Consider the following 71,250-nt stretch of genomic DNA (forward strand, 5'->3'; position numbering starts at 1 on the left):
ATGGGGTCCTCCCACAGAAGGCAACTCTTGGCAGTCATCACTGTTCCCTGTGGTCCCCACCTCTGGGTCTCGAAACCTCAGTGGAGCCACAGGCCCCCTGCTGTGGGCCCCTGATTGTAGCTCCACAAAGTCCTGGCATTCGAACACTGAAATGAGGTGTATATATATCCCTTGATGATACAGAAGGCATTCTGGTCATGCTCTTCCTCCCTGACAATTGTAAGATGATGTGATGCTTCAATAAATGGAACAAGAGGGGAGAACTTAGATCCAGCCCAAATGGTCAGCCAGGAGGCCCCGAGGAGAGAGACCCTGCTTTAAAAACAGGTGAAGTCAGCCAACAGCGAAGTGGAGTTGGCATCTGGGAGGCAGATGGCACAGAGTCCATCCAGCTTTCTGCCTGCCCTCAGGTGAAACAGGCATTGGTGAGGTGGGGAGAGCTGAGGTAAGAGATGGCATTCCATACGTGGGGCTCATCCTTGCAGGGTTGTGAGAGAACCCAGGTCCTCCTCGGGAACTAGATAGTCTGAGTGAGAGGAAGCAGACAGGCAAAGTCCCATGGCCCCCGGAAAGAGATGGGGCGAAAATACAGCCTGTATACCCAGGGCAGCTGGGCTCTTATAGCTCTGCAGTGTGTCTCACCATCAGCAGGTGGTTAGGGGCAAAGGCAATTGTTGGGCGAGATGGCCTCCAGCCTCACTTGGGTTTTGTGGTGATCTGTTGGTCCCCAGAGTCACTCAGGACCCTCAAAGAGAATCCATATGTAGTCACTCCAGCACTCCACTCTCTCTGGGTTCAGAAGCCTCAGGAAGAGCTGGACGGAAATCCGGGGATCCTGGGCCTGTGAGCCCTTAATGGGCTGACCAGGACCCCAACCTGGAGAGAGGATAGGCACAGAGAGCTGGACCTGTCCTGGCCGAGTTGGACATACTACCTCGGGCGCTGAGCAGGGATCTTCGAGACAGTCGTATCTTGGAAGGGGCAACCAGGGAGGGGGGGGGTCTCCTCTTTCCTGCCCTTCCACCCCCACCTAATCCGGAGGCGGTCGATTAGCTGGAGGCGAGGCGGAGGATGCTCGCCGGGCGCGTTGCAGTTGCGACCTCTTCCCACTAGATGTCTTCCCAGTTAATCGGAATTGAAAGGCGCTGTCTGCCCGCGGTGCCCGAGACTCGGTTTCCCCCGCCGCTTTTTGAAGTCGCGATCCGTCGGGAATGCAGAGCTTTTTCTTTCTTTCCTAAGGCGCCCTCCCCTCTCTGCGCTCCAAATCCTGGCTCTGGAAATCCACCAGAATTAAACGCTGGCTCCCCGCGGGCTCGCGTCGGGACCTGCTCACGCCTTTGGAATCTTTATGACCTTTGATGTGTTTAAATAACATGGCTAGGCTGAGTACACACTTCGGATTAAACTTTAATCGGCTGCAGTCAAGGTCGCCCAGGTGGTAAACGCGTTTCCTCCGACGTCTCCTGGCTTCCACCGCGGGGTCCAAGGTCTGGGGCTGAGGGCCCCACTGTGCCCTCCTTCCTCTGTCCAGGCCTGGATGCGAGTCGGGATGAGGGCCATCCCACCAGGTCCAAAGAAGACTGAGGAAATAGGATCGGAGGCAGACACCCAGGGTGGGCTAATGACCCCAGGACTATTTTTATAGCTACTAGACAGAGGAGTTAAAAATTCCAAGAGGCACTTCCAATTTCCCCTGACTGCAGAGAATTGTAGGTCCAAAGTCATAGCCAGGACCTTGATTATTTCCCCCAGCATGGTTCTGGTTACTCAAGAAAGGGTGGCGGCTTGCTGGTAATGATGCAGCTAAGTCAGCTGATCATTTTGAAGGTTGCCAAGCCAGGTACAGGTAGGTCAGGATCTAGAACCCAGGATATAGTGGCCCTTCCCCTTGCCAGGCCACACAAAGTTAGCTTGACTTTCAGCAAAGCTGGGTCACCGGGTCTGAACACAACTTCCTGAACCAAGACACTCATCATGAAGACTTGTCTTGAGAAGTTATTTAGGAAGAAAATTCAAGGCTAGGGAAACAGGTACAGTGAAGGTTACTGGTATCTTGATTTAAATTTTTTTTAGTAATCTCTATCCCCAGCAAAGGGCTAGAACTCATGACCTGACCCTAAGATCAAGAGTCTCATGTCTCATGCTAAACCAACTGAGCCAGCCAGGTTACCCCCCTATTTTTTAGTAATAACCAGTGTGCTTTAAAAAAGGAGGAATACATGTAAGGCAGGATAGGAAAGTCATCGATAACCTTGGCTTCCTCTGGGGAGAGAACTGGTGTCAGAAGTTCTGGTGGAGAATTTACTTCTTGCTGTAAATTTGTTTACATTATTTGTTATGTGTACCAATTTCATGTGTTAGCCCTTGGGCTAACACTCTTCAGAAAATAGGGTCCCCAGTTTATCTCGGGACCAAACACTCCTCTGGGGGAATTCCCTCCACACATCAATCCAGGCTTGGATTTGAGGAGACACTGAAATAAGTCACCATAGAGCTTAGACCTTAGCCGAGTAGACATCCACTCAGATTTCTGTCCTCTGGGAGGGGATCTCAGGCCTTTCTGTGCTGGGTTCACCCTAACCTGGAAAGGAATATGCCAACTCCAGTATATAAAGCCCAGTCATTCATAGCAAGAGAACCCCATTGTCTCAAAACGAATTAAAGGCTGATGATATTTTTTTCCTCAACCCCTGAGTGCTGAGTACAAGGGCTCAACGTGCTTCTTCAGGCTAGAGATTCATTCCAACAGCTTCTAGTCATGGTGTGAATAGTAAATATATTTTATGTGTATATTTGGTTTGTCAATTCCTGTCCGCAAGTATCCACATACTTGCCTGAGGTGTTGACTTCTTGAGTTAGGGACAGTAATATTATCACTAACTAAAGTTAGTTTTAAAAGTACTTCTTCATGGAGCCTTTTGGGGGCTAGTAATGCTCTATATCTTGATCTGGGTAGTAGTTACACAAGTGTATACACATATAAAAATTCACCAAGCTGGGTGCTTAAGATTTTTATGCTTTGCTATATGTACGTTATATGGCAATAAAAAAATTCTTTAAAAGTGCTTCCTCATAACGACCTGTGAAGTAGGTCCCGAGGTTATTATAATCATCTCTATTTTACAGACAAGGCAACTAAGGCTCAAGGGAAGTTAGAGCGTCCCAGGCCTCTGTGGGAAAACATAACCACTCCCAGCTTCCTCCTCCCAAACTTGCTGCTTCTGAAGAAAGTCTATTCTTTTCCAGCACATTTCTCAGGTGTCAAACTAGAGATGCTCTTTCTCAGGGTTGTGAAGAGGGAATTTGACAATCTGCGCCTTCTTCAAATTCTTTAAAAGAGGGTGCCCAGAGGCTGTGAGGCCTAGATGACCCCAGCTGGCGGCCCTCGAATGAGGAGGAAGGCAGCCTCGGGGGCTCTGAACATATTTTCTTCCCCTCTTTCCAGGCGGAACACGCAGCCCAGCCCGAGGCCTGGGAGACCTTTCCAGGTGGTCGCATCCTCCCGACTTGTCCCTCTTCACTCCCCGAAACACTCAAAAGCCCAGGCAGGGGTGGAGCAGGGGTGGAGCAGGGGTGTTCCGAAATAACGGTGACTGTAGTTAGCTAGAGAGCGATTATTTATTCCAGGCATGGTCGCAAAAGGCTTCCAAAAATATCGAGCGGAGATATTTTATTGTCCCGTCTGTCTGCAGCCTGTAATTATGCGTTCAAGATGTTTAATGTGTGCAAATGCATTAGCCGCTTTCGGTGGTGAAAACTGTGGCTGGGAGCAGGGAGGGGAGGCAAATCTGGAGATAATTATGTCGCACAGTCACAAACATTATTCTGCTCTTACTGTAAACGGCCTGGCCACCTTTACGGGCCACCTTTACGAGAAGCCAGGAAAACTTTGAGAATGATTCTTTAGAGTTTTCGCGGACAAACTGTTTTTTTTTTTTCTCTCTCTCTCTCCTTCCCTCTCTTTTTCCCCCTCCCGTATTGTTCGAAGTGTCACTGGGCGGCTTCTGTGACAGGTTCCGGGGCGCGCCAGAGCGAAGGCGCCGGAGAGGAGCGCACGGGCTGCCCGCGTAGGGCCGCAGAGCTGGTGGCCCTCGGGAGGCGGCTGGGGCTGGGGACCTGGAGCCCCCGCGGCTGCCGCACCCCCACCCAGGCAGAGGGGAGCACTCCCGCTCTTTGCGACTGCTCAGGTGTCTTCGGTCCCCTCCCCACCTCCCCATCGGGGCGACGACGAGCGGCGCACCCCGCGGTCCCCCACTCCGAGTTTGGGTTGAAATGCGGCCGCGAGGCCGAGGCCCTGGGCCCGGGAGCGGTTCTCAAAAGGCGCAGGCCGAGCCTTTACTGGGGTGGGGGGCAGGCTCGGCTCTTACAGGGCTGACCCGGGGTGAACCTGCTATTTTGGGGCCCGTGTGCCGCGGGGCCAAGAGGACAGCTGGGACGGGGGACCCCCGCCCCCGCCCCCGGGCCGGCACGTCCGCGCCCAGGGGCAGGTCCAGCGCCACCTCCCCGCCACCACCCGGCTAGGGCCCGCGGCAGGGGCGCTCTGGAAACCTTGTAAGGTCTCGTCTGGCGCCTCCCACCTCGGTTCCCGTATTGGGGCAGCGGCTCCGCCCGCCGAGCCAGAGTGACCAGTGGGGGACACCCGGACCGTGGCCTGCCCCCTGAGGGACCAAGGCGCACGCTGCTTGCCCAACAGCGGTTCTCCTCTTCCCAAATTTCCATTTCAGCTCGGGCGTTTAGGACAGCAGCAGGGACGCGGTGCGGGGGCAGCGCTCAGCCCCAGAACCCGGCGGGGTGTGCCTCTGGCTGGGGATCCCCTGACGCCAAACACCCCCTCCCGGGCGGCTCAGAGCCCGCCGGGGGCGCCCTCCCGGGCAGGGCTCCTTTACCGGAGGCCCGCGGACTCCCCACGGCAATCAGCGGGGCTGGGCTCCGGTGAGCGCAGTACTCCGCGGTGGGCCCGGGGCCTGTCGGTTCCCCTTCGGAAACGCCCAGAGCTTGAAACCCATTATAGGCCCCCGACAAACAACACAACACAACAAATTTGGCGGTCATTTCGTGTGTAGGCGCACGTAAGAATATCTGTGTGGGATCCAGGGTGCATTTTCTGAAGTCTGGCAGTGCTGTTGGCCACCCCAGGGTATGGAGAGTAGGCGGGTATGGAAGGATCTGGGTGGGAGGATGACGTAGCCCCAGCGAGGGAAATACTCCGAGAAGAAAAACAAAACCTACCACACGGGATTTGTTCCTGCTCCAAACGCAACATCCAAGGAGAATCCCTCTGGGTTACAGTTACCTACCAATGTGCTGTCAACCTCCCCCTTGAGGGTACAGGCTCTGGCTGCAGGAGATGAAAGGGAAAACCTAGTGGGGGTCTTGGGTGGCTGCAGCCCCAAAGTAAACTCCATGCCTTGGATGCCTCCAAATAATGAAGCTGCCAAGGCTCCCAGATCTGGATGAGGGAGTTGGTTAGTTATGCAGCCGCTAGAAATTTGGGGCAGCAAGACCCAGGCAGGAGGTCTGAAGCTTTCAGACTTCCCCCTGGAGGGCCTGGGGGGCTCAGGCAGTTAAGCTTAAGAGTCTGCCTTGGCTCAGGTCGGGATCCAAGCATCCCAGGATCAAGCCGGCTTTGGGCTCCCTGCTGGGGGGTGGATGGTTCTGCTTCTCCTTCACCCTCTGCCCCTCCTCCCTCCTGCTCTCAAATAAATAAATTAAATCTTTAAAAGAAACAAAGCTTTCAGACTCCCTCCTCCTGTTCTTCCTCCCTCCCCTCCTATCTTCCTTACCCCTCTTATCCTTTCCCCACTTGAGGGGGTCAGGCTTCTAGCTACACGTGGCTGTGCTCCCTCCTGGGCCCTGCTTGGATGGAACAGAGAGAGTGGGAAGTTTGAGGAAGGGTCTCACTAATGGTTGAGATTTCAGAGACCCTGGAAGTGACTACCACCCAAAGCCCCCAAAGGAAATTTTAGCCATATTCAGTGTCCCACACGCTTGTGGTCTGGAGGACCTGAAGAAGGCCATTTTTCTGACCTGGAAGCTCCTAGTTGCCTGAAAAGCTTAGCAGAATTTTGCAAGCTGAATGGGATATGGGTGGAAGGCCACTGTTGCTGGAGATATCCTGGCTCTGTTAAAAATCAGCCTCAAAAAAAAAAAAAAATCAACGCTCACAGAAGGAGGTCATGTGCCCTGTTACTGCTCTCTTGAATGTAATGTTTCAGCCTCTCTTTCTCTCATGTAGGATTGAGGGTTCTAAATGGCTTCCCAGCAATCCTCCCTATTTGATCCTCCCTATGGGAAGTGAATCTGATCAGGGCCTTCCTGAATTCTCCTCCTCTTCTGTCCTCCAGGCTCCTCAAAAGAACTCACAGAAACACAGAAAGGCCCAGGGGGAGTCTTTTGCTGCTGGAAACAACCCAGAATCCAGAAATGGTGAGTGGTTTTTCTTCAACCACTGCCCAGGTCCTGTGGCTGGGGAAAGGCTGGGCTGGGTTGCCAGGGGACCCCCTTGCAGCTGCACCAAGCTAGGAAAAGGGGTGGGCTCTCAGGAAGATGGGTGAATAGGGCCACCTGGAAAATTTAGATTTCTCCACTCTGTAGATCCCCTGGAGGAGGAATTCTCTGGTTGGGAGTGATCGTAACCAATTCCAGTTTCCAGATTTGGTTTTCCAGCCAGGGAAAATTAGGCCCTGGTTTACTTCTTTTCCTAGAAGTCATATGCTTATTCTTCGACTTTCTGTTTTCTATTAGCCAAGCAGAGACTTCACGTAAGATAATCTCAGTTTCTCCCTCCGACCTCTGAAACTTGTAATTTGGGGGAGATACTGTCTTTAAAATGCCAATCCCAGTAATGAGCCCAGTTTAGCAGTGTGAGCTCCTACCCTCCCCTTAATGAACAGAGCTGTCGAGAAATAATTTCACTTTGATCTAGTTTGTGACCTGATTTTTTGGCTTAAAGAAGACTGGGCGGCTAATTGGATTCCTCAGTTGCCTTTAATCTCCACCTCAACACTTGGAACCTGACCAAGCTGAATTAAAACAAGTCTGATAAACAAGATGTAGCTGGTTCCCAGGTTAACAGCAACGAGAAAATCCCCCCCACCACTGTAGGGTTTAATGATCACAGTGTGGTTGGCACCTCACAAAAAAACATGAGGCTGTAGGCTCCCAGAACCTGCAGCAAGGAAGTCTTGGGATCCTTTACCCTGCCCTCCCAACACCCTGGATGTGGTTTAATTAGAAAGAGAAGGGCTAGTAGAGGGAGGTGGGGAGAACAACTTACAGTTGGTGAGAGAGGCAGGGTTGGGGGGTTCATCTCAAAGGGAGGCAGGATGTGGAGGAGATTTTTGTCCCTGGGAGAGGAAGCAGGCCGAGCCTTTGAGGGCCAGACAGTAAAGATGCAATTTGAATTTCCAACTGTGTTCCAAGAGTGAGGGGGTGCAGAAGGGAAATAGGATATGAGGGGCTGGGTTATGCAGCTGGGGGCTGGGAATCATGGGTTTTATTTAATCTTTTCAAATGCCAGGGTTTTGTGTTCTGGAGGCAAAGCAGAAGGAGGAAGGAGTCTGCTGGGACCTCCCCATTCTTAGTGTGGGGCCTGAGGAAGGGTTCTCTGGGGCTCTTCTCCTGATACTCTGCTCTCTGCTTAAGAAGCTGGAGGAATTCTGAGATGTTATTTCCTCTGAGGCAGTGGGAGTTTGACTTATGGCAGGATCTCTGCTATTGACACTATTGACATTTTGGTCTGGATAATTTTTTTACTGTGGAGGTTTTTTGTGAGGTGCATTGTAGGATGTTTATCAGCATCTCTGGCCTCTATCCATTAGATGCCAGTAGTACCTACCCATTGAGACCATCAAAAATGTCTCCAGACATTGTCAAAGTCCCCTGGGGGGCACAACTGCCCCCAGGCAAGAACCATCAGTTTAGGTCTCCATGAGGCAGGTATTTCTGAGGAAAAAGTGGAGTGCTTTGCTTGAAATGATCTGTGTGGAGTTTCAGAGAGCCAAAGGATGGTGGACTTCTTTTCCTTTGGCCTCTCTGGCCAGTTGGATCATGAACACCTCCTCAAGGGCTATCTTAAACTTCCATTGCAATACCTGCATGGAGCATTTGGACAAGCACGTAGTTTCCAAGGCATATAATCCATACCTTTAGGCACACCGAATCTAGGGTGCCTATGTGTGTATGTGTGTGTGTGCAGGTGTGTTTAGGATAGATGCTGGGGGAGGGAGATCCAGGACGCCCTTTTTTCTGCAGCCTTGAATAGAAGAAAGCTCCTTCTTAGCATACATGGTCTTGAAGTGGGAAATGGCCGAGCTTTCCTACAACCTGTGCTGTTGAGATTTTCAGGGACTAGAGAGCCCATGGCAAGTGTTGAGGTGAGAAGTGGCCTCTAGGATACCGTTAGGCAGATTCTGATCCAGTAAGTGGCCTAATAGCTCTGCAGTCATCTCTTTCCTCTAGCTCTTAAGCTCAGCCAGTCTGACTCTGAGCAAGCTCTTCTCACCTAGATTTTCTGGAAAGTGTAAGGTCCAGGAAAGTATGAGTTTGGTGTAATTTATTGAACTGATTATTATTATTATAACACTCATGGAAAATAATAACAAAGAATCTTACTACAATCCAGCCATTTCAACCAAATCCTCCCTCTTTCTTTGTCTTTCTTTTCTGTTTCCTTCCTTCCTTGCTTGCCTGCCTTCCTTCCTTCCTTCTTTCCTTTCTTCCTCCCTCCCTCCCTTCCTTCCTTCTTTCCTATTTCATTGAATTTTCCTTCCAGAATGTGTCCACATACATACAACAGAAATGAAGAAAAGTAAAGATTGAGAGAAATTGTTTAATTCTAAGGACAATTCTATCAGGCTTGAAAATTGATAATACACCTAGGGTTAAATTGGGGGATCCTTAGTATCTCCTTTAAAACAGGTTATAATCACTTAGGAGTAGCTAGACATCTTTAGGAGTCAGGGTCTTAGATGTATTAAGTTTAGGTATTTGACAAAAATCATGGATGGAGTGCTTACAGAGTTCTAATCCCTTCACAGTGACTCATTTAATCTGTGTAACAACTCTAGGAACTATTATTACCATCACTTCCATCTCACAGATGGGGAAACAGAGGCACAGTCAGGTTTGGTAACTTGCCCAAGATCATCCAGCTAGTAAAGGGCCAGGATTGGACTAGCATTGAACCCAGGATTGGACTAGGATTGGGTCCAGGGATATTATTTCCAACCATTAATCTCTGCTACCTCTTGTTAATGCATTGGGTAGAGACAGTGGCCCAGAAGACAAAAATTGGGGAGGTGATCATCTCTGTGCTCAGCAGATAGACATTGCTCTCGAAGCCTCACTCTGAACTTCAGAGGCAGATTCCCTGTCAACAGTGAGTCTTTTTTTAAAAAAGCTTTTTCTGATCATTGAAAGTAAGTTATGGGGAGTGTAATACATATCCCCAGTATTTACTACCTTGAGAACACAGGAGACATAATGAAGGAGGGAAGGTTGTAATTGGAGAAAAACATCAATTCTAGTAACAGAAGTCAGTGGCAGCCAGAGACGTTCTCCCCAGGTTTCCGGCCCTGCTGGTGGCCCCTGCACCAGACTCCATGCAGGCAGGAACCCCCCAGAGGAGGAAAGGGGCCTGTTATAGGAGTCATCAACCTGTCACCACGGCTGGGGTGAATACGGCTTCTGAGTTGGGGGGAGGGGGTGGAAGCTTAGTCTTTAGCACCACCAGCTGCAGGAATGGGGGGAGGGGTAGTAGGGGTGGTTGGGAGGAAGAGGCTAGAGGTGGAACAGACCTTTCCTACCTACTGCGGAGGAACAGACATTTATTGAGTCAGGAAGGCTCCGTGCTAGGCAGCACTTGGCATTTAATATGTGCAAGGTGGTACTTACCTTCAGCAGCATTAACAGTCTAAAAGTGTGGGGGAGTGTGTGTGGGGGTCCACATATGAGAAAAAGTTGGGGAGACACAACTACGTACGTAGATGGAAGCACTGAAGGCTGAGGTAAGAACCCAGGGGTGCAGCAGGATGAGCAGTGTGCTGGTATGGGGGTCTGGTTCTGGCAAACAGCTAGAAGCTGAGGTGCTTGTCCCGATCCTATAGGGTGTCCCTGACCCAGGCAGGCAGAGAGAGGGATTTTCACCAGCGCAAATGCAAGAGGAATGTTGGGAACACAGCTTGGCTAAAGGTAAGGGAAAGGTAAGGAAAGTATTGTCCAGCACCTGCTATGTTCTGGATGCTGTACTTTGCAGAGATAGTCTCATGTAACCCTCACAACACCCCTAGGAGTTGGGCATTGTTGTTATTTCCATTTTGCGGATGAGGAAACTGAGGCATGGGATCAGTGTCTTGTGCAAGGTACCACAGCTGGGTGGCAGAGGCTAGGCTCTTTGGGACTCCGGGTCCACAGGTGAACCTGTGCATTCTAGTCCAGGTAAAGGGGAGCCCAGGTGGGAGGCTTTCGTCGTCATGGTTCACCTAAGAAAAAGCTGTGCTGTTGGTACATTTCTGTACTTCCGGCCGCCATCACGTGCTAGGAAGGTATCCAACAGTGATGGTAAATGGGGGGCTTCTTTCCGGGGCGGGTCGGAGGGCACCATCGTTCAGGGGACCGGGGAGTGAAGGTGGGTCGGAGGCAATGAAGACACCGGTGGACAGACGTGCGGACGCTGCCGCGGGAGACAGGCGGGGCGGGGCGAGCGCGGTGAGCTCCCCAGACCCCAGAAACTGCGGGATCCGGGGTCTGGCCGAGGCCCGGGCGTGGCGAGAAGGCCTCCCTGGGGCGGGCACGGCGGCCGCGGCCAGATGGAAAGGGGGGCAGTGATCCGCCCGCTCCCGGCTGGGTTCCGGCAGGGGGGCCGCGGCTCGGCTCTGCGACTCACCCAGCGGCGCCCCGGGCAGAGTCGTGAGCTCCCGTCCGCCCTGGAAGGTTCCTGGGGCCACGGTAACCTTACCCCACAGGATAGGATCGGATGAGATCCTTTACTCCGTAAACGCATCTGTGATATCCACCTACTACATGACGTGCACTGCACTAGGCTCTTTTAAAAATATCTCTCTTTTTATTCGCGTCTTTTGGGGGCAAATTTTATTGAAATATTATGTACAAAGACGTGCATAAGAATCAACAAAATATCACAAAGTGAACACACCCGCGTCATCAGCAGCAGATCGAGAAACAGAACATAGCCAGCATCTCACTACCCCCCAAGGGGAGCTGGGGATCCTGACATTTAACACCAACAAATAGTTCTTTTCATTCAACAAGTAATTGATGCCTAATTGATGCCGGAAGGGCATGGCACACCACCAATGAAGTGCTATTAATAAGAGGCTCCATTATCTAAGTTAGTTGCTACTGAGCCAGAATGGGATTTGTCTGAGTACTTGCTTTTCCTGGATCTTTCCAAGGGACTGAAGGCTTGGGTTCTCACTCCCACCCCTTCACAGAACAACTAGGCACCTCCTGTGATTGCTGGGGTTCCTCTGAAATGAATATCTTTCACTCTGAGGACCCTTCCTTCTGTGACTAGTGAGAATGGTTAAATATTATTCAAAAAATCCTAGGACAGATTGGAAGCATGGTCTGTTACAGTATTTCTTATTTCTAAAGCCAATATTATTAATAAATTTATAATAATGACAACACATGTTTGAAGGTGAATGTAGTCTGAGGCTTCTCATAAATGCGGGGCCTGAGGCTCATCATAAAACCTCAAAGCGGTTCTATGACTATAAATAACAACTGGAGATTTCTTTAGAAATCCTCAGAGAAGAGTGTTTCTAGCCCGTGGCACTAGAATCTTCCTAGTGAACAATCCCTCAAGTACCACGGGGTGGAAGATTAGAATGGCCCACCTTCATTGTTACCATGTAATGCCATGAGTTCCACCCTAAAAATTGTTAACAATGGGAAGCATGGATTCTAAGTTTTTCTCCTACATGTTCATTTCCTGTTAGACAGGGTGATGGGTAAAGGTCCATCCTGCTTTCCTGGGCTGCCTGGTCTGGGGATGCATCAAGACAGTGCCCAGGAAAATCCCTTCAAACATCAGAAATCTTTATCCCTTAGAACTGAGTCCTTCATGACACCAGCTCCTTCCCAGAGGAGTTAGATGTCCTCAGCACAGAAGCAGCATCAGGTATGGAGAAAATGATGGACTGACAATTCCTTACACACAAGTGGAGATTGACAAGGCATGGACCATTTCTTTTTCTGTTTGGTGGACTTACTATGAATGCTTTCCTGGGTTTTGTTTTTGTGATCACGGAAGGGTATGAAATACAAAGATCCTTTGTTGATTTTGAAGGTGACTCTGGCTTTAGCTCTAGAGTCACACAAACTTACATTTGAGCCCCGCCCCTCTGCCACTTACTTGCTTTGTGACCTTGGGCAAGTCTGTTCATATTTCTAAACTTAAGTGTTCTCAAAAAATGTATATAATAGTATTACCTGAGTAGCCCATGGGCTAATTGTGAAGTTTAAGTTCTATGATGCAAATAAAGCACTTAGCCAGTGCTTAGAGCACTGTAGGTGAAATAATAGTTAGCTTTAACTCTATATTATCAATATTGTTCTGTGATATAATTCTTTTTTAAAAAGATGTTTAAAAATTTATTTATTCAGGAGAGACACAGAGAGAGGCAGAGACACAGGCAGAGGGAGAAGCAGGCTTCATGCAGGGAGCCTGACTCAGGACTCGATTCCGGGACCCCAGGATCATGCCCTGGGCCAAAGGCAGATGTTCAACCACTGAACCACCCAGGGGCCCCATGTTCTGTGATATAATTCTTATAGACATGACAGAAATCATTCTGCTTTGACAGGTGATAAAACAGAGAGTATTGAAATTGAACTACTAACATATGCTACATCATGGATAAATCTCAAAAATTATGCCAAGCGAAAGAAGTTAGACAGAAGAGACCACCTATTGTATGATTCTGTGTATCTAAAATGACCAGAAAAGGCGAATTTATAACAACAGAAAGTAGATTAGTGGTTGCCAGAAGCTGGAGGTGGGAAAGATTAGCTGTAAAAGGGCGAAAGGGGTCCAATGGTAGGGAGGGGGGGATGAAAATGATCTTAGACTGATTTATTCTGTGCTTGCTTCAGCAGCACATATATTGAAATTGGAATGATATGGAGAAGGTTAGCATTGGCTCCTGCTGAAGGATGACATGCAAATTCATAAAGTGTTCCATATTTTTCAAAAAAATGTTTTATTTTCATAATCACACCACTTTGTAAATAACTAAAAATCGTTGGGTTGTATACCCCAAATAAGTGAGTTTTATGATATATAAAATATATGTGAATACGGTTGTTTTAAAAACTCAGAAACTATCACAGAAGAAGAACAGACTCCAGGTTTTCCATTAGGTGTTCTTGAGACTATGGTACAGTCATTTGCAACCCACTGGATAGGAGAGAGAAGGCAAACAGCAGGGGAGGAGCTACTGTTGGAATCTTCAGGAAAGGGACTCCTGGATGGCTCAGTGGTTGAGCATTTGCCTTTGGTTCAGGACGTGATCCTGGAGTTCTGGGATGGAGTCCCGCATCGGGCACCTTCATGTAGCCTGCTTCTCCTCTCTCCGCTTGTGTCTCTGCCTCTCTCTGTGTGTCTCTCATGAATAAATAAATAAAATCTAAAAAAAAAAAAAAAGAATCTCCAGGAAACAAGGGATAGAACTGAGACAATTGGAGAATGCAGAAATGACAGTATCTTGAGGGGAGAATGGGGCAAGAATAAAGTTTTTGGGGGGGTTGTAAGAGAGTAAGTGGTAATGGTGACTGTTATTGAACTTTCAATATTCTAAAAAGCTTTATATTCTTGGGGCCCCTGGCTGGCTCAGTCAGGAGAATATGCAACTCTTGATCTCAGGGTCCTGAGTTCAAGCTCCATGTTGGGCATGGAGCCTACTTAAAATAAAAATAAATAAATAGGAGCACCTGGGTGGCTCAGTTGGTTGAGAGTTGGACTCTGGTTTTGGCTCCTAGGTTTTGATCTCAGAGTTCTGAGATCCAGGGGAGCTGGGCTTCCTGCTCAGTGGGGAGTCTGCTTGAGATTCTCTTTCTCCCTCTGCCCCTCCCCTGCTCATACACACACTCTCTCAAATAAATAAATAAATCTGGGACACCTGTGTGGCTCAGTGGTTGAGTGTCTGCCTTCGGCTCAGGTCGTGATCCCAATTCAGGGATCGAGTCTCACATCAAGCTCCCTGCAAGGAGCCTGCTTCTCCCTCTGCCTGTGTCTCTGCCTCTCTCATGAATAAATAAATAAAATTTAAAAAATAAATTGCATAACATCTTATAAAATGAGTAGTGTTATCTCCATTTCAGAGGTCATAAACTGAAGCACAGAAGAGTTTAAATAACTTGACCAAAATCATAAGCTAATACATGGCAGTCAGGATCGGAACCCAGGTAGTTTGTTCCAGAACACTTGCATTTTACAATGATGCTACTAATGCATATGAAAAGGAGGAGAGTGACATCAAGAGTCTGAGCAAAAACTGAATTATATGTATGATCCTGGAATATTCTGAGGCTTTGCCTGAGGAAATATGATTTTTTTTAAAGATTTTATTTATTTTTAAAAATATTTTATTTATTTATTCATGAGAGAGACACACAGAGAGAGACAGAGACAGAGACAGACAGAGAGAGACACAGGCTCCATGCAGGGAACCCGAGGTGGGACTGGATCCTGGGTCTCCAGGATCACGCCCTGGGCCGAAGGCGGTGCTAAACTGCTGGGCCACCGGGGCTGCCCCTAAATATTTTATTTATTTATGAGAGACACAGAGACAGAGAAAGAGGTAGAGACACAGGCAGAAGGAAAAGCAGGTTCCACACAGAGAACCTCATGTGGGACTCAATCCCGAGTCTCCAGGATCACACCCTGGGCTGAAGGCAGCACTAAACTGCTTGAGCCACTGGGGCTGCCCACAATGTTGTTTTATGTGTAATAAAGAACCCTATCAAAAAAAAAAAAAAAAGAACACTATCAGACACTTAGGTGAGAGTGAACCCAACTCAGTTTATTGCTGCTGGGTGCCATTTTTCTATATAAATATTTTAAAATGCCAGACGAGCCCTTCATTTCTGCATGTTTGAAGTGTGGCCATGCTTATTTCCCATAGTATGAATTGAGCTCATGTTTCTGAGACGACGTTCAGGCTAGCTTAAACAATCCCAGAATCCCAGCCCATAGTGCAGGTCACATTCCCCTTCCTAGCCTCTTTCACAGTGACCCTCCTTCAGCCAAGAGTGCCTTTCCCACTCCAGTTCCCGTCCCTGAAAATCCTGTTCAACTTTTCAGTGGTATTTCCTTCAGAGTGTAATGCCTTTCTGCCTTCCTGGATTAAAAAGAAACAAAAACCGTGTTTTAAAGATCTCTCCTGGGGGATCCCTGGGTGGCGCAGCGGTTTGGCGCCTGCCTTTGGCCCAGGGCGCGATCCTGGAGACCCGGAATCGAATCCCACATCGGGCTCCCGGTGCATGGAGCCTGCTTCTCCCTCTGCCTGTGTCTCTGCCTCTCTCTCTTTCTCTCTCTGTGACTATCATAAATAAATAAAAAATTAAAAAAAAATAAAGATCTCTCCTGGTTGGCTGCATTGAGAGAGAATATGTGCCACATCCACACAAAACTTGAGAAGTAATGAATTAAAAATTGCAATGCTTTCAAGTCCCCCTCCCCCCCAAGCTGCACCTAATCTTTCTGTTTGAATAGTGTGAATAGATAAAGTGGAAGGAATATTCTCACTTCTTTCATTCTTTGGGTTTAAAGGATCTAAAAAAACTATTTGCACACATTAAATAGGCAATTTGTAAGTGGATACTGTACAGGGATGAGAAGAATTTGAAGGGAAAGTTAACATAGTAATGGAAAGATCAGAGAAGAGTGGACAAGTGATAACCATCTGGTGGTCTTGGGATGGAAAGGGGTATGATTTTTTAAAAAATCTTTATTGTTTTTGGTGTGTAGGAAATACAAAATTAATGCATGCTTATTTTAAAAGAAATCAAACTTTGAAGAAATATATAGTGTAGGAAGTTAATGCTCCACATTCCCTCCTCTCAGGATCACCCCAAAGATAAACAATGTAACAGTTAGGTAGACATTTCTCCAGATGTATGTACATGTAAAATATACATATATTTCCTGTAAAATCATCTATGAAATAAGAAGTCACTAATGCTATCCGAGTGAGTTGTAGACATTTACTCACAATTTGTTTCTGCATTTTAACGAATATGGAGTCCTACCATATCTACTGTCTTTTATAATTCACTTTCTTTTTCATTTAATGTAAGCTTAGATCTGTTTGCCTGTGAGCTTGTCTTTTACATACAGTATTTCTTGATATGTGTACTCATTATATATTCAGCCAATTTATTTCTCTATTGATGAATAGTCGGGTTAGTTCCACTTTTTCATTATCACTAAAATGGCATCGTAAATCTTTTTGAAAGCATTGTGTAGGAAAATCTTCAAAAAGTGAGATTGTGGGGACAAACGAAATAATAACTAAATTCATAAATGTCAAAATTGCCTCCAAAGAAGTTTTATCTGGTTGGTTGTTGTTGTTTACGTTTCACCAATAGAGTGAGGCTAACAGTGTCCTTGAATGTTGTCATCCGTCTTCAAAGTTCTTCTGGACAAACTGAATTATATAGAAAATAGGTTTCTGGGGCAGCCCGGGTGGCTCAGCGGTTTAGCGCCGCCTTCAGCCCAGGGCGTGATCCTGGAGACCCGGGATCGAGTCCCACGTCGGGCTCCCTGCGTGGGGCCTGCTTCTCCCTCTGCCTGTGTCTATGTCTCTCATTAAATAAATAAAATCTTAAAAAATAAAATAGGTTTCTTTATTTGTGTGTGTTTTTAAGATTTTACTTATTTATTCATGAGAGACACACACAGAGAGGGGCAGAGACCCAGGCAGAGGGAGAGGCAGGCTCTGTGCAGGGAGCCCGACACGGGACTCGATATCGGGTCCCCAGGATCACACTCTGGGCTGAAGGCGGCGCTAAACCGCCAAGCCACCCGGGGATTCCAGGTTTCTTTATTTGAACTTGACAGAGCATCATCTCCCCTTTGGGCTTGGCTGAAAATAGGTGAGCGGCCTTCGAAAGGCACACGAGCGCCAGGGAGCGCCAGTGTGTGTCCGAGCAAGGGGCAGGTGAGCACTCCGCGGGTCGGGGTGCCTGCAGGGCTCCCCACGACTCCCAGGGGCCAGGATGCAGCCGCTCGGAGCCCGAGGCTTTCGCAGCAGATGGAGAATCCATTTTTAAGCTCGGGCAGCAAAGGGCCCGAGGATCGAATTTCCTCCCCACAAGTCCGTCCGGTTGGTTTCGGGGCCCTCCCCGGCTGCGGCGCAGGCTCCGGGGCCCCGCCGCCGCCCCCCCGCGACTGAGAGCCCCGCCCGCCGCCCCGCAGCCGGGGCCGCGCGCCCGGGGGTTCGTCCGTGAGCGCTGCCGGGGCGCCCGGAGCCGCCGGGTTCGCTGGCCCCGCGCCGCCGCGCACCTGCCGGCAGCCGAGGTTCCGACGCGCATCCCCGCGCCTCTCGGGTTTGGGGCACCCAGGGGGCAGGGGACCCACAGCCAAAGCCTGAGCGCCGAGGGCCCGGTTCCTGCCGGCAACGCACTCCTTTCCTGCCTGCCCACCTTTCAGTGGAGAGTAAGTCCCACCGGTGGGAAAAGGAAACTAGACCCAGGCTGACCTCAGCCGTTTAGGGTGGGCTGGGGTAGGAGCGGTAGAGCTTTGGGGCTCAGACCAGCCAGCCCACCGTTGGCCAGAGTTATCTGTGTTCTTCACGTATGGGATATTCCCCCCTGCCAGGTCCCCACCTAGTCAAACTCTTCCTTGGGTCAGCGGACTGCAATTGGCCTAATAGACCATTTCTGGCCTAGAGCTGTTGGCCAATCCCGAATTTTAAAACAATTCAAATCAGCTGCCAACATGCAAAAACAAAACAAAACAAAACAAAACACCAATCAACCAGCCAACCAAACAAACAAAAACCAAAACAAAACTAGAGGCTTTAGTTAGTGTCCCAGCTGGAGTCACAGAATGCCATAATGGGGGCATGCCAGAAAACAAATCCTTTTGGCTTCCTCTGATACCCAAAGCTGTGAATTGGCTAAGGTCTCCCACTGGGTAGCAGACTTGGGATCGGTACTCTATTCACAGAAGAGTCAAGTGACTAGTGCAAGGTCACCCAGACAGGCAATGGCAGGGGCAGGTTTTTTGTTTGTTTTGTTTTTTTAAATTTCATTTATTCATGAGAGAGAGAGAGAGAGAGAGAGAGAGAGAGAGAGAGAGAGAGACTGGCAGAGACACAGGCAGAGGGAAGCAGGCTCCATGCAGGGAGCCCGAAATGGGACTGGATCCTAGGTCTCCAGGATCACGCCCTGGGCTGAGGGCTGCGCCAAACCGCTGAGCCACCCGGGCTGCCCCCAGGGGCAGGTTTAGAGCCGGCTTTCCTGACCACTTTTCTTGGCTGCCTGGGGCCTCAAGACAGCACAGCCATTGGCCAAAGATGTTGCACATGACTCTTACCTAGACTAGAGCTTTTGACCTAGTAGTCATTGGTCAGACCAGCCAAACTTCCCTTGCCTCCAACTACACTTATAGAATGGAGAGAATCCATAAGGCCATGCATGTGTCTTAGTTTCAGCTCTCAGGTACTAGGTTCTTATATGAGAGACTTTAGAGACCCATGGGCAGCTGTTCTTCATCCTTATGCACAGCCTGAAAATAGACCTGGCCAGTACTATGGCAATTATATTTGAACATGCTCATGTGACTCCACTGGAAATTGGTGTACCTAGTCATCAGGGAATTTCCCCAAACCTTCAAACCTGCCACCTGCAGGGTAGATGGAAACCAGAAAAGTAATGGCCGTATCATATGGCCAGCCTTGTCATAATTCTGAGTTTTGTCCTCCATTTTTCAGCAGGGAGCCAGAAAGAACTGGCTAGACTTGCAGAGGGTTCACAGTGCTGGAGACTCCCTATCGTAAAACCAGTACAAGGAAACACGGTGGATGGAAAATGAGTTGTTAGAGATAATAAGTGGTGTGGGAAAGGAGAAATACTTCTGAAATGGCTTCTTATTTTACTTAGGGGCATTTCCCACCCAAGGCTAAAGCATGTAAAATAGGCCAGAGATCCTGATGTTTCTCCATCAAGGAAATAAAAGTTTGAAGCATTTATGTTAAGTTAGCATATGGAATATCTATCCATAACTGCATTAGCTCTTCAGACTTATCCTCTTACCTCCCTAGCAGTAAGTGAACAGCTTACCAAAGCTACATTTTGTGTGTTTAAAAACAAGAAGGCCTAACAATACTTACTCTATATGAAATTACCACCCCATTTTAATAAGGTCCAAGTTGTTTAATGGCTCACTTAAAGTCTCACAGCAAATTGAGAACAGAATAAAAACAGAAAGAGTTGGCTGTTTTTCTGAATTGGTCTTCAGAGAAAGGCTTGCTCATTTTCATTCTATCTCTAGAGAAACTTCTCATTTGCCTTCTTCATAACCTTTCAACAATATCTCACTTGGATATTATTACTGTGCAGGTAAAATAATTTTTTAAAAATATTTTTTATTTATTTCTTTGAGAGAGAGAGCAAGGACAAGCAGGTGGGAGGGGCAGGAGGAAAGGGAGAAGCAGGTTCCCAGTGGAGCAGGGAGCCTGATGGGGGGCTCGATCCCAGGACCTTAAGATCATGACCTGAGCCGAAGGCAGATGCTTAAGGAATTGAGCCACCCAGGTGCCCCCCCAAATTTTAAGTGGCATAATGTATACATAAAACATAATTAGTTCGTTGGTTATGCTTTAGCAACTTTTTCCTTGGTTCACTGCCTGCCCAGAAAAAACGTTTAGTATTGACTGAGGTTCTACAAAGATGTTATATAACTTGTCAGTGGAAAATACCATACACACACACACACCACTGTATCACCACCTAGAACAACTTGGGAAATCTACTTTTTTTAATAGGCCTTTCTCTTTCTTTCCCTCTTGATCTTTTTTTTTTTAAAGATTTATTTATTTATGATAGACATAGAGAGAGAGAGAGAGAGAGAGAGAGAGAGAAAGAGAGAGGCAGAGACACAGGAGGAGGGAGAAGCAGGCTCCATGCCGGGAGCCTGATGTGGGACTCGATCCCGGGACTCCAGGATCGCGCCCTGGGCCAAAGGCAGGCGCTAAACCTCTGAGCCACCCAGGGATCCCCCCTCTTGATCTTTTTAAAGATTATTTATTTATTTACTTGAGAGAGAGAAAGCCAGAGAGAGTGCATGAGCAGGGAGGTTGGGGAGAGGGAGAAACAGGTTCCTCATGGAGCAGGGAGCCCCCATGTGGGGCTCAATCCAGGACCCTGAAATCAGGACCTGAGCTGAAGGCCAATGCTTAACCAACCCAGGCACCCCTCTTTATTGATCTTTTTAATTCAGAAAACGTGACTCCTATGATTCCCGTTCTCTTGTAGGCCTTTGGTCTTTTTTGTGTGGTGCTCCATGATGTCAGAGAGCCAGGGTTCTTCCACTTTGTTGCCGTGCCATACCTAGGTCTAGGATGTCAGGACACAAGCCGCGGGCAGCCGGACAGAGGAACGATAAAGGAGACTGTGCAAAGGGCTTACATATTTCTGTTTCATAAGGAAGGTGCCTGGAAGCGGCTATATGACATTTCTGCTGATATTTGGTCTGCTGAATTTAGTCCTAAGCCTACTCCTAGTTGCAGGAGAGGCAGACTTTAGACTTGAAAGCCATGTGGACAACTGAAGTTTGGATGCTCTTTCGTCATGAAAGAAGGGGAGACAGCTGTTTCTGTTGCAGTAACTCTGTTACCAAGTGACTAGCACAGTGTAGGGCACATAGTAGGATGGCAGTAAATATTATTTCAATTCAGTCAAACCAAAATGTTCTTTGGGGGTTTGGGGACCTTCGCCAGGAAGATTAATAACCTCAGAATCTTCTGCTGGGCACAGAGACAAGAAGCTGGGAGTAGAAGCTAGTGAGGATTCAGGTAATTTTGCTTTCCAAATTTGCTAAACCTTTAAGTCAGCCTTCTGGAGAAAGGAGAAATCCTTGTAATGTATTCTTTCCATCTCCCAAAGTTCCGTGAAAAACTGCCCAACATGGTGTCTTCCTCTCATTGCTTATACTATTCTCAACCCATAGATACTGAAGAAAGTCCCACATCACCAAAATATTCTCTCTTTCCTCAAAATGTAAAAGAGACGGGCAGGAACCATTCTCATTTGGCAATTTACAATATTTGTGGCATTAAGCCTGTGACATTACTGTAAGGCACTGGGCAGGATGCTCCTCGGTTAAGCCTGTGAAGGAAATGAGAAATCGTGGAAGTCTTCTCATCTCCTACTCTCCTCATTTCATCAATCCTGTCTCCCGCCTCCCTCTCACCATTGCCTCCCTCTCACCATTTCCTACAATACTGGTAAAGTGCTGATGTGTCACTAAGGACTGAGCAGGTGTTGGCTTACCAAGTGGCTCCTCCCAGAGGGTGTACTACTTAATGAGCAGAAGAAAACCTTTATGTGTTCAAAGGTTAAAAGCTAAAATAACAATAGGGCTCCATTTGGGGCCATAACTATGTGAAGAAGGTGAGGCAGCTTACTCACATTCATTTTACACGGGAGTAAACAGGAGTTCCTGAAGGTTGAGTAGCTCGTCCAAGCCCACTAGCGGTGGAGCCAGTACTGAAACCCTAAATACAGGTTGCAACCTACTGGTTGCAGAGGATTCTTGCTTCACTTATCTTCCCGTCATTCCACAAACTCAGAGAACTCCCTTAGGCTCACATTCACGGAAGTAACACACCACAGTAATAATAGTTAACATTTATTGAGCTTAGTATATGCTAGGGACTCTTTTAAGTGCTTTATATGTACTAACTCATTTTGTTGTCCTATGGCCCCATTTTACAGATGAGGCAACGGAGGCTCTCTCGCAGAAGTTGAGTAACTTGTCCAACATCACACAGCATAGTGAGTGGCAGAGTTGGAATTAGAACTCAAACAATCTAACTTGAGTCTGTACACTTAACTCTTATACTAAACTGCCCCTACATTTATTATGATTTATGGATCACCTGGCTATACCTTTAAACTACCATAAAGGGGCAGCCCGGGTGGCTCAGCAGTTTAGCACTGCCTTCAGCCCAGGGCGTGATCCTGGAGACCCAGGATCGGGTCCCACATCAGGCATCCTGCATGGAGCCTACTTCTCCTTCTGCCTCTGTCTCTGTCTCTCATGAATAAATAAATTTTTTAAAAATTAAAAAAAAACTACCATAAAGGAAAAATTCTATTAGCACATGAGGCATGTTTTGATTTTCTTCTCATTACCTTAGATCTCTGTGGATGGAGTTACAGAAAGGACACAGGATCCTGGATGCCATCTATGATGGTGCTGCAAAGATGCAAGCCAGATAATTCTTTACCTCATTATGCACCTACCATCTGCATATTTGTTGAACTCCAACAAATGCTCAGATGCACTGTGGTTATTTATTCCTGGGAAATGTTACTGGTAAAATGTTGATGAGAGTGTAGGGAGAGGGGCACAAACGTATTATTGGTTCTCTGGGCACCATTCGCCTGCATGTTACATTCACTGCTGATTCTCACTGACCAGGGGTACACTATTGAGAAAGGAAAATCACAGACATAGTAGGTGAGCTAGAGGCACTGCTACAGTGGGACAAGAGGGAATTTGCTTTCACTGAGTACTCATCATAGGCCAGGAACTGTTCTAGGCTTTTCCTTTTTTTTTTTTTTTTTAAGATTTTATTTATTTATTTGACAGAAAGAGAGAAAGAGAGAGAGGGAGAAGCAGATTCCCTGCTGAGCATGGAGCCCAATGTGGGGCTCCATCCTAGGACCCTGAGATCATGACCTGAGCCAAAGGCAGACACTTAACCAGCTGAGCCACCCAAGTGCTCCATGTGCTGGGCCTTTTCCATTTCACATCTCATCAAATCTTCAGAACAGCTCTGAGAGGCAGGCAGCTGTATCTTAGATCAGATATCTTGCACCTTTGGTCTGCTCAAGGTCACTGGCTAGTAAGTACCAGAGTGGGGGTCCAAGCTCATGTCTGTCTGGCTTCCAAGTGCATGCTCTTACCTTGTCACCATTTGTCTTTGAAGTATAAGAAATCTTGGCTGGGCAAATTTGAGAGCACTCTTCCACCACCAATTCTGTTCTCATAGCAGCTGCAGATTGTCCTCTATCTTCCCAAAAATCCCTGGGATCTGTTTCTCTCCATCCTGGACTCAAAATCCAGGCCTCACTGCACAGCAGACCAGCTCCTTGCTGCTCCTTTCTGCTGGATCAGAAGATATCAGAATTTGCATCCATAGGGAAAAGTGGATTCATAGCTATTGGAAGGTAAGCTGTATATTTACAAGCCTGGGTTTTCCTTTGGCTCTCATTCACTTACCTGTGTAACCTCAGATCAGTTGCTTAACCTCCTTATGCCTCAGTTTCTTCACCTATGAAGTGGGGGGCCCCATGCTCCCCTCTGAGGATTGTTGTGAGACATAAGTGAAAGTGTACCTATCATGCTCTTACCTTAGAGCATGAGCACATGAACTTCTCCATTTTCCACTGTGTATATTGGGGAGAAAAATGGGAGTTGTGATGGAAGAGAGGAATAGAAAGAAAACTGGTCCATTTTTGGAGGTAATCTGACTCTTCAGGTGCTGACAGGCCATATTTAAGATGAAAATCATGGCCTATTGCCACTTGTGAAAGTACAGACCCCTTCCTCAGGGCCAAAGACCAGGGCAGAGTTACATCCTGGATCTGGGTTCCTTTGGCCCTTTCCATGCCTATTTTTATTTATTTATTTATTTATTTTCATGCCTATTTTTAAAACAGTGACCTTTCTTTCCTCTTCTAATTCTTTCCAAGAACAGTAAGGCTGACTCTAGAATAATTATGAAAACATTCCAAAGTTGACATATTGCCAATAATAGAAGTTATGAAACAACTGTAAGTCCATTATAATAAAAAGTTGCATTAATAGCACAGTATGTTTTGAATACTTATAAATTATTTCCTTTGTCGGTACTGCCAGGCTTTAAGGATGGGCCAGGGAGTAAGAATGATTCATTCATTCATTCTGAAGGATTCTCTCAAAATCCACTCTTGCCTGTGAGAAGTCTGAGGCTTTGATCCTTACTGTGGCTCTGTGACCTTGGTCAAGTCCTCTGAATTCTCCAAATCCTGGCTTCCTCCACTAGAAACTGGAAAGAACAACTCTGGCCTCTGCCACCTCCTTAGGGATGGTAGGAGGAGCAAACCAAATGCTGGACAGAGAAGTCCTTTGGAGCAGCCTAAGCTAATGGAGACATGTCAAGGATTAATATGATGATACATGAATATGTGTCTAAAGTGAGATGAAAGAAAAATGAGAAACAAAGACAAAGATGTCAAAAGGAGTAACAGTGCTCCTTGCTTTGCAATTCATTAGCTGGGTGATCTGGGCAGAGGCACTTAACCCCTCTGGGTCTTGGTTTCCTATCCATAAAATGGGGATTATATTAATACCTATTCTTCCTATTACACGGAACTATTTTATCAAATGGAGGCAGTGACTGAAAATGTTACTTGTGGGAAAAGACCAACTGTTAATGATTTTTAATACTACTGGTAGTAATGCCTGGTGAAGTTCTTATTAAGTAGAATAGGAGCCTGGCCTATGGCTTCACACTACTGGGATTCAAATATTACCTCTTGCCACCAGCAGGCCATGTGATCTTGAGTAGCATTTAACCCATCTTTGACTTAGTTTCTCCATCTCTTACGAGCTGTAGGGATTAAGTGATATAATGCATGTAAAACATTTAAATAGCACTCTATACACAGAAGATCTTGACAGCTACCTTTATTGGATATTTTTGGTAGCACCGTGGCCTCGCACTGCCTACTTTATAATATTAGCTATACATTTAGCCTATTAAATAGCATCCCAGAATATGTCTGATACTAGGAAAGTCTGACTGAAGGAAAACACATCTATATCAATAGCTACAAGGCTCAGGCTTTTTTGGCTCCTACTAAAGCTGCTTGCTTTTAACCAGCCACCAACAAATGGCTCAATCACCATCTTGAGATATCCACAATAAAGATACTTGTGTATCTCGAGCTGGTGCTGGGTCCTTTGGGTCCCTGCCCATAGTCTTTGAGGGACACCCCAAGAAAGTCTATTTCTGTGCCTCAATTTCCTTGTCCCCAGTTACTCCCAAGGCCCTTCTTTCCATTCCATTTGTTCTCTATCAGGATGCATACCCAAACATGGAAGGGTTGCTCTTTTCCCCTCTATAGCCAGTGAACCAATCATAACTTGGCCTCTGACTCCCTTTTGCGAGAGAAATCTCTGAGTAGGGCAGGTTTTCCAGTCTGTTCCAGCTCCTGCAGTTACAAAGCAGTTTCTGATCTGCAACCAGGGGAGCCATGGACTTAGGCTAATTAGATAATTGAGATAAATGAGAATATGAGTGAGGAGCTAAATTAGATAATGACGTCATTAGGTGATAATGCCATCATTAGGTAATGAGTTAATGCACAAAGAGATACGTGGAGGCAGTAAAATGGAAAGAACAAGAGTGAATAAACAGAGGCATAAAGTTCTATACTGAGGCAAACAAATATTCCAGGCACAGTGGAGAATCATGGGAACTTAGAAACTAGGGTGATGGAATCCATAAGGCAGCAGTTCTTAAACTGGAGTGTGCACCAAAAATCACTCCGAGGGCTTGTGAAAACAGACTGCTGGTTCCCTCTCCAGAGTTGCTAATTCATTAATACTGCAGTGGGACCTTCAAATTTACATTTCTTACAAGTTCCCAGGTGGTACAGGGACTACACTTCAACAAACACTGCCAAAGGGAATGGGGAACTTGCTATGTTGTTTGTAAGTGGGCCTCAAAGCTAAGTGAGGCTCAAAGTAGAAGCGTTTGAGGACTGTGGAGACAAGGTTGTCTAAGAGGCTCCCCAATAGCCTGGGCTTCGTGCCCACGACGAATAGGGTCCACGCATGTGTTGGGGGCGTGATTGATCATCCTGGCTGATCGCGGGCATCCCTAAGCCCTCCCCCCCCCCCCCCCCCCCCCCCCCCGTCTTCTACAAGCCTTAAGAGGTTGGGGTCAGGGTTTCAAGCCCCCTCTCAAAGGAGGAAGGAAGGTAGCGTATTAAGAGAGCCCCTACCTAGCTCCCTCCAGCCCCTCACCCCCGCATGGTTGGTGACCGGCCCCTAGAAGCCTAGGCCTCGGGCCGCGAACCGCCACCCCCCCTTCCTGGGGTCCAGCTCGGAAGGCGGGCACTTAGGGCGGGGTGGGGCTCCCTCCCTAGGCAGGTAGGCTGCCCTGGGGGAGGGGAATGGAGGCTTCGGGCGGAGCCGCGGGATCCCAGCCAGCGAGGATGCTGGACGCACCGCAGCTTCCGCCTCTGACGGTCGGCAGTGGGGGGCGCACCAAGACAGCAATTCGGGAGCTACGCTTTGTCCCCGTCGCAGCAAGGGGAGGGAGGGGAGGAGGGCGCAGAAAGGGCCGCGGGGACTGGGCTGGAAGGCCGACCGGCTTCAAGGCCGGAAAGGGCCTCTCTGGCGGCTTCAGGCCGCACCTGGCAGGGCCCTGCGGGGGACGGAAGGGACGGAGACTCGTCCGGAGCAGCCTGGGAGCGCGCCCCCGTCCCGGGCGGGGGACACCCTGTCCTCTGGGCCCACATCCCTCCTGCTCTCCCTTCACTGCAGCGGGCTCCTCCTAGCTGGTACCCCACCGTGCGAAGCTCACTGGGGCGGGCGAGCCTCCCTCCCTCCCTCCCTCCCTCCAGGCCAGGCCTCCGAGCCGGGAACGCAGTCCCTCCACGTCGCGGCGCCCTCCGGCCCTTCCAGTTCTCAGCCACCTTTCCCTGTGCCCCGCTCCTCTGAGACTTACGGTAACAGCCCCGCGCGGCTCCCGCCGACCCCCGGCCGCCGCAGGGGCAGCGCCCGCCAAACCTGGGAAGGGTGGCCCCTGGCCGCGGCTTCCAGTCACACCCAAGGCACCCCGGTTGTCGGCCTGCGCTGTTAGGGGACGCCGTCCTCGGCCCTGGGCGCGCAGCGCTAACATCAGAGAGAACCGGGCTTTTGCAGGCTGGACGACTCGGGTTCAAATCCTAGCCGGGCCACTCCCCGGGGGAGGGGGGGGGACCCTAGGCAGGTTCCGCAACCTAAGAGTCGGTTTCCCGTTGCACGACGCGAGGAACTGCACCCCCTTGGGGCTCTGCGAAGCTCAGTGGGAGGAATGGAACTAGTCCGGGTCAGGAGAGGGCTCTATAAAAATCAGGCCCCAGAACTCCTCACCACGAGGGTTTTTCCATTTCGCGGGAGGGCGAGGCTTAGCCCGCCCAACCGGTTGGACTTCCTCGCCTTGGGGCGGTTCTCCTGCCCCCACCGCGGGACTCCGACTCCGTTTGCAGGCCGGCGCCACCGCGTCTCCTGGCCCGGAGAAGCCGAGTGGAGAGAGAGGAAGGAGGTGGGTCTGCTCCTTGGCCAGGGAACCAGGAGAGACAGACGTAGGGCCAGTGAGCTCGCAGAAACACTCCCAGAAGAAAACCCGCACCCGGGAAGAAGCTTTTAGGGCCATTTAGGGTTAGTGGAGTCGTAGAAGAGAGATCCCATGGGGTAAAATGATTCCACCCAGATAAGGGTCCCCACGTCCATCCCCCTGTTGGACCACCCTGGCCAGGCCACAGTAGGCCACTTCCCTCTTCCTGAACAGGGATGAGAGTGGAGAGGGCACTGCTGGGGAAAGGGCAGGGCTTTCAGGCTCATCTGGCCTTTGGCCAGTCCAGGGCTTGGAAAGGGTTTGTGTCTGAACAAAATCTATTTACAAACACAAAAAAGTGAAAACTGTCTCTCTCCCTGTCCCTCTCCATGAGTAAAGGAACCAACCCATGGTGTACAGGACTCCCTGATAATAACTGGCCAGTTCCCTGCATTGCATTTCCCCCTTACCCTTAGGCCAAACCAAGTTGTGTCTTTTACAGAAGCCCCAGCCTGGCCATTCTCTCTCAGCATACACCTCCAGGGCCTCCATGCACCATGGAGGCAAGTGCAGAGCCTGAAGAATATGCTCAGGTCAAAATGCAGGGTGGGGAGTCCTGGCCATACCCGCAGGTTTTGTTCCTTGGGTCAATCAATCCTGGAGGACGGTTTGAGGGAGGCAGCTGCCTTGTCAGAGAAAACACCTTGGTAAAGCAATACCCCCTATCAAAAGGATCTGGCAATTGTGTCTGGGCTTTGTTGGTTGGCATGGGGCTATTGTGGGGAGAGGAATCTCAGAAGTGGACAGCTAACTTCAATGCTTCTATGTACTTTTCCGGGGCAGAGGTTTGCCAGATATGTGAAGGGGTCATGAGTCCCAAGAGGTTCAAGTGGGCAAGTATAACTCTAGTGAATTTTGCCCCCTTTCCAGATGGATGCTCAGGGCCTCAGTGGATTTTTATGATCACAGAGGGACTGGACTTTGTCTCTTAGGGTCTCCAGAATCACTTGCTGAAGTTATCTTCCTGGTATTTTGGAACTCACACCTGAAAACTCTTCCCCTGTGCTCAGGGCAGGACACTTAGGCTCTCCTACCCCAACTGTCCTAAGGATGGCTGCAGCCTCCCTGTGAGTGCATACACAATCCCCACTCAGCCTCTGATCCCTGTCTTAAAAAGAGGGCAAGACCTGGAGGCCTTCCCCAGGATACATTTCCAAATGAACTTTTTTTAATCTTTACTCTTCTTCATGGTCAGAATGAATGGCCAGATGTTAGTTGGGACCCCTACCCCCACTTCTCCCAATCCCAATGAATTCTTAGGGAGTGAGGAGGAGGAGAAAAGGCCTTGGCAAAAACCACAAGTGGAGTTCTTGGAAAGAAAGACTCAGAATGCAATGCTTGGTATTTTCTAGTAGCTCCAGTTGTTGTGAGTGGGACTTGAGGCCAGAGGGATAGGAGTTCAGTCTTCACTGTCAGTTATATGTGGGCCTTCTCTCTGCATTTCAGATCACTCAGCTGCAAAAGAGGGATGATTTATATTATATTCTTCAGGCTTGTTGTGAGGGTGGAAAGAGCTAATGTAGCTGAAATGCTTAGAACAGTGATTACTCTGATCATGTGGGGTCCCCAGATTTCCAGATAGGGTTTCTCTTTGCCCTCTTGGGAAATCATGGATGAGGCAGAGTGAGAGCAGTCCAGAAATGTGGGCTCTGAGCCTTTTGGTTCTGAAGACACGTGGACAACCTCTCTGAGGGGCCCCTGGTCCTACCTAGATCCCAGAAGGGGCAGGAGGCTTGTGGAGGATTGCTTCATAGAGTTAAGGCACTGTTGGGTGTTGAGGCATCCCTGAAGGCCAGGGAGGGACTGGCCGGTCTAGTGTTTTGCACTCAGCCAGGCCCATTTGAGTCAAGACCACTGGTTACCTTATCACTGTGAGAGAAAAGGCACTAAGGCACGTTGAAGACTTTTAAAGGAATGTTGGGTAGATTAAACGAGAAATGGGCTTGTAATGAAAGGAAATTTCAGGATAGTAATGATGAAGGAAAAACTCATACTATCTCTGTCAGGGTGGGAGGAGAGGTATACCTGGGCTTTGGTTGCTGGATGTTGGGGAATTGGTCCTCCACGAGAAAAGGAAACCTTCCAGTTGGTGGCTTGAGGCAGAAGCAAGCCTTGAGCTTGTGGAGGTCCTCAGGCCTCCCATCCTGACTGCCCTGGGTCCTCCAGCCCTGGGATGGGCAAGTCATGAGTGTGGGCTGCTCAGGCAGTTGTCTGAAGCTCAGGGTGGGAAAGCCACCTAAGACCTATAGGAACCTGGGGCTAACAGGAGTAGATGCAAGAGCCGCTGCAGGGCTGGCTGGCTCCAAGGACCTAAGGAGCAGTGGGCAGAAAGCATCCAGTTTTCTGTCCCAGACTCCTGGCCCTTCCCTCTGGGAGGTGCGGAGAGAAGGGGCACTTGTCCAAACCAGAGTTCCAGAAGCTGCATGTTCTCCCTGCAGGAGAAACTGTTCTGTGGTCCCCCATGCAAGCTAGTGTGCCAGGGACTCCCTCTATGGGGTGGGCGAGGGGTTGGGGGAAGTGGACTAGGTGTGATCCTCTGGCATCCGGACCTCTGGGCGTCTGAGATCGAGAGGGGACCTCGCTCCTGGAGGGCGCGCTCCGCGGTGCTTCTGCGCTTGGGGTTTTCACGTGGGCGTTGGCAGCTGCAAGGGACAAGACAGGGACCAACCCCAGAAGTCCCTTCACCCCCATGATTCCGGTGTCGGAGACCCAGCCACGCGGGAACTCCGATGTCCAAGCCGGAGACACGGCCTGGATGACAAGGGCCCAAGATCAACATCCACGACAGTTGGGCAACGCTTATTGTTTAAAAGCAAGCGCCCTTTGTTCTTGGGTTTTACCGAAGTGAGAAGCAAAAACAATTTTTCCTGATCACAATTTCGCTGGCACCGAAGCAGCCAAACCAGCTTTCGGAAGCCTTCGCCCCTTCCTTTCGGGCCGGACGTGCGCCCGCCGCCGGGAGGCCCCGCATGTCTGATGCAGATAACTCGGGCGGCAGACCACCGCACCCAAGCGGGGTCCGAAGGCCACCGAGGCATTCCCCACCCCCTGCCGTTGCTCTCGGGAGCCGGGGGGTTTTTTGGGGGGAAGCGTAGCGGCTCCAGCGGATCAACGCGTCTGGTGACCCAAGCCCGGCTTCCGATTCCATTTAACACAAGCCGCGCATCTTATCTCCGCGTCTCCTCCCCGGGGGTTCCCACCCACCCCCCGGTCCAGCCCAGCCCGGGCGGAAGCGGAGCCTCGAGCTTTTGAAGTCCAAAGAATTTCAATCGGAGACGAGCCGGCTGGACCTAAACCCGTTTTCCCAGCGGGGGGAGGGGACAGCAGGGCTGGGCGGTGGAGGAAGAGGGTCTTCCCTGCGAGGGGAGGTGAGAAGCAGTGGGAGCCCAGGCCGGACCCCACTTAGGCTGCTATCACCCCCTCTCCGCTTTCGTGGGGTTTCCCAGGCCTCTGCGGGCCCGCGGACTTCACTCTCTTTGCGAATTTACCTTTCTTAGTGTCGTCGGGAATAACCTTCATGATACAGTGATAACGATGCTATTAAAATAGTCTTTCCCCCCCATACAAAAAGGCTAAACAAACTGTGTTCTTATTCAGCACCCCCCCCCTTCTTCCTCTTGTTAAAAATTCGACTTCTCTTCATCTGATGTTGACGACAGGATGCTTTTGGAAGAAGTGACATTTGGTTAAACATTTTAACATTTTTGTTTTTTCCCCCTATGCCAGAGGGTGCAATAGGCCCCCAGAGGCTTGAGGAGGAGGGCGGGGGTGGTGGTGATGGGATTGAAGCTGCTTTGAAAGGGCAGAGGTAGAAGCACAGAGAGGGATGGGGCTGAGGGGGCGTCCCTGAAGCTTCAGATTCGCAGCCCACGGGAGGCAGCCCCCCACCCGAAGAGGCTGAGGCCCCCACTGGAGCCGCCTTCCTCCCCGGGACAGCCGGGGAAGCCCCGCTTGGGTGGGCCGGACCCAGGAAGGAGACTCAAGTGGTACCTCTTGATCTCTCAATCCACTAGGCTTTCATCTGGCAGGGAAAACCCAGAGGAAAAGAGGATCAAACGCGGAGCACTCCCATTGAATGCAAAGCTGGGGGCGGGGCGGGGAGCAGGGAGTCCCAGCGCGGACCCGGCCCGGAGGAGGTGAGCGCAGCGGGGGCGACGGTGAGAAGGCGGCAGGCTCAGGGGGGCGGGGGGGCGGAGGCGGGGGCGGGGGTGGGGGTGGGGGAGCAGAGGGTGGGCGAAGCTCAGGCTCGGTGCAGGAAGGGCCCAACCGAGGCAGCTCCAACACGGGCTCTGCGGGCTCGACTTTGACAGGAAGGAAAGAGTAAGCCAGGTGCTCCTTCTGGCTCTGGCTACTGGCTGGGAAGGGCAGGGCGTGACAGAAACCCAGGACAACTCTGCGACGCAGCAAAAGGTTCTAGGGTTTGATCCCCTCCAGTCCCAGTCGCTTCTGTCACCTTTAGAATAGTCCCTAGGAGTTTTGAACTAGCAGTGCTCAGCAGATGGTGGCTTTGGGAGTCCCCGGGAGTGGAGATGTTTATGCCCACATTACCTTCCGGATCCCCCTGCCCGCTCCCCACCTCCACCCCAGGCGAGGTTAATGAGCATCTTCTGATTGAAGAGGGGAAGTAGAAAGCAGGAGTAAGAAGAGAACTTTTGTCTTGCCTGAACCCCTTGCTTCCTCCACGACCTCCACAAGCCCACCGATGGCTTAGATTGAGGCAGGGGAAAGGGAGAGAAGAGTAGAGAAAGAGAAAGGAGGAGGAGAACAAAGTAGGAGATAGAACAAGACAAAAAAGATAGTGATAGACTTTTCTTTAGAATCTCAGAAATTGGGGCTTTTGCCTTGGGACTTGGAGAAGGGCGGGGTGCAGGGGGCAGCCCAGATGGCTGAGAGCTAGGAGCTCTGGGGAGAGACAGAGAAAAGAGAGTTTTAGGGATAGCACAGGGGAGAAGGAGCCTACCTTCTGCCCACAGCAAAGTGGGGAGAGACCTGGCCGCCCATGGCGGTCTGGCCCCAGCCCGCTGCTCAGAGCTGGCAAGGAGGGGTCAGTTTCCTAATGGGTTGTCAGACCTTCCCTGGAAGGGGACCTGAGAAGGTCTCCCAAAGACATCAAGCACTCCAAACTCCCCCCAGCCCTGCCCTAGAGGTTCCCTTTCTGTCCTCAAATATTTAGGAGTGCCCCTAGTCACTTGCTATTTCAGGGCATTTTTGGTGACGGCTCTCTTCTACCCTCAGTGCCAGTGAAGCCCGTGGGCAGGACCTGGGGGAGAACCCTGTGTGCCAAAGCTCGGTGAACCCCCATGCAGTGTGCTGGGCACTCTCAACCCCTGCCCCCAGTTACTGGGTGAGAACGGCACGGTTTCCCAGCAAGCAGCCTCTGGCACTGCGGTCATAGGGGCCGCATTTCTCAGTGCCTCTTCACTCGCAAAACCTGTTTCCAGAGGAATTCGTTGACTCTGAACGAATACCTTAAAATATGGACAAGAAAAGAAAAAAGGCCATTCGTAGAACCTCTCCCCACCCTACATACCTGAAGTGCAGGCGAGGCCCAAGCAAATGGGAAAACGATTTCTTCTACGAATAGCCACCTGGAGGTCAAGCCGAGCTGTGGAGAGCTTAAGGCCACCTAGATGGGGGAAGGGGAATAAAAAAAAAATCAGCAAACATTTGGAGTCAGCAGCTAAGACAAACCCTTAAAGAAAAAATATTAAGGCATTTATTTCCTGCTCCTTCGGGAAGAAAAATAGCAAAGTTCTCTTGGTTTCCAGGAGGAAGGAGACATCTGGGGGTAGAGGGTGGGAGGAGGAAGAGAGGATACCCCAGGCTCAAGCTCTCCAGACAACTGAGCGGTGGGAGGAGGGAATATGTTTTTCGGTAGCTTGTAAAAAGACTTTGGAGCCCCTAGGAGGTTAGCTCGCCAGGACAGCCAGTTGTAATAATGACGAGAGAAGCGAGGCTTGTGAGTCGGCCTTCACACTTTTAAAATGCAGTTATGGATTCTCTCATCAGTGTTAGATCAAGGCACCAAGTTAAGAAAACAAAAGCCAAAACAACAATCAGGAAAAAAAAGAAAATCAGAAGCTTATTCAATTACCGAGTCCCGCAGCTCCTGCGGAACTCGCCGTGCGCCTTAAGCTCTCTTTTTCTTTCTGCGGAATTCCATTTGCATGTCCTCTGCCTGGGTGTCTCCCTGTCTCAGTGTGTGTGTCTCTCTGTCTGTTTTCACACTCTCCTCCCCATTCGAGCGAGGCCCACACCTGGCGCATCACTGCCGAGCCATTAGCTGCGGGTCTCCTTTCATCTTCGCTGTGGCAGACGTTTCTATTTATCCACTTGCGCTCGCCGAGTGGCGTCACCAGCGGTACTGTAATGACGATTGCAGCAGGAGGATGACAGCTTAGAAAGAAGAGGGCAATGGGGCTTCCTCCCAGAGGCGGTGCGGCACAGAGGAGCGCTCGCATCACAAGGTGACCCCAGCTCCCCACCGCCACCACCGCCGTCACCGTCGACATCGCACTCCGGCCGCTCCGCGCCCGCCCAGTCGCCTGGCCTCTCTCTCTCCCTCCCGCAGCCAAGATCTGTCCGACCGCTGGGGACCGGGGAGCCGGGGGCTAGGAGTCACTTGGGGCTTACTCCCTCCCCCCTCCGGCGAGCCCCGGGATGGAGAGCCGAAAGGACATGGTTATGTTTCTGGATGCGGGTCAGCTTGGTACTCTGGTTGGCAAGAGGGTCTCCAATTTGTCCGAAGCCGTGGGCAGCCCGCTGCCGGAGCCGCCCGAGAAGATGGTGCCCCGTGGTTGCCTGAGTCCGCGGGCCGGTCCTCCGGCCGCCCGGGAGCGCGGCGGGGGAGGCCTGGAGGAGGAGCCGGTGGACGGACTAGCAGGCAGCGCTGCGGGGCCGGGCGCTGAGCCGCGGGCAGCCGGAGCTGCGGTGCTTGGCCCCGGACCTCCAGTGTCCTCCGCCGACAGCCTCTCGGCTCAGGGGCAACCTAGCAGCTCGGACACCGAGTCGGATTTCTATGAAGAAATCGAGGTGAGCTGCACCCCGGACTGCGCCACGGGGAACGCCGAGTACCAGCACAGCAAAGGTAGCCACCGCGCCCCTTCTCTCCCCGGGCCTCCCACCGCGCCCACCTTGCACTTCAGCTCTGGAGGGGAGGAAGGCACTCCTTTCCCCCAGGGCAGGGTGGCTGGGGGGACCCACCTGAGCAACTCTCCCCTGATATCTGCGCCCTGGCGGGGGTCTCCTTCTGTGCTCTGGCATTGGCGGGACCGAGGGTGACAGCTGTGTTTTGCGGGAGGAGGGAGACGCAAGCCCTGGGCTTGAGGGGGATTCAAAGTGCACCCCAACCCCCTAGAGTTTTGTGGCACTGCTTCAACTGCTCCGGGCAAGACACCTTCCCCAGCGTGGGCGAGATCAAACGCGGGTCGGGGCAGTTTGTGGCTGGCGGGGTGTAAGGCGCATCCAGGCGCGGAAGCCCGGAGTCCATAAAGGACCGTAAAACCGCGGCTGACTCGGGCTGCCTGGGTGCTGCGGCCCTCCGACCAGTTTGCACGTCGGTCAGAGGTCCAAATTACCTTGTCACTTCCCGGGCTCGGTGGCGCCAGGTCGGAAATGGTCCCAATGATCTAATTGCCTTTGGTCTCCGGTTGCATTTGAAAAGGCAGAGCTCTAGCCCTCCCCCATTCCCCTTTTCTTCCCAGTCCCACTTCTCCACCCAAAGGAAAAGGAGCTGCAGGGGGCAGGAGCCCCACCCTTCCTTGGGTTAGATCCAAAAGGGATGCTGTCACACTGCTTTCACTTGGAGAACCCCTCCCTGATCAGGGGCTAGTTTGTGGGGGAGGTGGCCAGGCAGGGAGTCCCCCAGAGAGGGGTGGAAAGTAGGTGGGGGGGGGGAGAGCCCATCAGCAGACACTCTTCCACAAAGCTATGGGGGTAGATGGGAAGACCCTGGTATGGAAGAAATACCACCTCTTGCCCGGGCAGCCAACACCTGGTTGAGCACCCACATCACTCATTACCATCTTGTCCATTCAACCCAGATTTCCTAACCATAGCATGCCCTCAGAAACCATACGCCACTCAAATATACCAAGGTAATAATGATATTCATACACACACTCCTATGCCATCCCTGCATCGGGTGCAACCTAGTACACATTCCCACACCTACACTGGCAGCCTGGCCCACACAAAAGCAAGGACCCAGCCTGTGTGCAGTATCCTACAATGCACTAAGACCCAGAGCTCACTACACTTCAGCACAAAGGTGTATTTCAACTAGTCTGTCACTTATGCACATCCTTGTCCAGTCCTGCCAACGGTGGGCAGAAAGCTCAGAGAGTCTGCATCTCGTCTGTGTCTCAGGGCAGGTGACCAAGGTGGCTGAGGTTCCTGTACCCAGCAGGCCTTAAGAGAGGTCTCCCAAACAGCAGTCCAGCCAGGCCTGAGGGCTGCTTTGTGCTCATCTGAATGGTGAGACCCCATCCCTCTTTTCCCGTGTTCTCAAAGTCTCCTGTGCCCCAACGGAGGCAGAAACTGAGGCTACTGAGAGGAGGGGGGTGCCTTTCCACCCCACCATCCACATGCACACTGGGCCTACAGCCCCACATCAGCAGTGTTTTGTGTGTCTGTTGTGTGTTCTGTGTGTGCATGTGCTCTGGGCTCCCCACACAGGGCCCAGCTCAGAGGCATTGGCCAGCAGTCCAAACAGCGGCAGTGAAGCCCCCAAGAGCAACAGCAGCAGCAGCTCCCAGGGCACCCTGGCCTGCAGCGCCAGTGACCAGATGCGCCGCTACCGCACAGCCTTCACCCGGGAGCAGATTGCCCGGCTGGAAAAAGAGTTCTACAGGGAGAACTATGTGTCCAGGCCTCGGAGATGCGAGCTGGCCGCCGCCCTAAACCTTCCGGAAACCACCATCAAGGTATGAGCTCTGGCGACAGGCCACAGAGGAGAAGGGGTGTGCCCACTCAGCAGGAAGTAAATACCGACTGTCCACTCCCTAAATCCTGAGCCAAGAATCAGGGCCTGGGGTCTCCCTGCCCACGTGGTGGCTAGGCTGGGGGTGTCCAGGTCTGGTGCAGGTACCAGGTGTGTGCAGATTTACCTTTCCCACAGTCCCTAAGCAGGAACTGCTGGCGTTCGGTTGCCTCTGTCCCTTTTCTAGACAAATACACAGTGGCAATGGGGTGCCTCTGCCCCGAGAGCGCGCGGCTGGAAGGGGAGACGGGCTGAGATCTTAGTCTACCTCACTCCTTTGCGCACCACAACCGGTTCTGGCACCCCAGGGGTCCCGGCCGCGTGGCCGAGGGAAGGAGGGACGCAGACTGAAGCCACTCCCCGAACCTCTCCGTAAGGGATTCCAGCTCCAGGTGGTGGTGGTGGTGCTGGTGGGATGCGCCCCCCCCCCCCCCCGCCTCCACCCCCACCCCCGGGGGCTCTGCCTCGGCTCTTCCCTGCGCTACCCGCATACTACCCTGCAGCGGGGCAGGACTTCTGGGCTCTGCGCTACGGGCCGTGCCGCCGCCGAACCTGCTCCTCCCCCCCCCCCCAGGTGTGGTTCCAGAACCGGCGCATGAAGGACAAACGGCAGCGGCTGGCCATGACGTGGCCGCACCCGGCCGACCCCGCCTTCTACACGTACATGATGAGCCACGCGGCGGCCGCGGGCGGCCTGCCCTACCCCTTCCCGTCGCACCTGCCGCTCCCCTACTACTCGCCCGTGGGCCTGGGCGCCGCGTCCGCCGCGTCCGCCGCCGCCTCGCCCTTCAGCGGCCCGCTGCGCCCGCTCGACACCTTCCGCGTGCTCTCGCAGCCCTACCCGCGGCCCGAACTGCTGTGCGCCTTCCGCCACCCGCCGCTCTACCCGGGCCCGGCTCACGGACTGGGTGCGGCGGCCGGCGGCCCCTGCTCCTGCCTCGCCTGCCACAGCGGCCCGGCCAACGGGCTGGCGCCCCGCGCCGCCGCCGCCGCCGCCTCGGACTTCACCTGTGCCTCCACCTCCCGCTCGGACTCCTTCCTCACCTTCGCGCCCTCCGTGCTCAGCAAGGCCTCCTCCGTGGCGCTGGACCAGAGGGAGGAGGTGCCCCTCACCAGATAAGGGGCCGCCCGCGGGCTGCCGGCTCCAGGACGCCCGTGGGTTGGGGGCTCCCCCCACCCCCCGCGGGGACTCAGCCTGCGCCCCCTCCCCGCCCCCAGGGCATCGAGGGGGAAAAGAAGGCCGAAAAGGACCAGAGAGGGACTCGGCCTCCAGGATCGGGACGCCCGGGAAAGCGGCCTGGCGGGCGCGTTTGGGGATCAGGAGTGGGGATGGGGACGCGGAGACCGAGAGACCTTCCTCTGGGGCGGCCCCTCCGTTTTTCACCGGACCCGTTGCCCCTGAGCGGGGCTGAGGCCGTGGCTCCAAAGCCTAATTTAGTAGCAACAGCAACCGATATGCAGCCGGTCAATCCCTCCTCCCACCCCCACCCCCCTGCCTCACCCGGGACCCCGCACCCCCACCCCAAGGCCAAGCCCAGGCACTGGAAAGGAAATTGCTGTCTCTCTGAACAAAATGCTGTGTATGCAGAGGAGATAGAGATTAATCTTTGCCAGCTTTCCCAAGGCAGGGCAAGGGGCTTGTGGATGGCAGTGGCACCAGCCATCCAGCGGAGAGAGTGAGGGGGGATTTACTGTCACGGAGGATCCTGATCCTCTAGGGAACCCAGGGGCTCTCTTGCTTTCCTGGAGCCTCGGTTACACATTTTCTGGTTCTGGCATCTACCAGCACCTGATCTCTTTCCTCTCTCCTAGCTTCCTGATATCTCTCAACTTGCAACTCCGTCTCTACTCCTGCTTCCATCCCACCCCCACTTTTTGTTTAGCATTGGCAGAGAGGCTGCAGAAGCCTCAGGGCCTCTTGGCAGCTTTCTACCAAGTCTCTCATCTCCCTGGGCCCAATACACACCCTGATTAGCAAGTCATGTGTGCGAGGAGGGGTTTTGAATGTTGAATGTATAATAATGATCGCCATGCGGTGGGCCACCGAGCCCAGGGTTGAGCTGTTAACAAGGCGCCCAGGGAAGAGCTTAGGGAGCAGGGACCCGGTCTCCATCCTTCAGTATCTACCAGCAAATTAGAGGCTATTTCAAGCCTTTGCTTGTTCATCTTCCCTTTACCAAAAGCTTTCTGGCTCTTCCCTTTGCAGTTGGTATTTATATCCTTCTTCCTCTCATTTTTCTCCCAAGCTGCCACTGGGGCTTGGCTTTCAGATACTAGCAGGAGCCTTCGGCCCCTTCTGGGGACCTTGTCTTTCCCCATCACCAGGGTTTGTTTGGGAGCCACTCCCAAACTCTCACTCTCACACTCATTCTTGCAGCCGGTTTTTGAGGGATAGGAGAACGTGTACTCCTCCATAACAAGCTTCACTCTGACTGGGAGGGAGTGGTTCTTCCTGTAGGGAATGAATTTGGTTTGGTTTTCCTTTGAAGCCTAAAGAATTTGCTGTTACAATTTGTTAACCATACTGCAATAAAAGCTGGACATAATTCTCACTTTAACATTTTAATGTTTTGGGAAGCAGGCAGTGCATTGATTCTCTGATTGCTAGTTCAGCCACCATCCTAAACTTGGGTAGAGAAGGAACCAAACGATGGACTCACAGTCTCCCAAACTTCCCGTTGGACATTAGCAGGCTCCAAACGGTTATTGCACAGAAACGGGGAAGGCAGGCTCCAAGGGGCCCTGAGGTGCATGTTTTCTTAATTCTGTGCACATTAGGGGCCTTCCATGGCAAACTGGCCCACCTGGGGCTCACCCCTTCAATGTTTTCTTCTCCAGTTGCTCCAACCCTTGGAGGAAAGGGAACCCTGGACTGTGGTCTCTGTGGATCCTGATTTGACCCCAACCCCAAGTGGAGTCTAATGAGGCAGCGGGGGTGGGGGATGGGGTGGTGGAGCTTGAGAACTGCAGGGAGCTAGGTTTGCTGGTCAAGCAGTGTCTGCACCTTAGGGTTTAAGGAGAGGAGCGAGGAGGATTCCTGGCTTGGGAATGGGAGTGTCCTCAAAATGAAAGTCCTCTCCAAGAATGGAATTCCTGTCTGGTCAGGGCAAGGGGACAGATGGTGCCACCTCACCACCATCTTCAGTTCCAAAGGAGAGCCACCCTGGATGGCTGCCTCTGAGTCCTGCACATGCAGGGAAGAGATGGGTGTCATGAGGTGGCTGGGAGCTCAGAATTGCATGGACTCCAAGGGTCCTCTGCCAGTGTGTATCAGTGGGCAGATGGGGGATCGTTAATGGGCCTCCATCTCTCTTTGGGTTCCAGAGAAACTCCCCTACCACGCAAAGTCCTGAGCCGAGGTTCCCAGCACCTTCTCCTCCACTCCTCCCCCACTACCTCCCTCTTCCAGCCTTCCATAGCTACCTTTGCATCCCAGAGGCTTGCAGTGCCAAACCCAGGCAAATTTCGCGGTTACTTCGCGGCAGGCTAAGATTGCTTGCGACAGGTAAATGGGCTGCGGGTTGCCGTAATGCCAGGCGTATTTTCAGTTAATAGGGAGGGAAAATGAGGTGTCTGCAGCGATATTGGAAAGTACAAGATCGATGATCCGGCCTCGTGTCCAATCAGCAGCCTTTAATTGACTGTATTTTCTGGGTAATTGAGCCTCTCTTCCTCCAAATTGAAGTGGAAGATATAACAATACATCTTGCCAGGAGGAATTACTCATTACTTCATAATGAAATTTCCCTTTTGCCAAGGTTTGCGGTTTGGCGCTAGGCACCACTTCTGGCTCTGCCTTCTCCACCCCTGCACCTAAAAACAGGTTTTGCCCGCCTGCACCCAGCAACCACACCTGGCCTAATACCTACATTTTGGGGGAAGTGGGGGAGGACGAGAGATGACGGTGAAGAAGGCATTGGCCACTCCACAGCCTCAGTCTCCTTATCTGTAAAAGAAGGCTAAGACAAGCTACAGGGCTGACAGGACATTTTTTTTTTCAACATTCTAAAAGCCTCTACCTAGCTTTGCCCCATCTTGGCCCCATTTTGCAGGTGGGAAAATGGAGGCTCTGGATCTCACACAACTATTAGAGTCCCATGCAGCTATGAGCTTCAAGTTTGGGCTTCCCCTCCAGTCCCCTAGGCCCCTTTGGGGCCCGGAGTCCACCATCATTCCTTGTGAAGTCTGACACTTCACTCTTGGAGTGGGTTTCACACTTTTCCCGGGGCTCCTCAACCACATTGTGACCCGGCGGGGCCTGGGAGAGCAAAGCCACGCTCAGCCGCTGTCCTCCCAGCCGGGCAAGACCAGCCGCCCCGCAGCCGGAGTGCACGCTCAGCGCTCAGCGCTGGCCGTCGCCGGCTTGTTAGCGTGTGATTGATTGCCTTATTAAAGCGTGTTCTTGTAAGTGTGACCAAACTGATTGCATTGCATATGTTTGGGATAATGCTCATTTTAAACAACAGGATAAAGAGGATGAGCTCGACAGAGCCTCCGAAGACAAAATGATTCCGGCCAGCAGCTCCCTAACTCTGGCATTAAATTGCCCAGTTACATAGCAAATCACTTGGTTCCTCCACCCTTGTCCCCGTTTTATTTCCACCCCCCCCCCCCCGGCCTGCAATATGATCGCATCCCCCAGTGTGGTCTGCCCCACGAATGGCTGGTCTAGTGACAATATTGGTTCTGCTTTCTCAGCCGCTAACTGTGCATCCTCACACCTCAGGCATCGAGTCCTCCGGCGCCCTCTCAGGCAGAGGGAGAAGTGATTCAAAATGCACCCTCTCACCTTAGGCTTCCCAAAGGGACAGGGTCCTGATGGATCCCCACAAATGGGAGCTTAGGTCTCCTGCAGCAAGTCGCAGGTCTCCCCACCCCCAACCCACCCAACCTTTTGGCCAGAGTTTAAAAGATTCTTTTGTCCCCCAGGCTTCTCCCGCTCGGTTGCCTCCATTATTTCCCAATTGAGGAAACACCCGCCACCATATGTCGGTGGAAGAGCGTGGGTGTCGCGGTGGTGGATGGTTGAGGGTGGCATTCTCAAAGTGAGAAGAGCTTTTCCTTCTTAGCATCTTCTTCATGCACCATCACCCCAGAATGTGAGAGGGAGTAGGAGTCAGTGAGTTGGGGGAGGAAAAGAAGGTTGGGCAAAAAAGGCAAAAAAAAGGGGGGGATTTCTTCTAAATACTACACCCCCAACCAATCTTTGTAGCCAGGTTCTCTTTCTTTGCCTATTCCCTAAACAAAGAAATCCTCAGCCTTGCAGTCGACTTGCACGGGAGCCAAACTGCTGGCAGATTGAACTTCCTAAGGGACACCTTTGGGATACGCTGGTATTCTGATTTGTTCCAGATGATGATAGTCATCAGAACAAGTCAGAAAGGATGCCACTCTTTGGGGTGTCATTCCTAAGTGCAATCGCTGGGATTCGTTTGCTAGATCCTGCTAAATGTGTCTGGATATGTGACTTGGTCCAAAGGGCAAATTTCTCCCATCACTTAGCCTCTCCCTGGCTCTGCCAGGGCAGGCACATCAGACTGCATTGGGAAAACCAAGGTGCAGTGTACCATGTGTGCCAACTTGTGGAACCCCGAAATGCTGACCCTGAGTGAGAAAAAAAAAAGCCAACCACGAAAAGCATGCTACCTTCTACAAAGCAAACAGAAACATAAAGTCCTTTCAAAAATCGCCTTCTCAGCACATAAGTATGTGATATTCTTAGCAGGAGCAGAAGGAGAAAGATTGCCACTTAAAAATAACATGAAAAATTAAGTAATTATTTAAAACAAGGCTGTTTAGAAAAATATTTGTATTTATTGCAGCTGCTCAATTGGCCTCGTTAAAGTCAGCAAGCATTTAAATTGTGTTACAATCTCATTTAAATCCCGCTCCGTTCCAGCAGGCTGAAGAGCTTGGATAGACCAATCACTTCATAATGATGATGAATGAGAAATTAATTCAGATACAAGCAAGACAATTTAGGCCTTCATCTGTTTAAATAGCCTTCCAATATTATTCGCGATCGCGGGTCACAGATTGAATCAATTGTCCAATCTTGTGAAAGTCATATCCTTGCATCTTCATCGAGATTATTTATAGCGCAGTGAGGGCTGCTGAAAGGTATACGCTGTTAACAGGGACAATTACTTAAAGAGAAGCGTTTATAAAATGGAAAACAAATGCCGGGGTTAGTAACAAATGGGATCAAAAGCAGTCATTCCAATCCGGCTCCTCGAGGGAAGGGAGCGGGCGCGGCCCCCGCAGCACGAGGGGCGCCCGGGGCTCGGCGGCCCGCCTCCCCGCGGTCCAGGTGAGGCCAGGTCCGGCCGCTCCAGCCTGCGCCTTGGCTGCGCGCCCCCGGGCCGGCCCAGCTCGCCCGCTCAGGTGGGGCGGGAAGCCCAGCAGGGCCCTCGGAGCCCCGGGCCCAGGGTGAGGTCCCGCCCTCCCCGGCCGCGGCGGCTGCCCAGGGGGCCCGAGGTCGGGCACCCCGGGTCGCTGCAGCCCGGCGGACGCAGACCCCAGGGTGCTCCGCTCTGTGCTGGGCGCTCGGCCTCGCCGGGGAGGGACGGGGTCTTGCTCGGCCACGGAGCTCCGCGGGCCTTGCGGGGGTGCCTGGGGGCTTCTGGACCCTGGAAGCTGGGCCTCCCGAGCCGACCGCGGGGAAGGGGCCACATTTCCGCAAGGCCCCTCGTCCTTGGGGTCCCCAGACGGAAAGTCCCCAGTACCCTGGGGGTCACTTCAGGTCCTCCGGGGCCTGCGCCCCTCCCTCCCCGAGCCGGCTTCCCTGGGTGCCCTCGGGGCCCGTGAGCAGCGTCCAGGTTCTGCAAAGAAGAGCCCTTTCCTTCCCCCTCCCGGTATCCGGATGTCACCCCTCCCGGGGAGGCTAGTCCCCCTCCATCGGCCCCCTCCCGCAGGCGTCCCGGCAGCCTCGGGAGAACCCGGGGCAGCCGAGGCGGCCGTCACGAACTTCGAGGCGACGCGTGCCTCCCCGAGGTGTCTACCTCCCCTTCCTCAGCCCAGTTAGGTAAAGACCCAGAACAAGGTGCGCGGGGAGGTGAGTTGGTGTTTCCGGACTCGGTACAGGCGCGCTTAGGTGTAACCGTGTGCAGCGTCTACACCGGCCCTGTGTGCGCGCGGGTCCAGGGAAGAGGGAACCTTTTCTAGGCGGCGCTCTTTAGGGATGTAAAGTGAGGTGGGTCGGAACAGAGAAGCAGGAAAGATCATTCGATGGACCGAGCCTGGAGTAAGGAGAGAGAGAGGAGAGAGAGAGAGGAGGGAGAGAGAGGCTCCCAGCGAACACAGAGCGGAGTCCATGCGGTGCAGCACACGCGCCACTCCCATCCGCGTCGAGGTGGTTTTTTTCTTCCTCCGTATTTCTGTGTTTTGAAACAAAAGCCCAACTAATGGATTCCTGGCGCTCTGAGGACCCACTCCCGGGAGCGACTTTGATGTATTGCTGTCCAATTAGTGCCTTTAATTGGTGTCCTCGGGGACAGGCCGGCCCGGAGCTGGGACACAGCCTCTTCTCGCCTCTCCTGCACACTGGAAAGGTAAAATTTATAACGCACTGTAGCAATCCCTTGGGACAGCGAGCGAGCGAGGGAGGCAGGGAAAGAAGGGAGAGGTACAGCTCCGCCTCGCAGACCCCGGATCCTGAAGGCGCTGGGGTCACGGTTAAGGGTCCAGATCGCACGCTTTCTACGATTTCCTGACTCCCTCTCGGGCCTCGCAGGAGGGCTCGGGCGGCTGAGTCGCTGAGGATTATGAATTTGCTTGCAGAAAGGCCAAGGGAGCGCGCATTGTCTGTAGAAGCCCACCCCATGTGGTCTCTCATCTCGTTAATAATGGCTGTTTGTTAACAAGGATGCGGAGGTTAAATAATCCGGGTGGAAGATTAAACGCGCCTCATCAAGGCGCTGGGAGCTGAGTTGCAGGGACCTGCACCAGAGCCGGCTCAGCTTGCTGGAGCCAGAGGAAAGGTGGCACTAATAACCTGCAGGTAGCCCTGGGGTAGAGGAGAGGGAAGGTCTAGGCCCCCTTTCAGGATGTTTCTACCTAAAGTCAGCACGGCCCGCACCCTTGCTGTGCTGGATAGAAAGCCCTTATGAAATGTGGATGTTAAGCCCTGCCAGTAGTCTGCTGGAGGTCAGAATGGAGGCCTGGGTCTGAATCCAGGGTCCCCCTTTGAGACTATCTGATGCTTCCCAGGCCTGACAAAACCACACCCCTGAGAAGTTAGGGGCATTTGTACCCACAAGTGAATAGCACTGGATGGGAAGACAGACCACGGGGCTTCTAGCTTGGGCTCGGTTTCTAAATAGCTGTTGTGATGTGTATTACATTATTTTCCTAGCTTCATATTCCTACCCTATAGGATAGGGAGGAGAGAGGGCTTGATAGAGATGATGTATGATATTTCTTTTTCTTTCCTCTAGCTCTCACTAGAGTTAGGGAACTGAACACCTACCTGGTCAGATACTGTCTCCATCCAGCCTGGGAGGATTCACTCCAGAAGGATTTTATTCAGCGAATATTTGAGGGCCTACTGTGTGCCTCTGCGCTGTGTGCATTTTTAAACTGTGAGAGCAGAATATCAATTTGTATATTCTTGTGTATGTCATCCCCAGATAGAATATTTCATAAAGGAAGATATGGAAGAAAGAACTTGGCAGTGAGAGTAGAATAGAATGTGTGTGTATGTATAGGGTAGAGAAACTGTAGAACAAAGGGAAAAGGACTCAGTAAAAGAAGTATAGATCTTGCTGAGATGGCAAGAAGGTCAGTGAGGATAAATATGGAAGTAGTTCCTTGATAGAGAGAAGGTCATCTCCTGGACTCCTTTAGTGATTTGACAGTGAGCAAAAGGTGAGGGATCTCTGAATTTGAGTAGATCTATGACTTATGCATCTATTATTCCCAATTTTCTACTTATATCTTGTTTCAGTAGAGTTCTACTCTTTAGCTCATTCCCAAAACATGTCACTTTTTGAATCTACCAAACAGGGAACTCAGCTGCTGGGCTGGAACTCTTCATGCTTCTGGCTGATGGGTGTCTGGGCTCAAGCAAAGCAGGGGGTAATCCGCTGAGATTTTTCTTTAGATTAGCAGTTATTGTGACTCCTACCTTTCTCGGCCTTTTCTTGTAAAGTCCAGAGACCAGATTTGTGGTGCTAGGCAGTAAGGTTGGAGAGCTAACATTTGTGGAATACTTGTCACATGCCATTCACTGTTCAATGCTCACCACGTGTTATTATCCATGCATTAGATAAGGGTGGCTAGTGTAGGAGGCAGGATGGACTTGTGTGCCTGTTTTAAAGACTGCAACTCCACTCTGCCTTTCAAAAAGCCAATGTCCAATTTCTCTGATGGACATTCAGTGAGCAGTTTAGCCCAATGAATGAATCAATATATATTTACTAAGCACCTGGTATATGGCCAATACCAGACTTAGGTTTATACAATATCTTTGTTGTCCTTCAACTTAGTGTTGATGTGGCTTTGATTGTGTTTGTAATGTATTACAACTAGTTTGTACTTTCCTCAAGAACTCATTAGTGATGCCAACTGTGGCTCGGGTGATTTTATGGTAGGAAATACATTGCTTCGATAGGAACCGTGGCAAAAGAGAACTCATCTCTTACTTGATTTAGAGCCTGTACATCTTTAGCATCAACAGCTTTACATTATGTAAAATATAAAATATAAGCATTCTGACATCTATTTATTAAAACGTAAATCATTCAAGCAACTCAAAAAGCGTGGATTCTGGAACCAGAGTTCCTGGGTTTAAATTCCCAATCTGCCACTTACAAGCTTATACCATTAAAAGTTTCTTAATCTCTCTGAGACACAGTTCTTTTATCTGCAAAATAGAGATGACAACAATAAGCCTGTAGTAGTTACCTCTTGCTGTTACCCCAGAGGTCAGTAGCTTAAATCAATAAACATCTCAATTTCTGTGGGTAGGAATATTTTTACAGTTTTAGCTGGGTGTCTCTGGCTCAAACTCAGTCCACTGAGGCTGTGGTCTCATTTAAAGCTCAAGTGGGGTGCGTGGGTGGGGGATTGGCTTCCAACTTCACTCATGTGATTGTTGGTAAGAGTCAGTTTCTTGCTCGTGGGTCTTTTGACTGAAGGCCTCAGTACTTCACTGACTGTTGGTTGAGGGCTTATTTCAGTTTCTTGCAGTGTGGACTTCTCCATAGAGTAGCTCACAACATGGTAGCAGGCTTTTCAGAGGATGAATAAACAGGCAGTACATGCATACTGGAAAGAGTTGAGAGAGAAAGAGAGAGAAAGCAAGCCCAAGATAGACCAGTCTTTTTGTTACCTAATCTTTATAAGTGACATTCCGTCACTTTTGCTGTATTATATTGGTTAGAAGCAAGTCACTAATCCAGCCCACACTCAAAGGGAGGGGAATATATGAGGCATCAAAGCCAGGAGTCAGGGATCACTGGGAGCTCTCTACATGGCTACTTCCCACAGACCCTGTCTCATAGGGTTGTTGTGAAGATTATACAACTTTATATATATGAAGACCTTAGGACAGCACCTGGGTTTTTGAGTTTGTTTTGTTGTTGTTTTGTTTTTTTTTAAGTAATCTCTACACCCAGCATTGGGCTTGAACTCACAACCCTGAGATCAAGAGTCTACATACTCTACCAGCTGAGCTAACCAGGTGCAGAACAGAATTGCATCATTCTTCTGATACAATTAGCACTTATTTCTTCATCTAGACTTTCTATTTCAATGTCACTCATTTTTTCTTGCAAAGCTGTGTGAAAGAGTGTAGGAAGGGCAAGCAGAGTAACTGCCATGAGGAAAAGAGGAAAAGGAAGCAGAATGGAAAGAAAATAGACTGGAAGATTTGGAAAACGTCCAGGGGAGGGTACCTAGAGATACGAGGTAAACTAGGAGATTCTTTTTTTATTTATTCATGAGAGACACAGAGAGATAGAGGCAGGGACACGGGCAGAGGGAGAAGCAGGCTCCATGCAAGGAGCCTGACGTGGGACTTGATCCTGGGACTTCAGGATCATACCCTGGGCCAAAGGCAGGCGCCAAACTGCTGAGCTACCCAGGGATCCCCCTAGGAGATTCTTTTTAGCTAATTTGTTCCTTACCTTTTTTTGTAAAAAAAAAAAAATTATTGAGAGGTAGAGCACCATCAAGGGGGAGGGGTGGAGAGAGGAGCAGACTCCCCACTGAGCAGGGAGCCTGAAGTGGGCCTTGATTCCAGGACCCCGAGATCATGACCTGAGCCGAAGGCAGATGCTTAACCAACTGGGCACCCTTGTTCCTTACTTTTAAAAGATATTCTTTTCTGCATCAAGTGAATACTATTTGTAATCTTCTATTTGTAATCATACTCACTGACATTTGTAGAGTGGGCTCATACTTTTTAATTAAAAAGTTCCACATATGCTGTCATTCTTAAATTTTATCAAACCTATGTAAGACAAAAATTATTGTTATCACCATTTTAGAAATGCAAGAAAAATATGTGATGGTTAATTTTATATGTCACCTTGACTGGGTCGCAAGGTGTCCAGATATTTGGTTAAACATTATTCTGGGTGTATCTGCAAATAGCCCTTCCCGATGCGAGAGGGCTTCATCCAATCTGTTGAAGGCCTGATAGAAGAAAAGACTGATAAAGAAGAATTCTTTCTCTCTGCCCATCTTCAAGTTGGGACATCAGTCTTCTCCTGCTTTCAGATTTGGACTGGGACTGGAACTTAAAGCTTTGACTTTCCTGGGTCTCTGCTCCTCAGCCCCCAGAATTATGTGAAAAAAATTTATATATAATTGGTTCTGTTTCTCTGGAGAATCCTGACTGATATACCCAGAAAAGTCACACAGCAAGTAAATGGGGGAGGATTCCAGGACTCCAATTCAGATGGTCTTGCCCCAGGCCTTGGTTCTTTGTGCTATACTCTGCTGTCTCAGCTGCCTAAGTTTGTTTTATCATGAAGTTATGGATTCAGCTGGAGCCGTGGAAGAGGATATGGCACGAATGTAGTGCTGGAGGTGGGGAGGCAATATGTCCAATACTAGACACCAGCCCTTCCTGACCTAGTGAGTGAAATCAATTTGGCTAAAAGCTGACCTAAAAAATAAGCAAGAAAGATGTCAAGTTGCAGCATCCAAAGGGGCTCAGTCCTGATTTTATAAACTGTCAGTCCTGGGCTAGTCAGTTAGGAAGGTGGACTCCAGGAGCAACAGGACAGCAGTTGAAGATGTATTAGTCCTCGGTAGCCTGAGGTAAGTGACAAAAGCTGTGGGACTGGACAGAGAAATTGGTGCAAGGAGGGCAATACAAATAAGGCTCCCAGACGTGTTCGACTGGTGGAGTTCAGGTTAGGGTTGTGGTCCTAGAGTCCCGTGTCCTGACAGACCCTTCTTCTTTAGTAAAAGAAGACCTGTTCTCAGTGGGGCAAATGGCCACCTATAATAAAGGCTACATTTCCTAGCCAGCTAGATGTGGCCATATGATTAAGTTCTGGCCAATGGGATGTGAGCAGTGTGACTTCAAAGGAAGTGTCTACCAAAAGGGGTGTGTGCACACCCTTCTTCACCCCTTCTTCTTTCTTCTGGCTGGAACTTGACATAATGGATGGAACTCAAAAAGCCATCTTGGACCACATCTTGGAAGCCATGTGTTGAGCAAGATAGAACGAGACAGAAGGAGCATGGGTCTCTAGTTTTGTGGAATCTCCCTGGACCACCTACCTCTGGGCTTCTTTTACAGGAGAAAGAAGTAAACATCTATCTTCATTGAGTTACTCTTATCTTTCTGTCCCATGAAATGGAATGTAATCCTAACTAATAGAGTATCTATGATTAAGTAGGGTAGAAGTGAGTAGGAGCCACTTTGGCACGCTGATCACACAAAGACAGCCCTTGGAAGGAAACAAACCCTTAGTACCCAGATTTACATCCCTTTGGTAATGAAGATGAGGAGGCGACGCATGTGGTATGGAGCCTAGAAGGTTGATTGTAGGATAGGGAGTACAGCATGGGGAGAACATAGGTTTTGAGGGGAGAGTCTGGTTTAAGTTCTCATTTTGTTGCTTATGGGCTGAATGATGTAGCAGGTTGTTTAACTGCTTCAAACTGCAGTCTCCTCATCCTGGGATGGTGGTTTTCATTAAATGAGTTAATAAGCATAAAGCACTCTAATTCCTTTTCCTTTTCTTTGTTCTTTTTCTAATCTTTTACCCCCTAATTCTAACTTCCATTTACCCCCTGGACAGGGAATATGATCTAATCTCAAGTACTACCTTCTCTGGGGTGAAGGAAGGTACAGGCCACTTATGTAAGTCTGGCCTGTTGGGATTTGCCCTATAACTAGGGCAGACTGGTTGTAGCTTTAACCATGGAAGGTTTCAACGTTGGCTGCCCGTTACGATCACTGGCAGACTTTTCTGAATCTGATTCTTGGAAGGAAACAAACAGGTAGTCTGGACACCTGTAGTTACCAAAGCTCCCCTGGATGATCCTAATCCACAGTGAAAATTGGGACCACTGGGGAAGAGAAAGCATAGGCATGCCCTAGCACCTATTAGGTACTCAGTAAATGCTATTAATTGTAATTGAACTGAGGTGGGGATTAGTAGGAAAAGATCTAGGTCTCTTTCTTATCTTTAAATATAGGTGACCCACTCAGATTATCTACTGAACAACCCAACTTTTAGTAGTATGGATATACCAACTATGTAACTGGAGGTACCCTGCCATTTAGAAACCGGAATGACCCTCCAGATCATTTGGCCAGCTGCTTCACTTTATGGGTCTTTGAGTTTTCTCTAGGCAAAATGGATCTTCAATGGCTAGTGTGGATTTAGAGCAGACACAGGATGTTGCACAGGAAATATGCCACCTCTGTTCTCATTTTGTTTTGTTGCCAAGGAGGGTGTGATTGTACATTCCTTTGGTGTTTCACTTGGGCAATGCTAACATGTCCAGATCCAAAGGTCAAAGCTGCATTTCTTTCTTTTTTTAAAAAAAGATTTTATTTATTTATTCGTGAGAATCACTTAGAGAGAGGCAGAGACATAGACAGAAGGAGAAACAGGCTCCTCACAGGGAGCCCTATGTGGGACTCGATCCCCGGACCTGGGATCATGCCACTCAGGTGTCCCCAAAGCAGCCTTTCTTAATGATGCTCTAAGAACTTCACTGAAAGTTGACATTCCAGTTGTTCATCTCTGGGGTCAATGACTGAAATTAGTGAAAGGCAGAGTGCTGAGAAAAACAGGTCAATGGGGCACAATCTCACCAAGATGTCACCCCGCTAAACTACCAGGAAAAAAATGCAAAAGAGGAGTTACAAGCTCTGCTTGCAGGATCCAGAAAGTAAGCTTGCATGTCGACTTCAGTGTGCCTTGGGGTAGGGGAGAAGCTTTGGAGAGCTGTGCTAGTTTCTGTTATCTAGATGACCAGAACTGGCCAGGTGGCTTTGGGAATCATGGTTGTTTAAGATCAGAGATAAGGTTTGGGGGTACCAGTGATTCTGGACAAAATATGCATAAAAACAGTCCTCTACCTCCAAAGAGAATTTCTAGAATTCCAGGAAACTGCTCTTAGCACTGCCTGAACAGAGTCCTGCTTCTGAACTACCATGATCTCCCTGTAAAGGAGTCAATGATTCTACTTTCTGCAGGGGAAAGGTTATTTATTTTTCTTAAAGAAATAGATTTAGTTCAGTATATACATAGTAGCTCTTGACATGTGGAGACATCTTGGTAAGGATATCTTTTCTCTGTTGCCATAGCCAGAGGCTTCCATTTGCTAGGGTGTCTGGATCAGATCAGAGGAGATAGAAAAGAAAGGCAGGGTTGAGTTAAATGGCAACTCTCAGCACACCACTCAGATCATAAAGCAGGCGGGTGGAAACAGGCAGTGCCACTTGGGTCAAGAGCACATTCTTGCTCTTGATGGTACCTAGAGGAAAGCCACTGATCACACTTTTAGGATATATTGACCATTCTACTAAGCTAGAGCTATCATTTGGGCCTGGTGAAAATCTCACTCTTATTTTATCCACAACAGGATTTTAGTAAGATGTGACAAAAGGTCTTTGCTGGTTTCATTGTATTTCCCGATCTGTGGAGGAATCTGGCTTGTGGACAACATAGTAGGAGTACCATGGACACTTAGATGACTTCACGTGACTATTGAGGGTGGACATTTAATGGACTATTCTGTTTATATGTCATAAGATTGCCTCTTGTTTGAAAGAATGGAGTGAGAGGTTTACGTAGACTCAGAAGAAGCAGAGGGGAGTTCTAAGTTTTATTTGCGGTGTATGCTGGTTTCCTGGACTATTTGTGGAGAGGTCTGAGTCAAACTCTTAATTTTTTGAACACTGCATTTCTTTTTTTTTCTTTTTTTGAGGCAGAACTGATATTTAACCCCATGTAAGTTTCAAATGTACAAATTTTGCATTTCTTAATGACCTTCCTACAGTGAACTGAAGTTCAGATCCACTTCCTATGATCCCTCTATCCACAGTACTACTCAGGAATACTCTTCAAATTGGAGTCTTCAGGGGATCCCTGGGTGGCTCAGTGGTTTAGTGCCTGCCTTTGGCCTGGGGCATGATCCTAGAGTCCCAGGATCAAGTCCCACGTGGGGCTCCCGGCATGGAGCCTGCTTCTCCCTCTGCCTGTGTCTCTGCCTCTCTCTCTCTCTATGTATATCATGAATAAATAAATAAAATATAAAAAAAACAAATTGGAGTCTTCACCTTCTTAGGATGGGATCCACAAATTTTTTTGAATTTATATTCAGTTAGCCAACATATAGTACATTGTTAGTTTCAGATGTAGAGTTTAGTAATCCACAAAACTTTTTAAAGCTTACCAGAAATCTTTAAAGAGGCAGTTTCTGTTGAAAGATAGTTGTGAATTTAACTGGATGCCATTCTAGCATAGTATATACATTTCTGGATGTGTGCTATGCTTAGGTTTGCCTAGTGGTGGGATGGTACTTTGCATCAGCAATGACTTTGATATGGACTCCTATTTTTTAGCGATCAACTGCAGACCCCTTAATTTTTCTCCTTATCTGTGAAGTTTAAGCTCCAGTGACATAATGATTCAGTTTGGTCCTTTTGTTACAATGTAATTTTTAGACATTTTGCCTAAGAGGTTTCCTTGGCTTAGTAAGTGTTCAAATTCTTTATTGATGGACAATCTTGTTGGTTAAAGAAGGTTGCCTCAGCTGTTGGCTAATATATACGGTTTAGAACAAATTCTGTGCCTTATTCCTTCCTCCTTTCAAAGTCAATTATTTCAATTTCAGGACAAAACAACACTTTGTTGGGAGAAGGGGTATGTGAAATAGCCTCATTTTGGGCTTGCTGTAGGCACTCTGTCTTTATGTTTTTATTTTTAAAAAGAATAATTTATTTATTATTTGAGGCACAGAGAGAGAGAGCATGGGGAGGGGGTACAGGAGAGGGGCAGAGAAAGGGAGAGAGAGAATCCCAGGCTGAGTGTGGAGCTGGATGCAGTGCAGTAGATCTGATGACTCAGATCATGGCTTGACCAGAAACCAGGAGTCTGATGCTTAACCTCCTGAGCCATCCAGGGCCCCAGGCACTCTCCCTTTAATCCTATTCTTCAGGCAGTGTCTCCTTTCCCATCACACTGAGTCATGAAATGCACAGTGAATGGCATAAGGACCTAACAATGTGGTGTGGATGGGGTGAGGAGAATTGATTTCCAAAATTTTGCTTATCAGTTACTTGGTACAGTAAAGTAGGTCAGTGTATATGCTGATTTTGTGAAAGGTGAAAAATTGAACTTCTTCAATTGGCTTATCTCAGAGGAAAATGTTTTATCTCAGGAGCTAAAAATGAGCCAAATTAAATTTTTTATTTTTATTTTTATTTATGATAGGCACACAGTGAGAGAGAGACACAGGCAGAGGGAGAAGCAGGCTCCATGCACCGGGAGCCCAACGTGGGATTCGATCCCGGGTCTCCAGGATCGCGCCCTGGGCCAAAGGCAGGCGCCAAACCACTGCGCCACCCAGGGATCCCGAAAATGAGCCAAATTAAAATGAATATTCATGTAAGATTGTTAAATGACTTTCAAAGGGTTAAATCTTTTTTTTTTTTTTTTAAGATTTATTTTTCCTTAAGTCATCTCTACACTGAATGTGGGGCTCAAACTCACAGCCCCAAGATCCAGAGTCTCACATTCCGCCAAGTGAGTCAGGCAGGCACCCCTCAAAAAGTTAAATCTTAAAAGAGTAACTTCTAATTTCAAGGATTTTATAAGATCTAGTTGTAAATATATGAAGGATTGATATAAATTGACTTACTTTTATGTACTTGGTTGGGACATGCAAAAGTTTTATGTATTTATTTTTAAAACATTTTATTTATTTATTTGATAGAAGAAGAGCACAAGCAGGGGGAAGGGGGTATAAGAGAGGGAGGCTCCCCACTGAGCAGGGAGCCCTGCATCTGTGTAGCTCCATCCCAGGACCCTGAGATCATGGCCAGAGCCAAGGTAGACACTTAACTGACTGAGCCACCCTGGTGCCCTGAAAAAGCTTTATTAAAAGGAAGTGTTTTTTTTTTTTTTTTTTTAATGTAAGCTCTACGCCCAAGGTGGGGCTTGAACTCATGACCCTGAGATCAGGGGTCGCAGGCCATACCAACTGAGCCAGACAAGTGCTCCAGGAATTGTGTATTTTCAGTTATGCTTTATTAATGATTTGCATTATAAATTGGGGAATATGTTTTTATGTGAATAATTTTGACCTGAAAAATCCAGCTTCACACTTCCAGTATTCATGTCAGGGAGTATTCTCTATCCTTGCTCTCTGTGCCTTTAATTTTCCTACTGTCTCTATTTAAAGAAGCCAATCAAGCAAACAGTCAACCTGTGTGAATTTCAGTTCCCACTGAACACAACACTCAATGATCTCTGCTTGTTGTAAATTCTGTGGAACCTGTAACATTGGTTTTGCTATTTCTTGGGAGTAATTTCAACTCTTCAACTGGAAGTGCAGTATGAATACTTTCTACAATAGCTCAAATGGAAGTAGATCCAGATTCATAAGACACATGGTTCCTTACTCAGCACCAAGAAGGGTAACCTGATGTATTGGGAAAGGTGTAGACTTTGAAATCAGGAAAGTTTGAGTTCAAATCTCCCTTTACCACTTACCAGCTGTGTGTGAAAATTAACCTTCTAAACCTCAGGGTCCTCTTTGAGGAAGGATACCTACCCAGCTCCTGTGTAATAAAGAATGTAAAACTGATAGCAATGCCACTACCTTCCTGCCCCCCACCCCCTAAAGACTGAGTAATTAGTAACACACACCCTTCTGACAATTCCTGTACCTAAAGATAAGGTAGGAAGCTTTGAAGTGCAGATGGTATCAACAGGGATAATCTTCCCTGGAGGAGATGTATACTAAGAATGGAGTGAGAATTGCAAATTGTAGCACTACATAGATAAGTTTAAAATCCCTTTTGGACCATTTTGAATTTTGGAAATATCAAGGTGATGTGAGGCACAGTAGCTGGTGCAAAGGCTTTAGAAGCCCTGGTTGGTTTTGCACCGTGAGTTGTTTGGTGAAAAATACACAAAAAAACCAAGCCACTGGCAAAGGCCAGTGCCCAGGGAACTCAACAAACAGGCCAAGGCCACTTTCTGGATATGGGAGGCCTTCTCTTTTTCCTTTTTCTCAAAGATCCTAAGATAATTTTCAGAGGATCGGTTTGGGAGTTTGGGCCATGGGATGAATTCCAATCTCATTCTGTCCCCAATCCTCTCCCAGGCCTATGCCTGTCCTGGACGGATGCTTCTCCTTATCCTCCTTCCTCCACACACAACTAGAGCTGTGTTTTCCAAACTGTTGAATGTTTCTCACAATAAAGAAAGGCATATCATGACCCGATACACACACACCCTGAAACAAAATTTGCTAAAACAATATTTGTATTTTCTCATACACTCTGATGGTTTCTTTTCCATTCCATTTAAATCCATTCCATTCCAAAACATGCAGTTAACCCACTAAATTTCTTGACTCATTAAAAAGTCTTGACCCACAGTTTGAAAAGCACTAGCTTTAGATGACTTCTCAGTGATACTGGCATGTTAGAGTTTTGTACACTAGAGAGCAGTCATAGGTTCACCTTCCCTACCTGCACTGCCTCCAGCTTTATACCCAAATCATGTCCAGGCTGTCACAGGACCAGAGATTGGCCTGAACTGATTAGGCATTTGGGGACCATTCGTATACTTTCCATAGTTTTGAGAGCCCCAGAAGTTTCCAGGCTAGATTTCTCCATTCTTAGCCTAAAGCTGATTTGGATCAGAAAGCTAAGGGCACATGGCCAGAGGGACTTTCTTAAGGTCTGACTTTTTTACAGAGAAGGAAACTGAGGCCAGGAAGTGTAAGTTAATGACCTTATGTAAGAAAAAGGAGAGGGGTGCCTAGGTAGCTCATTCAGTAGAATATGTGACTCTTGATCTCAGGGTTGTGATTTCAAAACCCATGTTGGGCATGGAGCCTACTTAATTTAAAAGAATAGGAGAGAAAGCACTAATCATGTTTGAATTAAAGTTAAATGCTGGTCCTCATATGCCTGTCTTTTTAAAAAATATTTTATTTATTTATTCATGAGAGACACAGACAGAGAAAGAGGCAGAGACACAGACAGAGGGAGAAGCAGGCTCCATGTAGGGAGCCTGACATGGGACTCCATTCTGGGTCTCCAGGATCAGGTCCTGGGCTGAAAGCGGCGCTAAACCACTGAGCCACCTGGGCTACCCATCATATCCCTGTCTTTTTTTAAAAAATATTTTATTTATTTATTCATGAGACACACACACACACACACACACACACACACACACACACAGAGGCAGAGACACAGGCAGAGGGAGAAGCAGGCTCCATGCAGGAAGCCTCATGTGGGACTCGATCCCGGGTCTCCAGGATCACGACCTCTGCCAAAGGCAGATGCTCAACCGCTGAGCCACCCAGAGATCCCTCATATCCCTGTCTTAATCCTTTATAGCAACTCCTAAAATTTACCTTGGTGGGCTATCTCAGATCCTTTAGGCTGCTGAATAATTGGCCTGACTAGATCTGAAAGTCTAGGCCTTAAGGGAATATATTTTCCATTTTTTGATATTTTCACTATAGTGCTTCAAAGCTTTCATTTCATTTTTGTTTCTTATTTTTCAACTTTAGTATTTTGCTTCCTATGCCTGATGCTAGATATTAAATACTCAACATATAGATTTTTCCCCTTAAATATGTATTATAGAACACGGCCTAGGGGTACCTGGCTGACTGAGTCAGTAGAGCATGTGACTCTTGATGCTGGGGTTGTGAGTTCAAGCCCCACACTCAATGTAGAGATTACTGAAAAATAAAAATAATCTTGAAAAAAACCCCAGTGCCTAGAACATGAATGTCCTTAATATTTGATGAGTGAATGGCTAAACAAACATCAGACTTGTAAAAATATTTAAAAACAGGGATGCCTGGGTGGCTCAGCAGTTGAGCATCTGCCTTTGATTCAGGGTGTGATCCCAGGGTCCAGGACCAAGTCCTGCATCGGGCTCCCTGTGAGAGTCTGTGTCTCTGCCTCTCTTCTTTGTATCTCTCATGAATAAATAAATAAAATCTTAAAAAAAAGAGATATAAAAAAACTTGACAGTTGGAGAGGGGATAATTGGTAAATGGCCACATTTAAATTTTATAAATATGCATCCTGAATTACTTTCACTAGCAGAAAGAGGGTGAGGTTTGGAGTCAGTGATTAGAAGGTAGTGCTTCATTTTCACATTTTGTGGTTCAATTTTGGCCAAGCCAAAGATTTTCTTTTTCTTTCTTTTTAAAAGATTTTATAGTGTTAACTATATCCACATTGTTGTGCCCCAATTCCCTTTATCTTTTCAGAAAAATTGGACTAAATACAGGTGCTATGTTCAGACATCAATGTTTCATTTATACACATGGTGTATTTATTTATATTTAAATTCAATTAATTAACATATAGTATATTATAGTATCAGAGATAGAGTTCAGTGATTCATCAGTCTTTTTTTTTTAAGATTTATTTATTCATGAGACATAGAGCGAGAGAGACAGAGGGAGAGAGAGAGAGAGAGAGGCAGAGACAGAAGCAGGCAGAGAGAGAAGCCGGCTTCTCACAGGGAACCCAATGTAGGACTCCATCCCGCATCCCTGTATCACAACCTGAGCCGAAGGCAGGCACCCAACCGCTGAGTCACCCAGGCATCCCTCATCAGTCTTTTTTTTTTTTAAAGATTATTTATTTATTTATTCATGATAGACATAGAGAGAGAGAGAGAGAGGCATAGACACAGGGAGAGGGAAAAGCAGGATCCATGCAGGGAGCCTGATGCAGGACTCGATCCCCGGGCTGCGGGATCACGCCCCGGGCCAAAGGCTGGGGCTAAACCGCTGAGCCACCCAGAGATCCCCCCTCATCAGTCTTATATAACACTTAGTACTCTCTACATCACATGTGGTCCTTAATGTCCATCACTCAGTTACCCCACCCCCAATCTCCTCCCCACATATGGTGTCATTTAGGCACCTAAACTCAGAGTTATTTTTGGACTGTCTGTCCTCTTCCGCTCAAGACTTCACATTCTTCTTTATTCCATCCCAACTTAAAATTTTTTTGACAAGCCTGTGATTAAAATAATTAATTAAATTCAGGGAGATATCTAAGTGACTTAAGAGGAAATCAGATACAAATCTTCAAGGAGATAATCGCTATCAGGGGACAAGTCTTCATGGAGTTTCTGTACATCTATATCAGCGTTTGTCTCTTGAAGCCTGCTTGTTTGGTAAACAGCCTGAGATGATAGAGATAATATCTTATTCCTTGTCAGAGGGCAGGCTAATACAATTAATATCTCTCTCCAAGGTAGGTTTGCTAGCAGTCTTCTTGTGAGATTCAGGGTTTCCTAAGCTCAGAGGACCTCAGCTGTGACACAGACCCACTGTGTATACAGTATCCTCCTGAACCACTCCACATTGCCTCCATGGGACTTGGACAACCTGGGAACCTGATGCTGATGCTGCCTGCTATCCCTTGAGTAATGAACTCCTTGGTCTCTGACCAGGGAGTTTCAAGTCTTTTGCTAGTATGTATGTAATAGTAGCAGGTTAACTGGTTAGTTTGTGAGCAGGAGAGTCTCAGATCCTGGCTCGTTCTTGACTATAGCCTGGTTAGAGGCCATAAGGCAGTATAGAGAACCATGATAGCAGGGAAGAAACTGACAAGCGCTGTACAGGAGATCCAGACAGAATAATTTGGCTATTTGCCAGAAAAAGGGAAGTTAACTTCAGTTAATGCGGGTTAGCAAATCATCAAGAACAAAGTAGTTTTAAAATTGGGGATTAGGGATGCCTGGGTGGCTTAGTAGTTGAGTGTCTGCCTTTGGCTCAGGGTGTGATCCTGGGGTCCTGGATCAAGTCCTATATTGGACTCCCTGCGGGAGCCTGCTTCTCCCTCTGCCCGTGTCTCTGCCTCTCTCTCTCTTTCTGTGTCTCTCATGAATAAATAAATAACATCTTAAAAAAGGGGGGGGGGGATTAAAGGATGTAGAATTTGAACTGGCTGAAATACCAGAATGGAGGGAAAAATGTCTTCAGGAAAAGGGAATGTCTTGAACTCCAAACTGATGTAGGAATGGGGCAGGGTGGTAATGGGCTGATTAGGGAAAAGAAATTTCAGTGACAAGTAATTAAGATTTATAAAAGACAAAGCTGGGCAGCCCCAGTGGCGCAGCGGTTTAGCGCCACCTGCAGCCCGGGGTGTGATCCTGGAGACCCGGGATCGAGTCCCATATCGGGCTTCCTGTGTGGAGCCTGCTTCTCCCTCTGCCTGTGTCTCTGCCTCTCTCCTCGCTCTCTCTGAATGAATGAATAAATAAATCTTAAAAAAAAATTAAAAAAATATAAAAGACAAAGTTTCAGTATCCTTTATAGCAGGACTCAAGTCCAGGACTTTGGATCTTGTTTTTGAGTCATTTCTATACTTTTCTTTTTTTAAATAATTGCCTTGAAAATTTTAATATGTTAATTAAATCAGTAAAATTTATTTTTTTGCAGATAGTTTTATGAATATTCACACATGTATAGATTCATTAATCACCACCATTCAGAAAACTAATCACTTCCTGAAACTCCCTTAGCTATCCTTTTGTAGCCACACTAACTCCCGCTGGCAACCACTGATCTGTTCTCCCTGTTTCTCCTATCAATTCAGTCAGTTTTTGCTTCATGTATTTTGGAGCTTTGTTAAGTGTATATACACTTAGAGTTATGTTTTCTTATATATATATATATTCTTAATTTTTATTTATTTATGATAGTCACACACAGAGAGAGAGAGAGAGAGAAGCAGAGACACAGGCAGAGGGAGAAGCAGGCTCCATGCTCCGGGAGCCCGACGTGGGATTCGATCCCGGGTCTCCAGGATCGCGCCCTGGGCCAAAGGCAGGCGCTAAACCGCTGTGCCACCCAGGGATCCCCAGAGTTATGTTTTCTAATGAATTGACTCTTTTATCATTATATAATGGCTTTGTTTATGTCCGGTGATTTTGTTTGTTCTGAGGTCTACTTTTTCTGATATTAATATTACCAGTCCAGCTTTTTCTTGGTTAGTGTTTTTGTTTTTTACTTTTGATTTACCTATATCATTTATTTATTTATTTAATTTATTTAAAAAAATTAAAAAGATTTTATTTATTCATGAAAGACACACACAGAGAGAGAGAGAGAGAGAGAGAGAGACAGACAGACAGGCAGAGACACAGGCAGAGGGAGAAGCAGGCTCCATGCAGGGAGCCCGATGTGGGACTCGATCCCGGGTCTCCAGGATCATGCCCTGGGCCAAAGGTGGGCACTAAACTGCGAAGCCACCCAGGGATCCCCCCTATATTATTATTATTATTTTTTTAATTTTTATTTATTTATGATAGTCACACAGAGAGAGAGAGAGGCAGAGACACAGGCAGAGGGAAAAGCAGGCTCCATGCACCGGGAGCCCGACGTGGGATTCGATCCCGGGTCTCCAGGATCGCGCCCTGGGCCAAAGGCAGGCGCTAAACCGCTGCGCCACCCAGGGATCCCTCCCCCCTATATTATTATATTTAAAGTGAGTTTCTGATATATTGTGCAGAGTTTGGTAATATTTTTTAAAAAATCTATTTTGATAATCTCTGTCTTTTAATGGCATGGTTAGGAATTTAAATTTAATGTAATCATTGATATGCTTGGACTTATGTTTGCCATATTTTATGTGTTTTTTGTTTTTTTTCCCTCTTCTTTTCACTCTTTTATTTCTCCTTTTCTACTTTCTTTGGGTTATTGGAAATTTTTTTTCATATTGCATTTTAATTTATCTAGTTTGTTTTTTGCTACATCACATACCTCTATATTTATTTTAGTGATTTCTCTAGTGATTACAATATACACAATCTTCACAACTTTTATACTTTATCAATATTTTATCACTTTGCTATTTTATCACTTTAAGCAGATCTAGAAATTTTACCAGTTTCTCTCCTTTATGTTTTGTTTTATGTATTACACCTGTAAATGGAAAAAATCATCATAAATACTTATATAATATTTATAATTTATATTTATGGTTAAATACAAATTATATTTGTAACTTATAATTTTTGCTTTTGGTCATCAAACATATTGTAAAGAACTTAAGAGAAGAATAATCTTCTACTGTTACCTGGATAATTAAAATTGCCATTTGTTTTTTTTTTTTCATTTGTGATGTTTGAATTTCTTTTTAATGTCATTTCCCCTATGTGTGAATGATTTACTTTAGCAAGTCTAGCTGGTCTGCCAGCAACAAATTCTCTTAATTTTTTCTTCATCTTAGAATGTATTTATCTTCTTTCCTGTAGGATAGGATATTTTTTGAAGGATATTTTTGCTGGATATAGAATTAACTCTTGATTGATGATTATTTTTTTCCTATCCCTTAAAATAATGTTCCACTTGTGCCTTGCCTTCATAATTTCTGATGAGAAATCTGCAGTCATTTGAATTATTATTCCCCTGTAGGTAGTGTGCTATTTTTCTCTGGCTATTTTCAAGATATTTAGTTTTCTGGAGCTTGGTTATGTTGGATATGAGTGTAGATTTCTTTGATTTTGTCCTCTTTGGGGTTTATATCTTTCAGTAAATTTGGGACATTTTCAGCCATTATCTCTTCAAATATTTTTTCTTCACTGTACTCTTTTCTCTCCTTCTGGGACTCTGATGATATGAATTTTAGACCTTTCAATAATGTTCCACAACTTTCTAAAGCTCTGTTAGATTTTTTCCTTTTTAAAAAAATTTTTTAAAAATTTATTTATGATAGTCTCACACACACACACACACACACACACACACAGAGGCAGAGACATAGGCAGAGGCAGAAGGAGGCTCCATGCACTGGGAGCCCGACATGGGATTCGATCCCGGGTCTCCAGGATCGTGCCCTGGAACAAAGGCAGGCCCCAAACCGCTGCGCCACCCAGGGATCCCCAGGTTTTTTTTTTTTCCAATCTTTTTTCTTTCTGTTGTTATATTGGATATTTCTTGATCTATTTTCCAGTTCACTGACTTTATTCTACTATCAAGTTCTTGTGAGTTTTTAATTTTGATTATTGTATTTTTAAGTTCTAAAATTTCCAGTTGATTCATCTTTATATTTTCTATGTTCTTGCTGAGATTTTCTATCTTACCTTTTGGCTCAAAGTGTTTACACTTATTTCTTTAAGCATCAGTATCAGAGTTACTTTAAAGTTTTTTTCATCTGTCTAATCTTGGGGTTGGTATTGCCTTTTCTTATGTGAGTTGAGATTTTCCTAGTTTGTCAGATTTTAAGCAATTTTGGATTGTATCCTAAACATTTTTTCTTTTTATCAATCAATCAATCCAGTTGTACTTAGGTCCCAAGTTCTGACTACTCTTATGCAGGTTATGGTTTCAATGTCAGTACCATTCTTAGAGTCTTTGTAAGGTTTTTTAGATCTGTCTCACATGTGTGCCACCCAGTGGCCAGTCTGGCACCTGGGCAGTGGTCTGTTGACTTAGTTCAGTTTTCAAAGTTTCTTATAAGCTGTTTAGGAACAGAGCCAAACAGACATAGGATAGAGGTAAGCCCAGGAATTCTAAAAAGCTTTTCAATATCACCTTCCCAAGCTCCACTCTTTCTGCAATCTGTCTGGAACTTTCTGTTTCCCTGAAGCTCACCTTTTTAGTCCTATACATATTATCATTGTGCTAGTGTCTGGAGCCAAGCAGCAAGAACCGAGAGAGAAATAAAGTATTGGGAGTTCACATCACCCCCCTTTATTTTTTTATTTTTTTTCACCACCCTTTAGACCACAGTTTCTTGGATAAGAGAAAGTCTTCTTCAGATTTTTGGATGCCTATAGCCTTCTGCTGTTGCCACAGTGGCTGGTATAGCTGCCACTACTATGGATACACTTGAGGTGGCTGGGGCATGAGAAAATGGAGAAAAGAGAAAAAAATTCAGTAATTTCTTCATTTTTTTCCTGAAAGTTATGAGTCCCTTTTTATGTTTCTCAAGCCATAGTAGAGTGCTTATCCTGGAGCTATCTTTGTCAGTGCCCTGGTACCCACTCTGGGTTTTGGCTGTCTTGAATTTAGGCTGAGGAATACCAGAGGAAAAATAAAAGACTAGCCACTTGTTCAGTGGTACTTTGAATTACATTCTTTTTCTCCATTTTGCCTACAATTATTTACTTTTAAAAGTCCTGACATTCTGACCAGATTTTATAACTGCATTCAGTGGGAGAAACAGAGTAGACACTTACTTATCCTGAATTGGGTCCTCTCTTATACTACTCTAGAAACATGGGAGGAATTTTACTTCTACTACTGGTGATAAAAGGAGGGAAATAGCCAAAATGAATTTCAAGTTCTCATCCAGCTCTGATGAGAACCAATTCCATCTCTCTGCATTAATGCCCATTATATCATGGATTTCCGTTCATCTCAAGAAGGTTGTTCATGAGGAAGACCTGATAAACAGGGAGTTGCTATCTGGGACCAAATATTAAGCATGTCCTAGCTAGCTCAATAAATATTTCTGCAATTGGTAAGTGAAGGAAAGTCTTTGGCACAGACCTGTCATTTCCTTAAAAGTAGAAAATCTATGGTGTTTTGTTCTTTTCTGTTCTTATTGTACATGATCCAATTTCTCTTTCCATTCTAGCCTTGGCTAATGTCATGTACCCCTGAGGACCATGTTGTCCTTTAGTGTTTCTGGAACTTCCTTGTGACAATGGGGGCCCTAACTGGAAATAAACACTTCTATTGTGTTTATGCCATATAGAAGCTGATCTAGAATAGTGGAATTAAAATGGAAATATTATATTCTAAAGTCTAGCAGGGTATGTTTGCTATACAGGCTACTTTAACCCAGTATTTTTCCTACTAGGAAAATATCAGGCATAGACTCTCTTTCCTAATACCCTTGTGGATGCCATTTAAAAATATCTTTGCAGCAAGATCTACTCACTGAGGCAAATTTTCCTTGTCCAAAGCAACAGAATTATTCCACATACTTGCTTTCTTTCTCAGAGAAATATGATGGCATATTCCCTTCCCATACTATTTTAGTATTTTAGAGAGCCCTGATCCATTGAAGAGTTTGTAAAAATCATCCTGTTTAGAACAAATAATGGTGACCTGAACTTTTTCCATGTCATCTGTAAACTACTTTGTTGTTAGGGTCTATTCTTTTGACAAACATTTTGACATTTTGACATTGTCAACATGAGCCAGCAGACACAAGGGTATATGAAGGGATATGGAGGATAAGGAGGGGGAGGAGAAGGGGGAGAAAGAAGAAGAAAGGAAAAAAGACAGAGACACTATTTTCCAGATTCTTCAAGAGAATAGTCTAGTATAAATACTTCTATTTTAGTGTGATAAATGTCAAGACATGAGTAAGGGTTAGGGATATGGAGAAGAGGAATTTCAACAAATAGCTACTAAATCTTTGTATATGCCAGACCCTATGCTAGGTGGTGGGAATACAATGATCTGGCCTAGAGTGGAGGACCTAAGAAGGCTTCCCAGAAACAGTCATGTTTGAGTTGAGTTCTGAAGGATAAGTAAGCTTTAACCAGTAAAGGAGAGGGAAGTGCATATTCAAATACTTTACTGTATGAGTGAGATTGATGTGTTTGAGGAACTGGAAGACCAATGTGATTGGATCAAGGAGAATTAGTGGGAAAGAGATATAAAATATATCTGTGGAAGTGAGTTTTGTGTAGATCTATGTAGGAATTTGGGGCTTAGTAATGGGGAGCCACTTAAGCAGGGGAAAGAGCCTGATGAAAGATGGATTTGCATTTTTTAAAGATTTATTTATTTATGATAGAGAGAGAGAGAGCGAGAGAGAGAGAGAGGCAGAGACAGAGACACAGGCAGAGGGAGAAGCAGGCTCTATGCCTGGAGCCCAACTCGGGACTCGATCCCGAGACTCCAGGACCGCATCCTGGGCCAAAGGCAGGCGCCAAACTGCTGAGCCACCCAGGGATCCCCTTGTTTTTTTTTGTTTTTTGTTTTTTGTTTTTTTGATTTGCATTTGAAGAGAATACTATGGCTACAACACGGAGAACAGATTGGAATAGGTTAAAAGTAAATTTGGTGAGGGATGCCTGAGTTGCTCAGTAGGTTGAGTGTCTGATTTTGGCTCAGGTTGTGGTTTCTGGGTCCTGGAATTCCACCTGGTGTCCACTCCATTTCCAGCTCCATGTCTGGCCTGGTGCTCAGTGGGGAGTCTGTTTCTCCCTCTCCCTATGCCCCTTTCCCAACTCATGCGTGCACACTCTCTCTCTCTCAATTAAAAAAATAAAATCTTAAAAAAGAGAAAGAAGTAAATATGGTGAGACTAGACAGGAGATGATTTTGGTGAGAAAAGTGTTTAAGGGGTGGGAAAACTCAGAGTTGGCATTTTGTCTGTGTTTGAAGGATAAGTAGGCATTTCCCAGTTACCTAGAGAAGAAGAGGATTCTAGGTATTAGGAGAAATATTGAAAAGGTCTGTGAGGCTGGGTTCTTAGGTGTGTGTGCATGTGTGTGTGTGTGTGTGTGTGTGTGTGTAGGAGAAGTTGAGAAGTTGAAAATGTACATTGGGTCTAGATTGTGAGGAGACTTTGCCCTTTTGTAGAAGATAATGAGATTTTCTATGCTTTTAATCTTTTGTTTTCTTAAGATTTTATTTATGTAGTGAAAGGGAATAGAAGGGAAGGGAGAAGAAATGGGTAGGAAATATCAGAAAGGGAGACAGAACATAAACTCCTAACTCTGGGAAACGAACTAGGGGTGGTGGAAGGGGAGGAGGGCGGGAGGTGGGGGTGAATGGGTGACGGGCACTGAGGGGGGCAATTGACGGGATGAGCACTGGGTGTTATTCTGTATGTTGGCAAATTGAACACCAATAAAAATACATTTATTATTAAAAAAAGATTTTATTTATGTACTTGAGAGAAAGAGAGAGAGCACAAGTGGGTGGAGGGGGAGAAGCAGATTCCCCACTGAGCTGGGAGCTCGAGGTGGAGCTCGATCCCAGGATCCTGGGATCATGACCTGAGCTGAATGCAGATGCTTCACTGATAGAACCACCCAGGCACCACTATGTTTTTAATCTTATAGTGAGATCATCAGATTGTAGTTTAGCACATTCACTATTAGCCGAGTAGAGAATAGACAGAAATCAGTAGGGAATTATTATAGTTGTTTAAGAGATGAGAAAGTAGCAAAGAGGCAAAGGGAATAGATTCCAGATATATTTAAGAGATAGAATGTTCAGAATTTCTTAACAGTAAAAAAAAAAAAAAGAATTTCTTAACAGTGTGTGTGTGGTAGGTGAGAAAAGGGAGGAGTTTGGGATGACTTTTTGTTTTTTTGTTTGTTTTTGTTTTTAGGGATTTTATTGTATATATATGTAATATATAAAAATAGATTTATATATTATATATGTATTTTATATTATTATAGAATTAACATTTTTATTTTTAAGTAATCTCTACATTCAACATGGAGCTTGAACTCACAACCCAGAGTTCAAGAATCTCACGTTCCATTGACTGAGCCAGCCAAACATCCCCAGGGTGACTTTGAGGCTCTATTTGGGTAGATGGTTAATCCATTAACCACAACTGAGACTATACAGAAAGGGGAATTATTATTCTTGGAGGTTAGAGGAAGGGGAAGGGGAAAGGAAAAGAATGATAAATTTGGTTTGGGAGATGTTCAATTTAAGGTGCTTAAGACATGTACAGGTAAAGATGTCCACTTGACCAAGAATAACCAAGACTATCATTTAATGAAGTCCTACCGTGGGTCAGACACTGGATGGAGGAATTTCAATGGATTTCCTCATTTGGCCATAGCAACAGCCCTAGGGAGGTCAGTGTTATTGGTTCCAATTTATATATAAGGAAATTGAGGTGCTGAGAGTTTTAGAACTCTCCTGTACTTGGCTGACAACTTCATTATGTTGTCCTTTAAAAGCCTTCAACAAATCCCCCGTTGACCATTCCACTTTTGGACTATACACTTTCTACCAAGAAGTCCTTTACTTTCTCTATCCATCTGCCTTCTCATGTGCCACATGTAAGCATAGAAAGAATGCTGGCAATTTGGAATGGATTGCATGTTCAATCTCAGCCCTTCCACTAAATAGCTGTATGGCTGTCGTTTGTAAAATGGAGAAAATTTAATGCCAAATCTTTACTTCTCAAATAAGCAGAAATGTTCAAACATCCATTTTGTTAAAAAATATAATGTAATATATTATAAAATATAATGTAATATAATAATATATTAATAAATATAATGTAATATATTATATATATTATATATTATATAAAAATGTAATAATTTTGAATGAACAAACATATGCTGCTGTATAGAATGTGAAATTTGTGTGATTTTAAGAGCAATCTCTAAGAATACAAGAACTGCAATGAAATTTCATGGCTCTGGTGGACTGTTTTGAACTGCTTCCTAAGAGCTTCATGATCAAAGTTCAGCCTCCACAGGCAGGGACACCTAATAGAGAAGGCTGAACTGCCATGCTTTCTATTAATATCTGGAAGTATAGTAATGAGGACCAAGTGATCAATGATATACTTTGAGGAAAGTACTTTGTTATGAAAGTCTGGATAAATAGGACCTACCTTCATTTCAGTTTTTGCTTTACTCACATTTTTTATGCCTGTCCTTCACCCCAGCAACTGATTTACAGACTGATCTTCACCAAAGCCAGTCCTTGCCGACACTGGCATTGTCACGGGGTGGTGAATACTGTGGGTAAATGCATGTTCTGATTTGCTCTGCTTTTAAAGGCCAACCTGATCTCCTTGTCTTTCTGACTGGCTATGACTCACAGCCCCGCTGAACCCTGGGCCTTTGGGACTCCCACGAAGGGTAGAGTACTATGTTCTTTCCCTACCCATTCACACTTTCCCAATTTGACTGGTTCAGAACTGGGGTTGAAAATGGGAAGACCAGGCTCCATTGCTATGGTTACCATCTCCATGGATGCTGACTATCAGGAATCCTTCCACATGGACTCAGATCCCACCTCTTCTGGAAATTATTCCCTACTGAATAAAAATGAGTGTTGGGGCATCTCTCTGGATCAGTTGGTAGAGCGACTTTTGATCTTGGAGTTGTAAGTTTGAGCCCCATGTTGGGTGCAGAGATTACTTAAAGATAAAATCTTTAAAAAAGAAATGAATGTTGAACTCTTCACTCACTTCCTTGAAGTTTCTCTTGAATTTTACCTTACCTGTATCAACAAACTCACCTACATATTTCTAAACATTGAGTAAGAATTTTTACCTTTAGAGGAGCCTGGGTGGCTCAGTTGGTTAAGCTTCTGTCTTTGGCTCAGATTGTGATCCTAGGATCCTAGGATGGAGCCCTCCCTACTCAGAGGAAAGCCTGTTTCTCCTTCTCCCTCTGATACTCTCCCTGCTTGTGCTTTCTTGCTTTCTCTGTCAAATAAATAAAATCTTAAAAAAAAAAAAAAGAATTTTTACCTTTGAATCCAGTTCAAATTTAGGTTACAAACTGAATCTGTTGTGTGTTGTACAGTGTAATATTAACAAACTTAAACTTAAAAAGTCATAAAAGTAGCATAAGCTCCTCAAAGGAAACAATGAAATATTTTGGTGTGCTCCTTTCAGTTTTAAAAAATTTTCATTTCTATTGCTCTTTTAAAAGTATAACTTTTGGTACTTTAAAAATGTATCTTTTGGCACATGCATGAATATATTTTTAGCTGAGGTTAATTATGGTAGACTTCAGGGAAGTTATATGTGAAATTGTATGTGAAATTGTTTGCACATAGGAGCATATGCATTTTTTTTTTCCTGGGGAGAGAGCATGCTTTCTATCAGACATTCAAAAGAATCCATGACTCCAAACATCTTGAAATTCGCAGAAAATTTGGACTATATTTTTTCCACTACTCTAGAAAAGCACGTTTCCTAGAGATGTGGGTGATGTCAGTGTATTACTGGGGCCATGACAGGGATCAGCATTTTCATTTTTCTGTTTGCATTGAATTTGACTGTCCTTGTAAAGGATTGGTTCTTAATTTCTCCTATAGAATGTAGGCGAAAGCTTTTGGGCAACCACAGTGTTTTAATTTCCATGATTCTGTTAGATGCATGCAGTGGGAGGAGCCAGAGGGAGGAGTCATTGCTCAAGGTGACAAAACATAGAACATATAGACAATCAGCAGTTCCAGATCTCACAAGGGAGGAAGGTCTGACTTGGTGCTGGGATTAGAGTTGGTCCTCAATATCATATCAGAGCTGATTTAATGTAGTTACTAAAAATAGCAAACATGTACTAGTACTTACCACAGACTAGATACCGTTCTAAATTCTTACATGCATAATTTCACTTAATCTTCCCCATAGCTTATGACTTAAGAAAGGTTATTATTTTTTTTAAAGATTTTTATTTCTTTATTCATGAGAGACACACACACACACAGAGGCAGAGACACAGGCAGAGGGAGAAGCAGGCTCCCTGCAGGAAGCCGGACGTGGGACTCGATCTCGGAACTTCAGGGTCACGGCCTGGGCTGAAGGCAGCGCTAAACCGCTGAGCCACGCGGATTTCCCAAGAAAGGTTATTATCTCCGTTTTAACAGGTGAAGCGTGGAGAGTTTAAGTTAGAGGTGAAGGCAGCATTGGAATTCAGGCAGTTTGGTGCTGGGGCTGGAAAGCCTGATTGCTATACTCAGTTGCCTCTGTTGGCAGTAAGGGCACAAGCCCTTAAATTTGTATACTATATTTTACCTGCTACCTGCTTGCAAGTTTGTTATTTCATCTGTTATTTGACATAGTCTTGCTTTTGTGAAGTCAACATATAGTTATTGAATGTTTTTGATGGAAGATAGGCATAATTATCATTTCTCTTTGACACACTAGGAAAGTGATGTTCAGTCTCTGTGGTTTTCTAAAGCACTCAGTGGCAGAAAATGAGAAGCCTGGGGATTTGTATGCAGGTCATGTGACTCCAGTCCAGAAACCTTGCTTCTGAATCATAGTTTATTATAGACCATCCTGGTCAATATTTTGGGGAGCGATTTCCAAGTATTCGGAAATATTTTTGAACGATCAGTTGATTTCTGTAGGCACTTGGTGGTGTCCAATAATAACAAATAAAGTAGATGCTAGGTTTGGCTTGATTGTTATCTCCTCGCTTACGAGGGCAAGAAGCAAGTGCGTATGTGAAAAGAAAGAAGAAAATTTACTTGCTTGCTCTTGATTTGTGATATCCTAAAAAGACCTCTAGAAACTAACTGGATGAAAGAACCTAATTTTCTAAAGATTTATTTCTATTCTGAGCATTGAGCTTACTATGCCATTTTATTTTATTTTTAACAAATTAATTTTTTATTGGTGTTCAATTTACCAACATACAGAATAACACCCAGTGCTCATCCCGTCAAGTGTCCCCCTCGGTGCCCGTCACCCATTCACCCCCACCCCCCGCCCTCCTCCCCTTCCACCACCCCTAGTTCGTTTCCGAGCTTACTATGCCATTAAAGGACACTTCCGCTCTTGTGCTTAAACATTTTCCTCTTGTGTTAATGACATTTATCTTTCATCACTGAAGATAAGTGTCCCATTGGAGAAAGACATGAGCAGAATGTGTGGAATCTCATAGCTTGCAAAAGAGGGACATGACAAATATTTTATATAGAAAGCTACTAAGAAGTAACATTCTTGAATATGCAGATAAGGTTGTTTTATTAACAGACATTCTCATTTTTAAATAAAAATGTGCTTATAACAGACCCGGTGAGATTTTTGTAATTATCCTTGTTATTAGAGAGTTTGATTTACATCAATACGATTGACGATGAAACTGCTCAGCAATAGATTTTCAAGATGCGGTACTTCACACATAGTACATTACATTGATTTTCTCATTTCTAGATATTACACCTTAAATGTTTCTCAAATGCTGTGCAGAGTAGTGAAGATTTCAGAAGACTGAGATTTTATCCAGTATGGTAGATATGCCCTGCAATTGG

General features: G+C 47.3%; 1 protein-coding gene and 1 non-coding gene across 2 annotated transcripts; both read left to right on the plus strand.

The window, feature by feature from the left end:
- Positions 1-13,106: 13,106 nt before the first annotated feature.
- On the plus strand, positions 13,107-13,214 carry LOC129502990 (U6 spliceosomal RNA). The gene has a single exon (XR_008663083.1). It is a non-coding gene; the product is annotated as a U6 spliceosomal RNA (small nuclear RNA).
- Positions 13,215-34,289: 21,075 nt separating this feature from the next.
- Positions 34,290-37,729, plus strand: EVX1 (even-skipped homeobox 1). The gene is made up of 3 exons (XM_055314484.1): positions 34,290-34,716; positions 36,306-36,553; positions 37,184-37,729. The coding sequence occupies exons 1-3, from the start codon at positions 34,290-34,292 to the stop codon at positions 37,727-37,729; spliced, it is 1,221 nt and encodes a 406-aa protein (XP_055170459.1).
- Positions 37,730-71,250: the final 33,521 nt, after the last annotated feature.

The sequence above is a fragment of the Nyctereutes procyonoides genome, unplaced genomic scaffold (genome assembly GCF_905146905.1).
Source record: "Nyctereutes procyonoides isolate TBG_1078 unplaced genomic scaffold, NYPRO_anot_genome, whole genome shotgun sequence".
NCBI lineage: Eukaryota > Metazoa > Chordata > Mammalia > Carnivora > Canidae > Nyctereutes > Nyctereutes procyonoides.

Excerpts from the sequence above, each read along its gene's own strand:
- EVX1 (XM_055314484.1), top strand. The coding sequence starts at position 34,290 with ATGGAGAGCCGAAAGGACATGGTTATGTTTCTGGATGCGGGTCAGCTT. Across the intron at positions 34,717-36,305 it reads CGAGTACCAGCACAGCAAAG|GGCCCAGCTCAGAGGCATTG; the intron begins GTAGCCACCGCG and ends CTCCCCACACAG. Across the intron at positions 36,554-37,183 it reads TTCCGGAAACCACCATCAAG|GTGTGGTTCCAGAACCGGCG; the intron begins GTATGAGCTCTG and ends CCCCCCCCCCAG.